The 69,933-nt window shown below is 54.6% G+C and overlaps 1 protein-coding gene across 6 annotated transcripts; it reads left to right on the forward strand.

Annotated features, from left to right (window-relative positions):
* The first annotated feature begins 14,167 nt into the window (after nt 1-14,167).
* On the forward strand, nt 14,168-41,606 carry EPHA2 (EPH receptor A2). 6 transcript variants are annotated; one of them, XM_019654917.1, is made up of 17 exons: nt 14,168-14,368; nt 18,969-19,036; nt 20,773-21,442; nt 29,601-29,756; nt 29,863-30,195; nt 30,692-30,807; nt 31,242-31,395; nt 31,891-31,990; nt 32,487-32,542; nt 32,800-32,925; nt 33,021-33,206; nt 33,388-33,449; nt 33,548-33,760; nt 33,972-34,121; nt 34,891-35,084; nt 35,672-35,827; nt 40,653-41,606. In XM_019654917.1, exons 1-17 carry the CDS (start codon nt 14,287-14,289, stop codon nt 40,756-40,758), a joined length of 2,928 nt encoding a protein of 975 aa, XP_019510462.1. In that variant the 5' UTR covers nt 14,168-14,286; the 3' UTR covers nt 40,759-41,606. The 6 variants fall into 6 exon arrangements, with proteins under 6 accessions (XP_019510462.1, XP_019510463.1, XP_019510464.1 ...); XM_019654918.1 differs by having other exon boundaries at nt 33,551-33,760; nt 40,653-40,758; XM_019654919.1 differs by lacking the exon at nt 14,168-14,368 and adding an exon at nt 15,489-15,508.
* The last annotated feature ends 28,327 nt before the right edge of the window (nt 41,607-69,933 follow it).

Here is a 69,933-nt window from a genome sequence, read left to right on the forward strand (position 1 = left end):
CCTCTGTGCTTAAGACACCCCTGTCCTATGGTCTCTTCCAGAGACAGAGAAAAGGACAAAGGCAGGCAGGGAGGGGAGGATGAGACACCAGCTGTCAGGGGCAGACACGGAGGAAGGAGAGGGTCTCCTACAGGAAGCTTCCCCCCCCAACCGCATGACGGGGGCACTGGGGGCCGAGGGCTGGAGTGGTGCAGGCCCCTAGGCAATGCCTGGTCTGGTTGCAGGACAGAGGAAGGGCAGTGGTTCTCACTGGGAATGCCAGGAAGAGGGGAGATGGCAGGCCAGCACACCCCACCCAGAGCCTCTCATAGCCAGGTCTACCCTGGCAGTGTTTAAAGTGGGGTCTGGGGGTCCTCACAACCCTAGGACTCAGACTGGCCCTGAAGAGAAGGGAGTATGTGGGTCTTGCTAGTGAGGGCTCTGGGTGGGCATAGAGGATTGGGGGAGGAGGGGGGCATAGCACAATGGGCAGTCAGGCCCTGGGGTGTGGCCTTGCTGTGTGGCCTCAGGGAGGTCCACATCCCTCTCTGGGCCTCAGAGCCAGAAGACCTCCCTCATTATGACACAGGGATGTGGGCTTGATAACCGAGGGTCCCCTTCCTCAGTGAAGGGGACCTTATGGTGAGGGGGGCTTGTGCTAAGCCCTGGACCTGTGTTCTTTCACCTAATCCTCCCTGCAGTTACACCAGGAGGCTGCTGATATTTCTTTCTCACTCCCACTTGACAGATGAGGAAACTGAGGCTCAGAGAGACTTTGTCCAAGGTCCTACAGCTTGTAAAGATTTCAGAGTCTCGTGGCCTCCCTCAGGAAGCCAGGCCCTGGCTGTAGGCCGGACCCCAGGAAGGTGCCTACCAGCCCCGCCCCCAATCGTGGTGCCACTGCACCCCCAGGAATCCCACAGCATTCCTGTGGTGGGGGTGTGGCTGCTCTGGGCTGTGTTTGCCCCGGCCTTTGCCTGTTGCTAAGCAAGCCCCAGCTCCAGGCCCTGAGTCAGCAGGCTGGGCAGCCCTGTCACTCCCAGCAAATCCATTACCAGGAAGGACGTAGCAGGAGGAGACGAGGAAGCTCTACTTCCCCTGAAGGAGAGGGGGATGCACCTTGGGGTTCACAACTGGGACACAGGCTGGGAGTCCTGGGGGCGTTGGGAGGAGGCCTGAATGATGAGACAGGGGATGGTAATGGATGGCGGGCGCTACATCTTCTATTTTGAGATTTGGATCTTTGGTATACTTCAAAATAGAAGATTTAGGGCCACCATTACCATCCCGTCTCATCAGGTAAGGCACCTCCTGAAAAGAAGTTGGGGGCCATGGAGCTCAGGCCCAGGGTGTGAGGACTTCAGACTGGAAGGGAGGCCTTCAATGGGCCAGGCTCCGTGCTGGCGGCTTTGCCCGGATCTCTTATCTCATATAATAAAACTTTATTATATTATTATATTAAAACATTATCATTATCTTCTACCGTTGATATGGGGAAGCAGAGGTGCAGCCAGATCCTTAGTGAATAAAGGGCACCGACATGCCTGTGACTCAGGTCCATGCCCACTATACGAGGGGCAGGTGGGGCCCCCTGTTCCGCCAGGCTGGGCGTGTGAGCCTGGACTAGCCCCTCCCCCTGGGCCTCCGTTTCCCAGCTCTGCTGCGCTCATCTGAGGGTCTCTCCAAGCCCTGAGATGGAAGGGAAAGTGAGGGGCCCCACAACTTCCTCCTCAGCCCTATTTGCTAATGATTAGGGACAAGTCATTTTGATTAGGGATAAGTCACTTCCCCTGATGAGTCTCAGCCTCCCGCCAGACTTTCATCTTCCCGCGGTGCCTGCCTTCCGCTTCATTCCTTTATCTTTATGGGCACTGCCCCTGAGCACCGCCCTCATGCCACCCCACCCTACTCTGGCATCTGGAGGGCAGACAGGGGAGCAACTAAAGAGAAACAAGAGAGGCATTGGGGACTTAGAGGGGTGCTGGACGTTCGCCTTGTGGTGCCAGTTCTGTGCCCCACTCTGGATTCTTCCTTAGAACAGAACTGATGGGTTGTGGGCACTGACTGGGTGCCAGGATAGAGCAGATGGGGTAGGCAGAGTGGGGTGTGGGGGTCAGGAGGCCAGGAGTTTCGATGGCTAGTTTGGGCAGCATTTTGATAAGAGAAGGAAGGGGTGGTCGGCGGCCACGAAAAAAGACAAGGCTGGGCTAGGATGGGTGGGCGAGGGGCAGTGGGAAACCCCCAGCCTGCTTAGCACTTTTGTGCCACTGCCCCGGCTCTCCTGTCTGGCTTAGGGAGAGGGGACTTGAACAGATGACAGTGATATGGGGGGTCAGGACTGAAAGAGGAATTGTTTGTGGTACTTACCCTGAGATGTACACCCTAGCGCTGATGGGCTGGGGGAGGTCCTGGCCTCTGCGCTGGGAATAATATTTCTACTCTGATGAGAGGGCACACATTTCATTCCTGGAAAAGCCCCCAGTCTGCTGGAGGAGTTACTACCTCCTTTCCTTGCAGGATTCACAGTCTGAGGATAGAGGCAGGCAGGCATGGACGCTAACTAGCAGGACTGCTCAGAGTCCAGGCCCTTTACCTGCTGGGCCTGGTCAGGACGACTTGGAGGTGAGGAAGTCAAGGTAGGGTCCAAAGACTACCCGCTCCCCCCTCCTCCCTCCTCCCACACACATCAGGGATCAGCCTGGGGTCAGGCCTGGCTGGGGAGCGGGGTCTTTGTCAGACTGGCCAAGAGGCACATTTCAGGCTGTGACATGAGGTGGATCCTCTGTGCAAAACAGTTATTACCGCCCGCTCCTCCGGGCCCGGCGAGACAGGGAGGGTCTATTACAGGGTTGGAGCTCCCTCCTCACCCCACCCCTCCCCATTCCACCCTGCCCACAGCACACACACACATACCCAGGCACAGACACACACACCTGCACACACACGCAGACAGACACCTTAGTTGTATGATTCTGAGCAAGTCCCTTCACCTCCCTAAGCCTCAGTTTCTGAGGATGAGGATCATAATAGCATGCACACCTGGATATCCAATATCAGCATGTGCCACTGCCTCCCTCCCCCGCCCGGTTCCCTTGCACTGGGCTACGCAGACATGGGTACATAGGCATTCCTACACACTCACCTGGGCATTCACATATGACCTCCCCTCACTCACATGCAACACGCCCGCACATTCTTGCTCATAAACCTTCACTCAAGTGCACGCACACGTGTATATGATGTTGGAGGGCTGTGACAGGGTTCTCAGGACCCCTAAAGGGAGCCCTCACCCACCCCCACCAGTAGCATCTTCTTTCTAGGGTGGATCTCCAAATCAGGGTTCTCAGGCTCAGTGCCCCTGACCCTCTCTCCCACGGAAATGCCAATTTGGCAGCGGAAAGGTTGTGTGTGAGAGGCATGTAGATCTGGCTTCAAATGCCAACTCCGGCTCTGAGCCTTGTTTTCCTTGTGTGTAAAATGGGGACATGAATAGTCACTGAAAGGTCACAGGACAGGGTGTGGATTCTATGAACTGATCTAGATCAAGTGTGCTGTGTACAAAGTGCCCAGGACATAGTACATGCTCAGTAAATGCTGGTTGGGTTTACTTGGGAGGCGGCACCTCCCTGGAGTGTGGACGATAACAGATATTATCAGGTGTCTTCAACAACCCTGTGATGTTCCAGGCCTTGGGGGGGGGCACTGGGACCTCAGATTTAAAGCAAAGCAAAGCAAAAGCAAACCCTGCGCCCTGCCTTCCCTCGAGGTGCTCAGCCAACACTGGAGATGATGAGTCAACAGCCAGCTTCAAGTCAGAATGGGGTGTGTGGGGAGACAAACAGAGAGGTCACAGGGTGCTGAGGGAAAGTACGGGGTGGCCACTTATTAGGGTGATCTTAGCCAAGTGACTTTTCCTCTTTGAGACTCAGTTTCCCCATCCATAAAATGGGCATGAAATAACCAGCTCACTGGGCTGTTGTCCACGTTTTTGAGGCGCTGGGCACAGAGCTCATTAAGCAGAAGGAGAGTGATTCTGTGTGGTTGCTGCCCAAGAGGTGGTCCCTAGGCCCCATTCTCCCCTTCTGGGCCTGTGTCGGGGCAGGGTCAGAGGGTCTGAGATGAGGCTGTCTGTTTCCATAGCAGAGCCTGCATTTCCTCACCAGGAACCCCAGATCTCAGGGGCAGGGCGAGCAGCTGGAGCAGACCCCCAGGATGTGCTTGTCCATGAGCAGACCTGGTCAAACACCCGAATCTGCGAATTTCTAGCGACTACAGACCTAGGGGTGTGACCGATATGCTTACTGGTAGGAGGGCCCAGTCTAATGGGAGAGGCACAATGTGTCCTCTCCAGGAGCATCTAGTCAGAGGGGGGAAGCAGTATAGCAAGTCACCCTCTTGATGACCTAAGACCCTTCAGATTGTGGGAGCTGGAAGGCCCCTTAGAGGTGGCTCTTGAGTCACCAAGGGCTTGGCCTGGAGAGACCCATTCTGGATCCCAAGAGTGGGACTCACTGTGGGGGGAGTGGGTGTGATACACAGTCACCGAGACACACTGGAGCCTGTGTGCCCCATCGAAAGATCTTCAAGGTTGGGAGTTTATACTCTGCCCACCAAACCCAGACAAGTATGTGGTCCAGCTCCTGCCCTTGGCTGGTCAGCTGGTCAGCTGGTCAGCTCCAGGTGCAACCTTCTCTTGCTACAGATGGGAAACTGAGCCCAGAATGAGGGGGTCGTTTTCTGGCTCTGAGGCCTGGAGCAGAGACCGTCTGCTTTCGCTTTCTCATTTGCCTTCGGTTCGGGGTTGGAATGAGGACAAAAGATGGTTGTGAAGCGCTAGCCCAGTGCCTGACACAGAGATAAAGCTCAGAATGCTAGCTGTGTTTATTATTAATTATTACTGTTATGAGGCACCACTGAGGCTTCCAGGAGAGGGGTTGGTAATGGCTGAAGGCTTTCTTCAGGAGGAGGTGTCTTTTAAAGTGTGTGTGTGTGGGGGGGGGCTTGAGGAGGGGGTGATGGAACTTGGGAAAGAGGCACGGCTGGGACCTGAGGTGAAGAACAAGACACTGTTTGCAAAGTGTCGCTGGCCCACCGCACCAGGATGCCCCGGTCCCCTGTCGCGGTCCCCAGGGTCTCCCCCGTTTCCATGGTGACAGGGGCCGCCCCTCTACCGGCCCCGACCCCTTTTACGAGGCGCAGAGGTGGTTCCTCGCAGCGGGGAAGGGACTCGGCCAGGCCATAAACTGCACGCGGCGACCCTCAAAGGCGGCACCTGCGGGGCCCGGAAGCCCCGGCAGCCGGGGTGCGAGACGGCAGGGGTGGGGGGCGGTGCTGGGGCAGGGGCTGGGCCTCCCCCGCTCCCGCTCTCGCCCCCGTTTCCACAAAGCCCTGCCCACCGGGGGTCCCTTAATTCACCCCGACTTGCGCCCAGGCTGGGGGTTGCCGGGCCACAGGACTCCGGGGTTCCACAACTGGGCTCGCTCTGTAGTCTCGCTCCGCCTCCCCCTCCCTTCTCTCCTCTCCACGTGGCCTGGCTCCTTCAGGGCTTTTCTGGGCTCCTGTGTACTTCCCCCCCCCCCATCTCGGCGCATCTCTGTTGCTCCGTGTTTGTGTCTCAGCAGCAGGGCCAGGAGGGGGAAGGGACTGGATGGCCTCAGGCAGGGACTTCCAGGGCTGGGGGCTGCTTGAGTCCCCAACCATGAAGGCACCGGTCAGGTCCCTCTTAAGGAATCAGGAGATAAGAATAGAGGCTGGATTTTTTTAAATTATGTATTTAATTTTGAATAGGTCATTGAAGCATATGGTGAAAAATGCAAACAGTGCACAGGAAGAATACACAGAAAAATAGCCAACCTCTTCTTCCCCAGGTCCCCACCAAGGGGTTCCCAGTTTATACACACACACACCATACACTGCACACAAGCTCCTCAAGGCAGGGCTATGTCCAAGTCCCTAATCCCCTTGTGCTCAGCACAGGTTTCAATACAATGCGTGTCAGAGGTCACAGAGATATCTACAGATGTGCACATGTGTGTCTGTACACACACACACACACACACACACACACACACACACCTCTACCCAGGGCTGACTGAGGGACACCTTAGGGGCCTCAGCCAGGGATTATGTGAATGGTGGCAAGTATGGACAGTGACTGTAGCATGATGGATGGGATGGCAGACAGATGGATGGATGGGCTGGTGGACAGACTGACAGACAGACAGATGGGAGCTGCCAAGAGGTGACTACCTGGCTGGGCAGGGCTGTCTTGAAAGTGATGGATGGGACACAGAGAGGGCTGAGTGGAGCCAGACTGATGGGAAAGGAAGGAAGTAAGGATGGATAGATGGACAGACAGACTGACAGATGAGGGAGATAGATGAGGGGGTGGAGGGTGGATGGGTAGGAGGGCAGAGGAGTGATGAGAGACCCTGCTGAGAGAGGGGACAGGGTCTTGCTGGAGAAGTTGTGGCAGAAATGATGCACAGGACTGGGTGAGGATGGATTGCTCACTGCTGGACTGGTTATCGACAGACAGACTGATGGACTCATGGAAGGATGCATGGACAGATGGGGAGGGGGATCTGGGAAGGAGTGACCAGGGCCCTGCTGGAACAGGCTGATTGGTTGATTGCGATGGACAGACATGGAGGGAGACAAGACACAAAGGAGGGGAAGGAGTGAGGTGGGGTAGGAGCCCCCATCCTGTCCTGAGGTGGTCCCTACAGATCCCCCAAGACCTGAGTGCCTGGGCAGTTGTGTGTGTTCACAGACCGGGTGCGGTGCTGGGGCCGTCGCTGTGTTCTCAGCACTTCCCAGTCTGTGTGTAAACTTGTGAGGGCGCAGGCCTGGTGATGGATGAGGGAATAGGGGCCTAGAGCGTAGGGTCCCTGCCCTTCCCTCAGGGACTGGATGGGGTCCTGGAGGGTTGATCCAGGAAGCATGGCCTGAAGGGGGCCTGGGGCCAGTTCCATGAATGGGGCCTTGTGTGCCTGCCCTGCTGTCAGGGAGGGGAAGGGGCTGGGGTCAGACTTGGAGGGTCTCCGAAAACAAACAGAGCAGCTTCCCTACCTCTCTTTCCTTCCTCTTCCTCAGCCTCCATCAGGCTGGCAGCCAAACTGTCAGGACTCAGGAAGGGGGAGGTGGCACCTGGCAGGTACTGTGTCAGCCCTGGCCCCCAAATATGGTGTCAGTGACGAAAATAATCACAGCTGACATTTACGGAGGACTTAACCATGTGCCAGGCATTGTGCCAAGTTTTTCCCACTTTTGTGGGCCCCCCTACAGGGTGAGTATTGCATTATTTTTATCCTCACTTGACTGAGGAGCAAACAGAAGCTCCAAGTGAGGGGTGAAGTTTCTTACCCGGGTCTCACAGTAAGTGGTGGCAGTACATGGTGGCCAAGGCAAACCAGAAGTATGCCCCTGGCCACTCACAGTCCCATCCTCCTCACCACATCTGCCCAGGGGACCCTGGTTGTCAGGCTGGACCATCAGAACACAGAGTGGACCAGGGTGGAGAAAAGGCAGGAAGGGTGGAGGGAGGTCGCGGGGTCACCTGAGCAGTGCTGGGGGCCATAGAGCCTGACGGGCTTGGATTCAAATCCTGACTTTGCATTTACTTGTGTGACTTTGAGCAGTCCCTTCATCTGTCTAAGCCTCAGTTTCCTTGTCTGTGAGATGCGGGACATGCCACTCATAGGGGCTGCTGTGAAGATGAAAGATAATGTAGGAAAAGCACCTGGCAGTTCAGAGTGCCCCAAGGCCACATTGGAGGATCCTGGAATTCAGGTTAGGTCACTGGGGCCCCTGGGCATTGGTCGCCCCACCTTCTGCAGCAGCGGGGAATCCTCCATTAGTCCCATTAGCTGTTGTCCTGGAATTCATTGAAATTCATTGTAGGCCTCCAGGTGTGACTGAGCTCCGTGCTTGGCATATGGTAACCTGTGCCATCTTCACACCTCTCTAAGAGGAGAAGCCGCTGTTACCCTCCCCCCCACACACACACACAATGTACCACGAGGAAAAGGAGGGAGAGAGGAGAAATAACTAGCCCAGATCATACTGGGTGAGTCCTTGGTAGCACTGCTGGGAAGCCACCACACTGTTTGCTTGTCCGTTTCTCAAAGCTCAGCGCCAGACTGTTGGGCAAGGTACACCATGAACAAAGCCTGGAGCTTACACACTAATGGGGGGAGGGGGTGACAGACAACAGACAATAAGCAATAATATGTAGAATGTGGTAGCTAGTGGTAAGTGCAATGGAGAAAGACAGCAAGGAAGAGAGACAGGGAGTCCAGCGGTGGTGGGGTGTAGCTATTTTAAATAGAGTGGTCAGGTCAAGTGTCACCAATGAACTGAATTTCAAGCAGGGATCCGAAGGAGGTGAGGGAGCCAGCCCTGAAAATTGAGTGGGGAGGGAGTTGTCCAGACAGAGGGAACAGGACGTGCAGAAGCCCTGACTGCAGGGCTGCCCTGTTTCTGTATTTCAAATTCATTTATTCCAAAAGTAGTGACGAGGCACCTTCCGTGCAGCGGAAAGCCTTTGGGTGCCAAGGACAACACAAGTGATCAGCTGAGAAAGAGGGAGAACTAAGCTAGGGTCCTAGTCTTCACGCTCTGTCTGTGACCTCCAGCAAGTCCTTTCCCCCTGTGGGCCTCAGTTGCCGCCTTGGTAAAACACAGAGGTTGGACTTGATCTCCCAAGATTCCATTTCCCAGGACATGCTGTGACCAGTTCTCAGTGCATAGTCAAGGGGGCCTGGTGGGTTCAGGGTTAGAGCAAGGGCTTTGGAGATAGTTCTGCCCTTTTAGGCTCTTACCTTGAGCAAGTGATTCTGACTTCTCTGAACCTCAAACTTCTCATCTGTAACATGAGGGTAGAGTCCCTTCTTCTCAGGGTGCTTGTGTGCATGAGATGAGGTGATGCTGCAAAGCTCTTAGCTTAGGGCCTGGCGCATAATCGGGGCTCAACAAGAAGGCACTGCCTACACTTTGATTTTTAAAACACCTGGTTAAAGGCTGACACTCAGAGAAGGAAGAAAAGCCGGTGGTCCGAGGTGGTCAGGGAAGGCTGCTGGGTCTGGGGGCGTCTAAACTGAGTTTGGAAGCGTAGGAGGATGTGGCCAGATGGGGAAGGGAAGGCCAAGAGGAATGAGGCGTGACAGCCGGGAGGCAGGGGCAGGAGGAAGGGGCCTCTGAATTCAGGCGGAAGGCGGGAGCCCAAGCGACACTGGCGGTGGAGCCCCCAGCTGCGGTTTCAGACTGAGGCCCCGCCCCACCCAGAGGCTCCACCCCTTATCCAGGCCCCGCGGGCAGGATTTGCCCGGAACCCACTTCAAAGGGTCCCAGGAAGCTTGAGCAAGCCCCAAAGGAAGCGGCACAGCCTCTAACCCAGCTCTGGGGGTGGGGGAAGCCCCACAATTATGGGGGGGGCTTCCTCCCACGCTGCCCCCTCCAAATGCGGGAGCCCACATTTAAGTGCCTCCTCCCCAGACCTCAAACCGCCTTATTTGGGAAGGAGAGCTCAGCAAAACTTCTGTTCGGGCAAGTTCACCCCAAAACCCTCACCTGAAAAACTGAACGTCGAATTTCACTTTGGGGCTACAATTGGGGAATGTGTTCTTTTGAAAACGATGGAGCTCTAGTACCCCCATGTGTGTACAACCCACAAACATTTACTGAGTACCTACTGTATGCCAGGCTCCACCAGGCATGGCAAGATGGAGCTCTGAGGCTCTGTAAAACTGGGGTCTGTCCCTCAAGGAGCTCCCCGCCTAAAGGGGAAGGGTGGTGAGGAAATCATTATAACAGTGTGAGAGCTGAGCTTTGTTCCAGGGTGAAACCATTTGTTTAGCCAGAAAAGCCCAGCTGGCTTTTCAGAAGTGACTTTTGATGGTGAAGGTAACAATAGGTGAGATTTAACGCACACTCACTGTGTGCCAGACACTAAGGGCTTTACATATATAATCTCATTTAATCCCAGCTGCAGTCCTGGAGGGTGGAAACCATTGTTATCATGTCCATTTTACAGACCAGGCAGTTGAGGTTACAAGGCTCGTCCAAGGCCATACAGCTGGTTAAGTGGCAGAATCTAGGTCTGCTGGACCCACCATCCATTCATTCATTCATTCACCCACCAAATCTGTTTTGGCACACACTAGAGACCAGGCACTTGCCTACATTTGAGGGCTCGTGTTCCTTCTCCTGTGTTGCTCCAAGGTAGGGCTTAAAAGATGGGTAAGAGTCGCCAAGGTGGACAGGATATCCAGGGAGAGGGTACAGCTTGGACAAAGGCATGCAGGCATGGAAACACATGGTATGTTCCCAAAAGAGTAGGTGGACTGGGCTCTGGGATGAGACACCTTTTAGTTCTACCTCTGCCGTGAACTAGCTGTGTAACTTTAGGCAAGTTGGTTCTTCTCTCTGAGCCTCACTTTCTCCACCTGCAAAACTGGGGACAGAATTAGCTTTACCTCCCAGGGCTGCTGGGAGGATTAAATGAGTTCACATCAGTTAAAGCCACTTGGCACAATGCAAGCCTTTAAGACATGTGAATTGATACATATAACCTCGGGACACGGAGTAGAGTGCGGGAACGGATTCAATGGAATTGTAATAGATAAGCATGATATCGGGGGTGGGAGGGCAGTGGATGGGGGGAAGGGGGTTGTTACTTTGTGAGGGTGAAAAGGGTAACTATTGCATTGTTCTGTACACCTGAAACTAACAATAAAACAAACAAAAAAAAAAGACATGTGAATTGAAATGAATGGAGGGAGCTGGGTTAGAGTGTCACCATCCAATGTGAGCATCTATTGAGTGACTCCTGTGTGCAAGGCACTGTTCTAGCTAGTGCCAGGAATGCAAAGGGGTGTCAGAGTCATCCCTTGCCTTGGGGAGCTCACAGTCTAGTTGGGGAGATAGTTCAGTGCCTCTGGAAGATAAAAGAGTTCAGCTGGCTGAGGCCAGGGTCTAGGAGGGTATGTAATATGGGGGTTCCAGGGTCTCAAAGGGAGGGCCTGATCCCTGGGGCATCACTGAAGAGGTTGTCATTAAACTGGCAGCAGAGAGCGGGCACATCATTCCAGGCTGGGAAACAGTTCTCTGGGTTCTGGCCAGAGGCAGGCACAGACCAAAGGTGGGATGGATGAAACTACTGTTTCAGTGTTTATCTTTGTCATCTGCTTACCCCAGCCCCCAGCGAAGTCCTAGAAAAGGCTGGTGGGCTGTAGGTGGGGATGAACAGGTGAAGCCGGGCAGCCACATGCAAACACACTCGGGCTCCACCTGCCTGTACCAGAAGCTTTGCCGGCTGTAGTGGCACTCAGGCCCCGAAGGCTCTTTGGGGCCTTTATGGGATAATTCCATCTCCATTAGGGCTTATTATGTCACTATAAATACCACCATTTGGTGCCACTTTATAAGACTCACCAAAGAACTTTCTTTCTCAGCATCCAGTCACCCAGAGTGGGAAGGACTCCCGGTTGGAACAGGAAGACAGGGAAGAGGGTGTCACCAGGTGAGTGACTAAAGACCAACGAGCTGCCCCCACCCCACACCCTCCTGCCACCTCACACACCACTCCTTCCCACAGGTCTCTGTTCACATTGCATGTCATAGATGAGCGACACCCAGCTCTGCGCTCTCAGTCCCTAGCTGGGCACGTACCTCCAGGCACACAGCCACAGCCAGCAGAGCCTGCCCGAACCCTGGGCATGTAGGTTCAACCATGTGGGGCCATGCATGGAAACCCACAAAGAACCAACCAACACAACACACAGAGACTTTCACGCAACATAGAACTTGGCCAACACCTTCATTCTCTCATTAGTTCATTCACTCAGTAAAGGTTTGCTGAGTACCTACTATGTGTCAGACACTGTTTTATTTTATTTTAAAACTTTATTACGGAATAGTGTGTTTTTCCAGGACCCATCAGCTCCAAGTCAAGTCATTGTAGCTCACTGGCCCATGTGGGAATCGAACCGGCAACCTTAGTGTTATGAGCCCGTGCTCTAACCACCTGAGCCAACCGGCTGCCCCAGACACTGTCTGTTTTATATAAACATCCCTGCCCTCTTGGAGCATATGTTGTAGTGATACATCTAACACACAGAGCCTGCAAATGGCATGTAACACACAGGTACAGAGCCTTACATATAACACACATGAAGTCTTATACTCACCACAGTGTCCATAGCCCAGAGGTTCAACACAACATGCCAAACACTTATACCATGTACCACACACACGTGCACGCGCGAGTGCACTTCATGTGCCGTCTGTGGTGCCCTGTGCGTACCACATGCCCCACCTCCCACAGATGCCATTTCCTCTGGCTGCACCGCGTGGAACCGCAATAATAGCTGAGATTTAACAAGTGTGTTTCATAGTCATGGCCAATGCGGTCTACATGTGTGACCTTATTTGATCTACACAATAACCCTCTGAAGTAGGTTTATACACCTTACAGATGAACAAACTGAGGCACTAAGAAGTGAAATGTCCAAAAACTATAGGCTGACTCTTCAGTCTATGTTCTTGATCACTGCCAAGTATGGCACACTCACACTCACACACAAATCCTCTCCAGTCCACTCGTGCTCACACACGCACATACACCAACACATTCACACACTCATACACGCACACCAACACATACTCACACATACATCAACACGTCCACACACTCACATATGCATTCACACACCCCAACACATCCACACACACACACACATGCACACCAACACATGCACACACTCACATACGCACTCACACACTCGCACACATACACCAACACATCCACACACTCACATACGCACTCACGCACCCTAACACATCCACACACTCGCACATACACATGCACTCACTCTCATGGACACTTGCACACTCACACACTCTCAGAAGACCAAGACTCTCCTCCCACTATCTTGGTCAAAGGCTTTAATTACCCTGCCCCAACACCTGTAATTAACCCTCCCCCCTTCAGGGGAAATGTCTGGACCCGCTTCCCAAGGGTACGCGCCAAGGCCAAGAGGCCAAGATGTTCACATCTGGCAAGGAGGACCTGGGTACAAGAGTAGCCCAGCACAGCTTGGGGCCAGCAGGTTCAGGGGAGTCAAGGAGAGAATGGGGTGGGAAAGAAGGAGATGGACAGAGAGGGCTGGATCTCCCCAGGAAACCAGGCCTGCTACAGCTGCTCCTCCTGGACTGGCTGAAACACGATTGGGCAACAGCAGCAGTGGGTGGTGAGGCAGGCGGGCGAGAGGACACTTCCCATTTGTTTCACTGATGCCAGTGCTTCCTTCAGGAGAAGAGATGAGCTCACGGCTGAGGAACCTTTGGGGAGAGGCCCCTTGAAGGGGCAGGTGGGAGGCAGGTGTCCTCCAAAATGTCAAACACGTCACTGATTCTGCCGTGCCACCGTCAGGGGATAGGCAGGTTTCTGCGCAGCAGTCCCTTGCCCACCCTTCCCCACTGTGGGGCAGTGGTTAAAGCAGAGACTACCCTGATTCAAATCCTGGGTCTGCTATCTTTGGGCTGTGCAACCTACGGGCATGTTGTTTAAGCCCTTGGAACCTGTTTCCTCTTCTGTAAAATGAAGATAATGATACCTGCTCCCTCGATGAGAATTAAATGAGATAATGCATGTCAACTCGTTTCTGGAGATGGCTGCTCTAAGTTACTGTATTCTTAGGCCCCTGAGCAGAAATGCTCTCCCCTTCTCTGAGGTCCAGGAAGAGGGGCATTCGGGTTTATCGCAGCTCCTCTCCTAGGCATGCTGCTAGAGGCAACTGCTTCTTGGCGCCCACCATCCCATCCCATTTCAGCCCAGACATTCAGGCCAACCTTGAACCCGGTCCCAGAGGGCAAAAGGGTGAGAGTGGGGATGGCTCAGCGCAAAACTATCCCTGCGCCTGGTCTGTGTCAGATCCCGGCTCTGAGATCCGGGAGGACTAACCCTGGGGGCACTGGCTCTTTGAGATGCTCAAACTTGGAAGGGCCTGGGGGGCGCCAGTGAGTCCCGAGGGCCCCACGGCCCTCCCCAAACCTCTCGGGACTTCCCCTCCCTTCACTCCCGGTGCCAGCCCGGCCCCTTTAAAGACATTCCTGGGGGCGTGGCTTCGGTGACGTAAGCGCGGGGCATGAATGAACACGAGCCGGTTCTCACCCAACTTCCATTAAGGACTCGGGGCTGGAGGTGCAGAAGTTGCGCGCGGGCAGCCGGCGGGAGCGGGACACCGAGGCCGGCGTGCGGGCGTGCGGGAGCCGGGCACGAATCGGGCCGAGAGCTAGGAACGCGGCATGGAGCGTTGGGCACCGGGTGCCAGCCTTGCCCTGCTGTGGGGCTGCATGCTGGGCGCTGCTGCGGCGGAGGGCAAGGAAGGTGAGTGTGTGCGCGGTGGCCGCCTCGGCCCACCCAACCCAGGTGGCCGGACCACCGGACTCACGCGCCTCCCGGATCCTGGGGCGCCTTAACGCGCGCAACTTTGGAAACCCACCTGGCGCCGCCCAGTCCGGGCGTGCTGGGATCGGGAGGACGCGCAGGCTGCGATTCGGACAAATCTGGGACCCCCACCTGGGGCTCTAGGGGCTTCAGGAACTAAGGGTGGCGGCCTGGGCACGCGGGGCTCGGAGGCCGCCGAAAAGGGGACGCAGTGCCGGCCACGCGGTTGCAGCCCCGGCAGCGGCTTCAGGAACGCGTTCCGGTGGAGGCACGGGGGGTCCGTTGGAGAAAGAGGTGTCTGGTGGGCTTTCCGCGCGCGCGCCGACTCAGCCTCTTGGTGACCTGAATTCACCAACCTGCCTGTCCCGATTTTGCGAAGAAGGCTTTTCTGGGGAGGCTCCTCATTTTGGGGACGGGGCGCTTCGGCCCGCGGGAAGCTCGCTGCGGAAGGCCCCGGTCGCTGAGGTTTTCTACACGCCCCCTTTTGCCTCCAGTCCCGGAGGAGAGCACGCGGGGAGTTTCGGGCCCGTCTGCCCACGCGCAGCTTTCCCTTCTTCCCACCCCTCACTCCCAGGCTCTGGGGACAGGTTCGTGGCCACGAGAGCGGACAGGAAGTCCCAAAGTCAAGCGTTCTGAGCAAGGGGTGACTCAGAACGAGGAAATGCGGCAGGTGGGGGTGCGGCCTCTCGAGGTGTGGAGCCATCACCCCAGGGCCACCAGGGAGTCCGGGCACCCGGGGGTGGGGATTGAATCACCCACACCCACCCCTGCGCTCCCTGAGCCGCCCTGGGTGAGGGGCCCGCAGGCTCTTCCCTGGGCTGGCCGGTGTGTGGATGAGGGCGTTCGCTCCCCCTCAGCTAGGGTCGCAGAGAGGATGGGGCCTCCTGATGGTGGCAGAGGACATTCCTGTCCACCCATTGGAGGCCAGCTTCAGTTGCCAATGGTGAGAACAAGTTTTCCCCGCCGGCCTGGGCAGAGCGAGGCTTCCGCAGGCTCCACCAGGGGGAAGTGCGGAGGAAGCCCTGGTCCGCTGAGAAGTTTCCTTAAGCCTTGCCTTCCTTTTCCGCCTCCCAAACTGAGGTTGGAGGTTTTGCTTTTTTCAAGTTGGGAAGAAAAGAAGCCAGAGCTGGAGCCCTTGTGGGTGGAGGTGTGTGTGTGTGTGAGGGGGGGTGGCATACTGTTCAGTCCTTGGGTCAGTCAGGCAGGGCTCCTGGTCCCTACTTGCAGAAGGAGTGGGTGGCAGGGATTTCTTCCACCCTCAATAACCCCCACCCCCTCAGCTTTTAGTCCTTCCCCTTCCTGGGGGACTGTGGTTGAGGAGAAGGGGAGAGACAGCTGGAATCACTACAGGCCTTTTTCGAAGGCTGCCCGTGGCGGGGAGGTTGAAGGGGGGATGGTGGGATTAGGCAGGACTTACTCTGCTGGGCAATTGTTATGCTGCAGCCCCAACCCCTGGCCTGGAAGCCTGGAGCTGCCTTGTTCCTGTGCCTCCTTGTCGAGCCCTCCCCAGCCTAAATGACTAGCCCCCCACTTCCATGGGATAGGAGAGGAAAACCGTGTGTATTGCAGAGTCCTGAGACTGGTGGAACATTTTCGCTTAGGCTTCAGAAGCCCCTGTGAAGAACTCCCTAGGGAGGTGTGTCTTTGGTGGTGGTGGGGAAATGATGGCCCAGCTGGCAGCTGCTGGTTTGTTCTTTGGGATTCAGGATGTGGTGAATCTGCCTAGGGGTGGGCTGGGGGGGGAGGGGCAGAGAAAAGGACCCACGCGCCCCTGCTACCCTTAACCCAGGCTGCTGCTCACTTCTCCTTTCTCTTTCCCTCCCTGTGGGTGGAGGAGCCGGGCTGTATTTGGAGACTCAGATGGAGCCTGTTAGATTCTCAATGGACACTGAGTCTGTCCTCCTTTTACAAAAGGGGAAACTGAGGAAGGCCCAAGTCCTCGCCAGCCAGGGCCCTCTGCACAGCGAGGGTTAGAGCTGAGCGTCTGGCTTCTTGGGCTGCCAGAGCCCAGGGCCCCTTGCCTTGTGGTTTCATGGTGGATTTTCTTGAGAAGCTGGAATCGCTGGGCAGGGGTGCAGGGGTGGCTGGCTTGAAGTGGCTGATGGGAAAAGACCTGGAGAGTGCTCAGGAGGCCTGGAAAATCCTTGGCTTCTTGATTCTGTAAGAGGTCAGTTTGCTCTCTGTCCCTTCCCTTTTTTCTTTTTCCCCCCCAGAATCTCTTGCCTCCCCTTTGATCCAGTCTTGGCTAAAGAGGGATGGGGGAGCAGGAAGTGACACTAGGGGACTGGGTGATCATATCGCGTTTGAGTAAAACAATATGCAAGGATGACATTGATGATAGAACTTTAGGGAGAGAAGGAGGCTTTCCTGAGGGTGGGATGAGCGGCAGAGGGCTCCTGGATGAGCCCTGCCTGGCCGGGGCCTCTCAGCGAAGGCTTCCTGGCAGCTGGGGAGCTCCCAGGCCCCCACCCTTTCCAGGGAATCAGGTGCCTCAGCCCCTGGAAGAGCTGGGGAGAGAGCCGCACCCCCATCTGGGTGGGGGACTAGGCTGGGCTCCTGTTCCTGGTGATTGGCTCTAGGGAATTTCCCGGGAGGGGGGCTCCTTCCTGTGTGAAGGCTTCTTTTCTTCTCAGATTGAGCCCGGTGATACTTCTAGAGCCAGCCCTGGGGCTGGAAGGGGAGCCGTGCTCTGGCAGGGGCGGTGGGGGTCCGTCCTGTCCGTGTCAGGTTTACTCTTCAGAGCCTGTGAGCCACGAGCCCCCTCCCTCAGGCATGGATTGTGCTTGCTACCTGTCTGGGGAGGGGGGTATCCAGGACTGTGAGGAGCATTCACCGTTGTCTTCCTATCCACCCAGCCGGAGCCAGGAACCCCCAGATTCCTTCCTGTGTAGCCGGAACATTCCATTTGCTAGAGGAGTTAGTGAGTTTTCCAAGCCTGGGCCCTGGGCATGTCCGAACAAATCCATGTCCCTCCCCACCCCCCTGCCACCCTCCCCTACCCCTGCAGCCTTGGGGCCGGTGCCACATCGGATTTCCTCTCCCCTGTCTGGGCTGCTGGACCCTTCCTAGAGAGATTTGGCCCGGTCAGTGGGTCGGATGGCAGTGCCTCACACTCAGGCCTTCAGCTCAGGGGAGCCGGGCAGCCTAACCTTAGGAAAGGATTTCTGAGACGCCTCTCAGGCTCCTGGACCCACCCCCCAGCCCCACCTCTAAATCAGGACCCTCTGCTCCCTGCCTGCCTGGAGGTCTGTCTACCCTTAGAGTCATTCTTCCAGGCCCTGGCCCTGAGGAAAGCACTTCTTCAGGCTGTATTCCTCGTGCTCCAGGGTCCAAAGGAAGTGAGTGCTTGCTCCCTCACCCACCTCCACCTTGGAGCTTTACCCTCCAAAGCTAGGGGCCTCGCTTAGTTTCCGTGCTCCCGTTCCCCAATCTCCTTACCCTCCAGGAAGGGTGGCACCTGTTGGCAGCTACCTGGACTTTATTTGGAAATGGAGGTGGGGCAGTACCTGGGGTCTTGGGTCTTGGCTGCTGCCCTTGAGCCTGGCAGAGAGTCCGGGTGGACTGCTGGGAGCTGCTGAAGGGCGGGGCTCGCGTGAGGGAAGCCCCTGGCACTGTGTCCCTCCCCCAGGCGCCAGAGGCCTCTCTGGGGACAGCGTGGTACTGGCACCTAGTCGCTCTAGGCCTGGAAGTCCCCTCTTAGGGTTTCCAACCCTTGTCCCACAGGCACCCCTGACAGGGCAGTAGCCAGGGTGTGAGGGACAGGGGCAGCGGGAGCGACTTCCCCAGGGAGGGGACCTAGCCAGCTGTGGGAATCTCTGGGCCCCTCCTAGAGGCCCCTGTGGGTTCAGGGCTTCATCCCGCCTGCTCTGTGGCTTTTGTGGTGGGAAGATCAGTTTCCAGACACCCCCCACTGGTTCCTCCTCCCCTCGCTGGAGCTGTTCCCACCTGTTAAGAGCCCTCTCTCCTTGGAGTGCCGTGAGACGTGTGTACGTACATATGTGTGAGCATATGTGTGTGCTACGTGGCTGGGTGGGATTGGGGGTATTTCATGCTGGGGGAGACGGGGCAGGAGTAGACATGAGGGCCCCCAAGGCCCATGTGCAAGTGAAGTCCTGCCAAAGGACCTTGTTCCAGGAAGCAGACAGGGTGGCATGGTTAACAACCCTGCCAGCCCCAGTTCTCTGTCCAGCTGCTGTTCCCCCACTGGGTTGAGCTCTGTCCTGCTCTGCCCAGCTGGGATCTGACCGAGGGGGCAGCATGGCTGGAGTCGTGGCTTGGAAGACAAGAGGCCTAGACCTCACCCAACCTGCTCTGTGGCTTTGACTAGATCCCACCCCTTCTCTAGGCCTCTGTTTCCCTATCTGTTGAGGGACAGGTCTCTTGGATATGGTGACCCGGTATAGTGGGGTCACTCTCTGAGGGCTGAGGAAGCCGTCAAGGCCTCTTGGGGTTCCTGGGGGGGGTCTCTCACCTTTTCCACTGTGGCCTGACCCCTGGAGATACCCCCAAGTTCACCGGCCTCCTCTCTTGTCTCTTCCAGTTGCACTGTTGGATTTTGCTGCAGCTAAAGGGGAACTCGGCTGGCTCACACACCCATATGGCAAAGGGGTAAGCCTTCAGGTTGGGCGGAGACGTGGCGATGGGGAGACTGAGACCCAGGGAGGATGGGGCCGGCCTAGATCAAACAGCTCAGCCAGGGTTCAAGCTCAGGGTCCTGCTCCTCACACTGGGCTCACGGCCATCCCACGTGGAGTGGGCTGGGGATTAGAAGGTGATCCAGGGAGCTGATGGTCAGGGGGCCCCCCTCTGGGTCCCTCCATCTCCCTCTTGGGAGGGATGGGATTAAACGCTCACCCTGTCTTCCAGGTCCCAGCCCAGGTGAGTGGTGAGGGAGAGACAGGGAACAGTGCTTTCAGGTGCTCACAGCCCCAGGAAAACCTCGATCAGTTTTCCTTCCTGCTGGGCCCTTCTCTCTGCCCCCGCAGCTGTTGCTTCCCCTTCCTGCTCAGGACTGAGTTTGTTTCACCTCATCCCCACGCAAGTTTCCTCCCCTCTGCTCTGACCTGCTCTGACCAGGACTGGTGGGCGACACGGGGGTCCTTTCCCTGACTTTGAGCATGATTACCGTTTGGTCTTAGGGAAGAAACTGCTGCTCTCTGGGCCTCAGTTTCCTCCTCTGCACAATAGGTCCTTGCTGAGTTTGCTCTGGGGCCCCTGACCTGGGAGAAGTGTGTCTCCAGGGGGCTACTTTGGACAGTTCCCGTTGCTGGCCGGATCTGCATAAGTTAGGTGCTTGTCCCTGGTTCCTTTAGCTTTGAGGAGGTTTGGGTGTAGCTCTAGTGGATTTCCACAATCCTGGAACGTCCAGCTGGGAGGGAACACAGATCATCTAATCCAACCTGGTCATTATACAGAGTGGGAAACTGAAGCCCAAGGGCATTTGAGGCCTTGGCCAGTGTCACACCGTGCAGCTCAGGCCTCAGCTCCTCCGCTTTCATTCTTTCATTCACTCATTCATTCAACAAATACTTTCCTGAGCACCTACACAGTTCTAGGCAGTTCCTGGGGGATACAGAAGGGAATTAGACATACTCCCTTCCCCAAGGAGCTCAGAATCTAGTGTGGGAGCAGATGTAGGGGTCACCACATAGGTGCCAAGTGCAGTGACAAAGGGGACATGGAGACTGTGGAAGCAGAGGGGGGGCACTTGGCCCAATCTTGGCCCAACCTGGGAAGTCTTCCTGGAGGAGGCTGAGCTATGTTCTGAGCAGGGAAGAATATGCACTGATCCGTCCCCAAACCAAAATCTACACGATGAGGGACCATCCATTGTTTCTGACTTTACCTCTTCACCTGCCACCACACACACACATGCAGGCCCGGTGAGCAGTGATGATGGTGATGGTATGATGGTACCAGCTGCCTTGTACAACAGCTGTCTCATTTATCCCTGCCGGGCAGAGTACTCAGAATTTTGTAGACTTTCTGTAGTTTATCCTCATAGCAATTCTTTGAGGTAGATCAGTGAGTTTCAGCGATCCACCTGAGGCCACACGAAGCTCCCAGTCTCTGCCCCCCGGCTCACAGCCTAACACAGGAGTTCTGCACCCTGACAATTGGGGGGTCAGAAATGCCAGGGGGACAGCTTCCAGCTCAGCACTTGTAGCGTGTGGGGGTGACATGAATCCCCGCTCTGGGCCTCAGTTCCCTTCCCTGTAGAAAGAGGATAGCAGGAATTGAAAAGCGTCTTCCTGATGCCCAGCTCTGCCCCCTGGGCATTGCTGCTGGGCCTCAGTTTCCCCCTGGGACCTGCCCACACTAACTGTCCTGTCGGCCCCGTGCAGTGGGACCTGATGCAGAATATCATGGACGACAAGCCCATCTACATGTATTCGGTGTGCAACGTGGTGGCTGGCGACCAGGACAACTGGCTCCGCACCAATTGGGTGTACCGAGAGGAGGCCGAGCGCATCTTCATCGAGCTCAAGTTCACCGTGCGTGACTGCAACAGCTTCCCCGGGGGCGCCAGCTCCTGCAAGGAGACCTTCAACCTCTACTACGCCGAGTCGGACGTGGACTATGGCACCAACTTCCAGAAGCGCCAGTTCACCAAGATCGACACCATCGCCCCTGACGAGATCACGGTCAGCAGTGACTTTGAGGCCCGCCACGTGAAGCTGAATGTGGAGGAGCGCTCTGTGGGACCCCTCAGCCGCAAGGGCTTCTACCTGGCCTTCCAGGACATTGGTGCCTGTGTGGCACTGCTCTCTGTCCGCGTCTACTACAAGAAATGCCCCGAGCTCCTGCAGGGTCTGGCCCGCTTCCCTGAGACCATCGCAGGCTCTGACGCACCGTCCTTGGCCACCGTGGCTGGCACCTGCGTGGACCACGCTCAAGTGCCACCTGGGGGTGAAGAGCCCCGCATGCATTGCGCGGTCGACGGCGAGTGGTTAGTGCCCATCGGTCAGTGCCTGTGCCAGGAGGGATATGAGAAGGTGGAGAACGCCTGCCAGGGTGAGTGATGACCGTACAGGGGTGGCAGGGAAAGGGGGTACTGGGGTGAAGGCTGTGTTCCCAGGCCCTAGTCTCAGTTCTGGGACTGTGGGGTAAGGTCCCTGCTCTGATGTGCAGTGGTTCTGTCCGTGGAAATCACAGGACTTCAGTTTCTTTATGACTGGATTCACTAGTTCGTTGAGAACGAATGCATTGAGAAACAGTATGGTATGGAGGTTATGAGCAAGGACTCGAGGACAAGAATGCCTGGCTTCAAAACCTGGCTCTATATTTAGCTGTGTGACTTTAAGCCAGTTCCTTAAACTCTCAGTGCCTGGGTTTCCTCATTTGTAAAACGGACATGAACATAGTGTCCATCTCATAGAGTCTTATGATAATCAAATGACTTAATGCTTGTAAAGTGCTTAGATCAGTGTCTGACACATAAGTGCTTTTAAGTGTGGTTGTTATTTTTGATTCATCCCACAAGAATGTCTTGAGTATCTACTGTATACCAGCTCTGGACACCTGGTACAGTCCCAGGAGTGAGTTTCATCTCTGTTACCTCACGGTGTTAATGCACCTGAGGCAAGTCACTCAACCTCTCTGCGTCTCAGGCTCCTCTTTTGTGGAGTGAATGGAAGGGAGTGAATTGGACCCAGGGTTCACATCCCCTGGCTGCACATGAGAATCACCTGGGGAGCTTTTGAAAAATCTTGCGTGAGACACAGGGCCTGCCCCCACCCCGCCACCCCCCACCGTGTGACCCTCCCCAGGACTGTAGACCCAGTTCCTTCCATAGGGGCTTCTACTGAGGATGACTTGGGCCCAGAGAAGGGGGGCCAATTAAATTAGACTCTCTCTGGGAATGGGCCTGGGCATTAGTAAGCTCACGTTGGGAGGCTGTGGCTTGGTACCGCCAAGGTCTGTGACAGTGGAAATCTCTACAGCAACATGGAGTTTTTCAATGGATGATTTTTTTTTTTCTGGAAACGCCTGTGGGACAGGGCATTTGTGGAATGCAGGCCGACCTTTGGAAGGCCAGCTCATCCCCTTTCTCTGGGAGCTTCTTTGCTAAGTGGGGTATTGAGAAATTGGGGGTTTAGTCCCTGCAGTTGCACATACCTACTAGATAACCTTGGGTAAATCTCTCTTTCTCTCTGGCCTCAGGTTTCCTGTCAATAAAGTGTGAAGTTCAAGTATAACAGCTGACTTTATACTTTGATTTTAGCCAGGGATCCTACAACCTATGAAGTGGGTTGAAGGGTTGGAGGAACCTGAAGCCCTTTCTCATAGGCAGGCCCCACTTGCCTCCTAAAACAAATCCTCAGCACCTTGCTTAACACAGCCTGCAAACCACTGGATGAGAAAGTTCCCTAAGAGCCTTCCTGGCCATAAGCCTGTGGTGTAATCTCAGTACTGGCCCTTCCTACCACCCTGTTGTCCTCCCAGCTCTCCTTTGCTGAGTGAGTCCCCTTTCCCCAGACAGCCCCTGCTTTAGGTGACCTCGAGTGCACACTCCCAGTTTCAGACAATGACTGCGGGGTGGGGGGGATGGGGGGGCTGAGGCAGCCCAGTGGGTCGGGCAGACTCCTCCCACATGACAGCCTCACACAGGAATGCGGGGGTGGGGGTTGAGGGGCAGCTGAAAACTTTCCACAGGCTGGTGATTCAGGCCCTGCAGAGATAAGTGGATGGTTGGGGCTGGCGGGGAGGGGGTCCTCTCCAGGAGGGGGGGCAGCCTTCCCTTCCCCGGAGGTGGAGGGTCAGGGTTCTAGCAGGCTTTGTTTGTGCAGGGCAAGCAGGCCCCCGGTAGGGAGGACTGGTTTCCGAGAGTGAAATCTTTGACTTCACTGGTAGGACGCTCTCAACTGCCAGCCACCTGTCGCCCTGCTTTCCCCTCCTTGGGACCCCTCTACCGAAATTGCCTTCAGTGTGCTTTAGGGGCTGGGAACCTCTAGCTCGGCTTCTCTTTATCCCTCCAGACTTTTCCCAGCAGCCCCTGACCATGATGCCGACCGAGAGAATAATAGTAACTCCCGTAGACAAGTGCTCTGCTCTGAGAGCAGGCACGGACTAAGCAAATGCTTTGTCACTTGCTGAATTCATACCACCTTTCTATGAGGCAGACACTGTTATCTACCCCCATTTAACAGACAGGGAACTGAGGCTCAGGGAGGCTCAGAGACTTGCCTGGAGTCACACAGCTAAGATGCGGCTGCATTAGGATTTGAATCCAGGCCGCGCAGTGGTGTCCAGGCTGGAGGAGGGGTCAGGAAACGGGGTGGGAAATGACCAGTTCCTTTGGAATCCCTGACTCAGCTCCTGGCCTTGGGACGGGCTCTCAGGGCAGCCCCAGGATAGCAGGTCCTGGTACAGGAGGTGGGGCGATTGCAGGGCCGTTACTGAGCATGGTGAGGGAGAAATGGAGGAAGGTGCAGGGTCTGCCCCCAACTGCCTGACATTCCACGAGGCTGTAGACCCAGATTCTCCCACTGGGGCCTCTACTGATGACAAACTGAGCCCAGGGAGGGGGCGTAGGTACCCTGAGGTCACCCAGCACCTGGTCCAGGTTATTCTGAGTTCGTTTCTCTTCAGGGTTCTTTCCCCAGGAAGCTCAGAACTCAGGAAAGAGTTAAATGGACAATGGAAGGGAGGCACCTCGCAGGTGCTGTGTTGGACAGGTGGGCACACTGCCCAGGGAGAGCTCTCGTGAGCTATGTCAGGAATGAGCCAGCTTCACTGCGGCACCCCCACCCCCTCTCCACCCAGCCCTGCCTGGGGGACAGTGGAGTCACTCAGGCTGACCGGCATCTCCCCAGGGGCGGCTTTGTCTCCCTGTTCGTCTCTGCTTCCTGTGCTGGCATCGGCAGCTGAGCTGGTGGGGCCCTGGCTGGCGCCTCAGCCATGGGGACTGCCAGCCAGGTGAGCAGGTGGCCAGTGGCTTTGGCCAGAGGCTCAGCCCAGCAGCTGCGAGGCCAGAGCTGGAGGTGGGGGCCTTGGGGGTTTGGGAATTCCCTCCTTGGAGGTTCCTGCTCCCTTAAGTGGCCCAGCCACTTAGGAATGTCCCCTCTCTACTCTAGTTTTTCTATCCCCAGTTCATAGGGACCCCCCATTCCAGGCACCGTGCTGAGCATTCCACAAGTTTTCTTTCATCTTCACAAACAACCCAGAGAGGCTGAGGACATTATCCCCACTTTACAAGTGAGGAAACTGAGGCACAGAGAGAGGAAACAGTGACTAGTGACCAAAGGAGCTGGGGTCTGGCATGAGAAAGGCAGTATACTGTCTCTACTTGCCCCTGATGTGTGTCCTACCCACAAGCTGTGTGACCTTGGTGAGTCCCTTCTTGGTCTCAGTGATCGGGGTCTACCTCCTGTCACTTTCTGCTGTGGTTCAGTCTGAGAACCTGGATTGCTCTGGCAGACGGTTGACCACGTGACCTCAATACATGTGGCAAGGAGTAGGGTCCTAGCGCTGGCATCCTGAGTGGCCGAAGCCTAACCCTGGGTCCATAGCTGAAGGGGAGGCGTCTCCTGGGCAGGAGATGGCTCCGGTAAAGGTGGGTCTTAGGCAGGGTGGCCCTGGGCTGCGACGGGCTATTGGTAGAGGCCCTGCTTTGTCAGGACATGACGCTGGGGGCTCTGTGTGCTCTTGACCCTTGGACTTATCCCCTCCCTGGGGAGTGCCACCTGGCCTCAATTTTGTAGAGTTCCCTCTGGCCTGCAGGCGTGGGGGGCATGGGGACCTCCCTCTCCATGCCAGGTCTGCCCCACCCTCAGCTCATACTGGGGGCAAATTCAGGTGCTGGCAGCTCCTTGGGGAGGCCCCTCTGTCCCTCCCTCCCCGGAGGTGGAGGTGAGTGGGTCCCCAGAACGGAAGGAGGCTAGGGAAAGCAAACAAAAGATAAAAGGCTGGTGGTAGGGAGAGAGCAGGCGGTGGGGAGGCTAGGGTTTGTGGGAGCCGCGCTTATCATGGCTTGGTGGAGGAATGTGCCCCAAGATAATTCCCCAGGGCGTGTGTGGAAAGGGCAAGGTGCCGGCAGCAATCGGGCCTTGGAGACGCCAGCCTCTGTGGGGATGATGGCCTGTTGGGGAGCAAGACGCCACCAGGGCCTGGAGTTATCAGTTGCCCTCGTTTGCTGGGTCGGTAACTTATGGGTTGCCGTTTTCTGCCTGTCACGGCATGAGACAAAGTCCATGCTCCACATCCTTAGGCTGAGGCGGTGTGCGTGGTCACCAGCTGGGCACTGCTTGGGGAGGTGACTGGCCCCAGGCCCATTGCCACCGCGACCTCTTGATCCTCTGACCTCGCCACCTCTGGCCTGGGAGGTGGTTGGGCCTGGGGAGAGGGGCTCTGCCAGGGGCTGAATTTGCGTCATGCCAGAGGGCGTCTGTTTCTGAGTCACCCCACGCTTCTACCTGAGGGGCGGGCACCAGGAACTGGAAAAACCGGGGTGCAGCCCTGGGTGCAGCCACTGTGCCCTAGTTCCCCTGCTTGGAGTGGTCCGGGCCTGCCAGGGACCAGGGCCAGAGAAGCTCTCCACAGGTGTGCCAAAGCCAGGCTCTTGTGCCAGGCAGGTGGGTATCCTGGTGTGTCATCCCCATAGGAAACACTGCTCACGTCTGTGGCCCGAGAGTGTGTGTTTAATATGTTTTGTTTAATATGCTTAGTATGTTGTAGGTTTTGGCACTTTCTCACACATCCATCCATCCATCCAGTCCACAAACATTAACTGAGCACCTATTGCATGCCAGACCCTATGCTGGGCCATGGGACACAGATAAACCGGACTCCATTCCTGCTCTCCAGGAGCTGCCAGTCTCATAGAGGCTCCTAATATGTGTAGAAACAACTTTAAATGGAGCACAAAAGCCAGTCTGTAAATTCCCCCGGAGCAGAACCGGTGTTTATCTCTCCATCAGATCCCAGCACTCAGCATTGTGTCAGAATGTAGGAAGTGCTCAATTTTTATTTGGTAAACATAGGATTGAGTAATAGATGCCCTAATGGGGCAGAAGGGGGCCAGAAATTAGACAGTCTGGGAGGGTTGTGTAAAGGAGCTCTACAATATACAAATTGGGTATTGAAGGATGTATAGGAGTTTGCTGGTTGGCTAAGGGACAGTGAGTCTTTTGTGTATGTGGCTGTGTTAAGTATATGTGAACACCTAGTGTGTGACCCCTGTCCCCACTTGCCTGCCCAGAATGCCAGGAAATCCAATCAGGCAAAGTCAGGAAGACATAGGAGCTTGCTGGTGTCCTACAAATGAACTCTGGGGCCCCTGAGCATTGGCACACTCTGGCGGGGCCCCGGGGGCAGCCCCTTGGAGTTCTGTGGTTGGAGAAGGGGGCAACACATTCTCGTCAGGCAAGCACAGGCCCTGTTGACGCTGCCTCTTCACTGTATTATCTGGCACATCCGCAGCGGAAATCTCTCCAAATTCCCTTTCCTGCCGGCAGCAGGCGGGCCACCCCGGGGCTCTGGGGCCAAAGAATAGAACCCGACTCTTTGCCCACTTCCTCCTCTTGGCATAGGGCTCCGGGGCTGGGGGGCTGGGAAGCAGCAGCCACGTGGTGTGGAGTGGGGACCATATGGGGGTTTGCAGGTGGCTAAAGCCTTCAGCAGAAGCAAACCTGAGCTGTGGGGGCTTGTGGTCCCCTCCCCAGACTGAGAGCCTGGGCTGGGAATGTGCAGTTGTGATTCTAGGGGTCCTTGAGTACCCCAACTTTGCTGGGCCTGAACCTCCTAGAGCCAGCACTTACCGGGGACAAGTAGGCCCCTCGGCGGACAAGTCAGGGCATCCGGGGGAATTGAAATCCCAGGATAAACAAGGCCCAGCTTTCTCATTTTTACTTGACGATTTGGGGGAGGAGAGAGCTATTTTTGGATTGTAAGAGATAGGAGGAGGAATGCAAAATACACGTGGATTTCTTAAATACAGTAGGAGATTTGGAGGACCTTTGGGGTTTAAAGGAGGCCACTTTGGCCACCCCAACCAACCCCGCTCCCGGGGTTGATTCCACTTTTTTCTTCCCCTAGGACATAAGTGTGCTCAGTGTGAGAAGACCTGTGTTAGGAGCCTCCCCCACCCCAGACACACCCAGCTGCTCTGAAATCAGTCTTGGGATTTTCTGCCTGTTGAAGTGGACCAGAACCCACTTCCTCTCTCTTAGGGCTTGTTCCAGAACGTTGGTTCCTCTTTGCTCCAAATTGAGATGCTCTTGGGAAAGGGCTCAAAGTCAGGCATCCTGGGTTCAGGTTTTGGTTTTGTGTCTTAAGGAACTTGCTGACCTTGGACAAGTTAGTTGTTTTACAGCCTCTCTGCGCATGAGTTCCCCCACCTCCCAAGAGAAATGGATGATAACTGTGCCCGCGTATACCCAACAGGCTCATTGTGAGGGCTAAATGAATGTCAAGTGCTTCGCCCAGGAGCTACACACAGTAGCGGCTTAATCAGCAGTCACTGTTTCTGATTGGGGCTCCAGACTGCACAGAGCAGGAGTCAGGTCCCAGGCTCCCTCTGTCCTGGGCAAGGGCCCTTCCCTACAGCGTGTGCCTGAGTTCTTTCAGAGCTTGTGCTGAGAGGTTCTGATGTGCAGGAAACCGCAGGACAGGCGGAGGGGGTGAAAGAGGCTGCTGGGGTGGCCTGGGAGCCCTCTCTGCAAGCAGAGTCATTAATAGGAAGTCGCTGTCCAAGACCTGAAGGAACTGGTGTCCTTTGAGTCCTCCTCCACCTCTGCTCCCATAAGGGACTGGACAGGAGGGAGAGTTGGTCCAAGATTTTTCTCTGCATCAGACCTTCAATGACTTTCATTGCCCTCAGGATAGAGTCCCCCGCTCCTTGGCCTGGCATTAAAGGCCTTTCTCAATCTGGTTCCTGGAAACCTCTCAGCCTCATTGCCTGCTGTTCCCCATCATTTGTGCCCACTCATCAACAAAAGCCACTCATACTTTCTGTGTTAGTTTTGCTCTTTCTCACCCCTGACTCCTCCCAATATATCCGCCCTGCTGAACTCCCACTCAGCCTCTAAGCCCTAGCCGAAATATCCCCTCTGTGACTCTTCAGACCTCTGGCCAAGGCTGCCTCCGCCCATTCAGCCCTTTGCTCACCCCTTTATGGTAGATGCTGTCACTTGCTCCTGTTCCCTGTGTTCAGGGGCTTTGGTGCATCTTAGGGCCCGCGCCTAGCACAGGGCCGGGCACAGAGTAGAAGATTGGAAAGCGTTTGATGAATGTGGCACTGAGGTTGGAGGTGTCTCACGACCTTCTCTACAGATGAAGCTGAAGGAGGGGGGCAGTGATTGCGGGGTTGTGCAAGATGTGTCTAGGGTGAGCCTACCCCATTCTGGCTAATTCAGCAGCTGCCCAAGCCGTGGACAGCCCTGCGCAGTGATCCCTGTGTCTGGGCCGCTTCCTGCCTGTGGGGCCAGGAAGGGACTTGGGTCAGGGGCAGGATAAGGCGGTGGGAGGAAGAAGGCTCTGGAGTCAGGTGCCTGAGCCGCTAGCCGGCCTGGCCAGGATGGGACCTGCCACCAGGGGAGGAAAAGCTGCTTCCTGGCTGCCCTTGTGAGTGGTGGAAATGACTCATTCCTGGAAGCAGATCTGGAGAACATGCTAGAGGCCTGGCCTTTCCTGCTTCCTGGTCGGCCAGCCCCGGAACGGGAAGGCGGTCGGGTCTTGGGGTGCGGGGGGAGCACCTGCAGGGGTAGCATCCTGAGCCGGTGCGCCTGATTGATGAGATGCTGATGATAATTATCACCAAACACAAACGGTGAAGGAGACGCAGTTACCTCCCTTGGCATCTCAAAGTCCAGGTGGGGACCCTTCAGGCTGGTCTGCACAGATTAAAGGAGACACAGCTCCGTCCAGTACTCAGCCAGGTGTGAGACAGGATTGCTTAGGAAGCTGAAGAGTGAGACGTGGGCCTCGACGGCCAGGCTCGGGGGTCTGGCGCTTATTGCCAAGAGCCGGTGGGGGTTGACGCAAAGGTTTGGAGCACGTGGATGAGGCATTTCCTGGGTGCCTGGTGTGAGCTATGTGCTTGCCATGTTACCAGTGAGAAAACAGACCCATAGAGGCTAGCGACTTGCCTGGGATCCCATGGCCAGGGAGTGGAAAAGTTGCTTGGGGGTAGGAACTGGTTGAACTGATTGATGTCTGTCTCTGTGCCCACCAGCCTGCTCACCTGGATTCTTCAAGTCCGACGTGTCTGAGAGCCCCTGTTTGGAGTGCCCTGCACATACCCTGCCTTCACCAGAGGGGGCCACCGACTGTGAGTGTGAGGAAGGCTACTTCCGGGCACCGGAGGACCTGCTGTCAATGCCCTGCACACGTGAGTTTGCAGTGGGTCGAGGAGGGTGACTGAGGTGGGCGTGGTGTGGTGGCTGACATGTCCAGGGCTACCTGGATCTGAGCTCTGTCCTCTGCCCTCTGTGCAGGCCCACCCTCCGCCCCGAGCTACCTCACAGCTGTGGGCATGGGTGCCAAAGTGGAGCTGCGCTGGAAGCCCCCCCAGGACAACGGGGGCCGTGAGGACATCGTCTACAGGGTCACCTGCGAACAATGCCTGCCTGAGTCAGGCGAGTGCAGGCCCTGCGAGGACAGCGTGCACTACTCCGAGCCACCGGGTGTGCTCACCCGCACCAGTGTGACAGTGAGTGACCTGGAGCCCCACATGAACTACACCTTTGCCGTCGAGGCCCGAAACGGCGTCTCAGACCTGGTGACCAGCCGCAGTTTCCGCACCGCCAGCGTCAGCATCAACCAGACAGGTGAGGGGCCCGGTGGGGGCGGCTGTCGCCCAGGTGGGACTTCAAGAAGATGGCCACCCAGGGCTTGGCTGTGTTCAGAGAGAGGCAGCCGCTAGTGGTTAAAAGCACAGCCTCTGGTGTCACTTGCCAGCTCTGTGACTGGGGGCAAGTTATCTAACCTTTCTAAGCCTCATTTTCCTCACCTGTAAAATGGAGTAACAGGGCTATTGAGAAGACTTAATAAATTCTTATATATAAGGGCCTTAGAACAGTGCCTGCCTGGTCCATAGAAAGTATATGGCAAGAGTCAGCTATTATGTTTATCATTCATGCACTCAAATGCTCTGATGCGCCTGCTGTGTGTGGGGGGGGTCCTGGGGCTCTGTTTTCTGGAACTGGAAGTTGAGGATCCCAGGTGGGGGTCTAAAGAGCCTGAGCTCTGGATGGGACCGGGTCTGAGGGTCCTGGCTCCGGCCACTGGACAGCTCCTCACACGCCCACCCACTGTCGTGTCCAGAACCCCCCAAGGTGACGCTGGAGGACCGCGGCACCACCTCGCTGAGCGTGTCCTGGAGCATACCCCCGCCTCAGCAGAGCCGTGTGTGGAAGTACGAAGTCACCTACCGCAAGAAGGTAACTCAGCGGGGCAGGGCGGCCCCAGCTGGGCAGTGAGCAGAGGGCCAGCTGGTCACCTAGGTGCTGCACACGGCAGAGCCGTCTGTAGAAGCTCCGTGCTGCAGATGGGGAGACAGCTCTGGGCTCTCCCTGAGAGCCGCCTCTGCCAGGCCAACGCCGCAGAGATTTGTGGGAGAGAAGACACAGCGTTCTGGAATTCCTAGACAAGATAGCCGGGGTGCGGGGGGAGCCAGTTCTTGGGGATCAGGCAGACCTGGGTTTAAGTCCCGAGTCATGGGCTGTGATCTTGAGTGAGTCGTTTCGCTTCTCTGAGCCTTAGTTTCCTTCTCTGTAAACAGAGCATCGAGTTTGCTAACGTAGAGTGGTCTCTGGTGGGCTGAACTGATGCCCTGCCCTCATTGTCTGCCCCTCCACCCGCTGGCCATCCACAGGGGGACTCCAATAGCTACAACGTTCGCCGCACTGAGGGCTTCTCTGTGACCCTGGATGACCTGGCTCCAGACACCACCTACCTGGTCCAGGTGCAGGCGCTGACGCAGGAGGGCCAGGGTGCTGGCAGCAAGGTGCACGAGTTCCAGACACTGTGTGAGTTGGGGACCAGTGTGTGGGCCGGGCCAGGGCCCTGAAACAGAGACATCCTGGGAGGAGGAAATGGATCAAAGAACTTAGAAATGCCCCCCCCTGGTCTGCCAGAGCCTAGGGCAGCCCTGTGTGGGCCGGCTCCAAACCTGGGGATGGGGCCGAGTTGAGGGCTGAGGGGAGGAGGACCAGGGACGTGCCTTCAGGGCAGTGTTGTGAGAAGGAAGGACATGGGCTCTGGCAGTGGCAGACCCAGTTCACATCCTGTATGGTGGAAAGAGTCACATGGCGTCATATACCTGGGAGAGCCTACTGTATTCTCAGGGGAAGGCCTGTCATTGACTATCGGTGAAATGAGAATAAAGATCCTCATGAACCATCACAAGTAAAAGCACCCAGCATGTCTCTTGCGTCCCTAAAGTGGGCCTTGGGTGCAGGATGAGGTGTTACCATGATGTAGAGGGGGTGGCTTCCTTGTCATCGGTTGCTCTCCCCTGACAGCCACGGAAGGATCTGGCAACATGGCGGTGATTGGTGGGGTGGCCGTTGGCGTTGTCATGCTTCTGGTGCTGGTAGGAATCGGCCTCTTCATCCATCGCAGGTTTGTTGGAACCCACGCCCGGGCTCTGCAAGGGCTCAGGTGGGATGCAGAGGGGTGGGAACCTCAGTTTCCTGTCTGGAAAATGGGCTGATAGTGATCTAATCCCTGCCTCCTGAGGGCATGAAGATGCAGTGAACTATAAAGTGCTCAGCATAGTGCCTGGCGTGCCGTGGGGGCTCGGGACGGAGCAGTTACTAACTTTGCTTCCGTTATTAACTGTGTGTCCACACTTCCTCTGGACACGCAGGCAGGAAGCTCTAGGAAGTCCTGCTGAGGAAAGCCCTCATTAGGGCCATGACAGGGTGCAGATCCCAAGGAGTGAGCCCGCTTGCTCACTTCCTCTCCACCCCACCCCAGCCTTCCCCACGCCCTCTGCCAACTGAGCAGAGTGCAGAGCACACCGAGCCCCTACTCAGGACCAGAGCAGGGTCAGGAGGCTCCTGGCCAGAGCCGGCCACTGACCTCCCTGTGTGTTTTGTTCCCGTGGGATTCTCAGGAGAAAGAGCCTGCGGACCCGCCAGTCCTCAGAGGACGTTTACTTCTCCAAGTCGGGTGAGTTGCAGCCCCTTCTGCCTGTCCCTGCTGTCCCCATGGGCCTCCTTAGCTCTGCAGTGGAATCCGGGGCAGCCAGGACACTCTCAGGGCTTCCCGGGGTGGCCCAAAGGGGCTGAGCCAAAGCTTTATGCCCTGCAGCCTGGTCTCGGTCTCCTGGTTCCCGGTCACGTCACGACCTCTTCCTCCTCTGGGGCAGCCCCTTACAGGGACCCTCCCTGAGCTGTTTGTAACTCAGCCCCTCCTCCCCCTTTCAGAACAACTGAAGCCCCTGAAGACCTATGTGGACCCCCACACATACGAGGACCCCAACCAGGCTGTGCTTAAGTTCACCACCGAGATCCATCCGTCCTGTGTCACACGGCAGAAGGTGATCGGAGCAGGTGAGTTTGGTGCGCCTGCCAAGTGGCCTGGTGCAGTTGGGAGCACCTGGTGCCCAGGCTGACTAGGGTGTTCCTCCCACCTTGCCTGCCTGCAGGAGAGTTTGGGGAGGTGTACAAGGGGACACTGAAGGCATCAGGGAAGAAGGAGGTACCTGTGGCCATCAAGACGCTGAAAGCTGGCTACACTGAGAAGCAGCGGGTGGACTTCCTCAGCGAGGCCAGCATCATGGGCCAGTTCAGCCATCACAACATCATCCGCCTGGAGGGCGTCGTCTCCAAATGTGAGGCTTGTCACCAGAGGTGGGGGTGGGGGACCCTCAGGGGCCTGACCCACAGTGGGGTGGAGAGGGATTGCCCACTAGGGCTACCGAACAGGAGCTCTGTCCACAGCTGTGCCCACCCCCACCTGCGCCATCCCCTACAACTACAGTCATCCCCTTACACCTGTGTCCACCCCTGCAGACAAGCCCATGATGATCATCACTGAATACATGGAGAACGGGGCCCTGGACAAGTTCCTTCGGGTAAGCATGTGGGCCGGGATGGGCCGGGACCTATGGCGGTGAGACCGGGGGTGCCCTGGTGGGCTTGGGCTGGCTGGTGGCTGAGGCCTGTGATCCAGCAGGAGAAGGACGGCGAGTTCAGCGTGCTGCAGCTGGTGGGCATGCTACGGGGCATCGCGGCCGGCATGAAGTACCTGGCCAACATGAATTATGTCCACCGCGACCTGGCCGCCCGCAACATCCTCGTCAACAGCAACCTGGTCTGCAAGGTGTCTGACTTCGGCCTGTCCCGTGTGCTAGAGGATGACCCTGAGGCCACCTACACCACCAGTGTGAGTGCCAGGGGGCTGTCACTGCAGGGGTGGGGGGCCTTCACCCTGCTCTGGGGTCCTCGCACCTGCACGCCTGGGGCGTGGACCTCAGGGCGCAAGAACACCTGTAGGGAGCACGGAAGAGAGGCTCCAATCGTGATACCTGACCTAGCTACAGTAGTCCTCGGGCTGAGCAGAGGGGACAGCGGTGACTCTCCTGGGTCCCCTGCAGGGTGGCAAGATCCCCATCCGATGGACCGCCCCGGAGGCCATTTCCTACCGCAAGTTCACCTCATCCAGTGATGTGTGGAGTTACGGCATCGTCATGTGGGAGGTGATGACGTATGGTGAGCGGCCTTACTGGGAGCTGTCGAACCACGAGGTAAGCCCCGCTGCCCTGCCAGGCCTGCCCTGGACCTGAACCCTTTACTCATTCCTGATTCCCAGGGGCTAGCAGAGAAGTTTGGGGTTAATCTGTATCTGGTACGGACCATTCATGGGTTCATTCAGTAAAAGATTACTGAGGGCCAGACCTTGTGCTGGATTCTAGACCCAGTCCCTGCCTACAGTCAGTAGAAGGACCAAGAAATGTGTGTGTGTGTGTGTGTGTGTGTGTGTGTGTGTGTGTGTGTGTGTAGAAAGAAACCTGCGTGTGCATGTATGTATCTGTGTGTGCGTGCATGCGTGTACATTCATATGTGCATGCGCCTGTGAATGAATGCATGTGTGTGTGCACATGCATGGTGCCTCACACGGTCCGGAGGTCTGGAAGGCTTCCCGGGGGAGGTCACATCTCTGCTGAGACAAAGCACAGTAAGGTAGCCAGGTAAAGACAAGGAGGGGAAGAGCACTCAAGCTGAAGGGGGCAGCTTGTATAGACATCCAGAGACGGGGGGAGGGGGAGCAGCGTGGCTGCTGCCTGGGGTGTCCTGTGAGGGAGCAGGCTCAGGAACTCTGGAGACAGCCCCTTAGCACTTGCCCTTTGTGCAGCTCTGAACGTTGTGTGTAGGGCTCAAGAAAAGAGGCTTATCTTGTCTGTTTTTGGGGCTCCCCTTCCCTCCTCTGCCCACTTCCGTGAACTCGGGCTGCCAGGGGCCCTGCGTGGGTTTGGGGGTTGTGAAAGCACCCTGACCATCCTGCTCCCCCACCAGGTGATGAAAGCCATCAACGAGGGCTTCCGGCTGCCCACGCCCATGGACTGCCCTTCCGCCATCTACCAGCTCATGATGCAGTGCTGGCAGCAGGAGCGCGCCCGCCGCCCCAAGTTCGCGGACATCGTCAGCATCCTCGACAAGCTCATCCGAGCTCCTGAATCTCTCAAGACCCTGGCTGACTTTGACCCCCGGTGAGTCCCATGCCCTCCACCCATGGCGGCCCCCAGTTATACTCCTGAGCCACTTCTGAGTAGTGACCAGTCAGGGCTAGTGGGCGAGGGGCTCAACTTATGCATGGGCTTTACTTAGACTGGCCAGGGGCTGGCTCAGGTAACATTAACGGAAGCAGTCAACGTGTGTGATAAGTGTGCCGGGCACTGCGCTCAGCACTTAACATGTTTCAACTCATTTAAACAACTTGCCGATGGGTCCTGTAATTATCCCCCTTTTGTAGATGACGAATAGTTAAGTATCTTATGTGCTGTCCGGTGGCCAGGCTGGGACTATGACTCTAGGAACCTGAATCTCCCAATGTTTTGCTTCTCCTGGTTATTGGTGGGGGTGTGGTCATTCGGGGTAGAGGAGGCAGCAGTAGCTATAAACATTGAGTGCTCCCGATGTGCCAGGCTGTCTCCCTGAACCTACCCGACTTGGCTTTCCCATTGCTCAGATGGGGACACTGAGGCACAGGGCAGCTGGGTGAGTTGCCCAGGCTCAGGGCCCAGGGAGGGCTGGGTGCTGCAGCCCCTGACCCGAGGACGGGTGATTCCTGTTGTAGGGTGTCCATCCGGTTGCCCAGCACCAGCGGCTCAGAGGGGGTGCCCTTCCGCACAGTGCCCGAGTGGCTGGAGTCCATCAAGATGCAGCAGTACACAGAACACTTCCTGGCGGCCGGCTACACCGCCATCGAGAAGGTGGTGCAGATGACCAACGAGTGAGTAGGGTTCTGCCCGTGCTGTTGCCCACTTCCAGGTTCTGCCACCCATCCACTCCTCCTCCACCCTCCTGACACGCCCCTCCTTTCTGTTTCTCGTTCCTTCTCTTTCTGGAAGACAGGCTTTGCAGGAAAGGCAGAACCAGGCTGGCAGCCAGCAATTCTGCTTGGCTCCCTCCTCTTCCAGCATCTGCTCTCCCGAGTGGGAAAGTAATAGTAATTGTCATAATAACAGTAGCATTAATCGAGGGCTGACTATGCGCCGGCTCTCTGCGTGAGTCCTTTGAATCAGTCCTCATGATAACAGGGCAGGTGGATCCTGTCAGCATTCTCACTGGACAGGTGAGAAGCGGGTGCAGAAAGGTGCAGTGACCCGCCCAGTGTCCTGCTGCCACTAAGGGCAGAATTGGATTCCAGCCCTGATCAGTCAGGGTCCAGAGCTCGGGGACCATGGAGGCCGTTCGTGGAGAAACTAAGGCTCAGAGAGGTTACATGGCCTACTTCAGGTCACACAGTTTATAGCCGGGAACCTGGGAAAAGAAAAGCTTTCCTTCACAGCCATTGCTGATTGAGTTCCCTGTTTGCCTTTTAAATAGATGCTACTAAAACTCCCCTGTTTCACAAGTGGGGAAACTGAGGCTGCGAGGTTACACAGCTTGCCTAAGGTTACACAGCCAGGTAGGGGCAGCGTTCCTCTCCAGGACGCTGAGAAGAAATGAGCAGAACCTGTGGACATCCCGGCTGAGGCCCAGGAGAGAGGGCCCCGGCCGAAGCCTTCCCAGGCACCCCTTCCCACACGGTTGACTGGCAGCCCTGAGGGCCAGCCTGGCAAGAAGCGCCAGTGACCCCTTGCCCAGCCCTGGGTTCTGCCCTTTGTCAGGCTGTCCTATGGGAGCACTTCTCCCCTCTCAGCTGCAGCCTCGGGGACCTTTCCCGGCATGGCCTTGGCACAGACCCCTCTTCCCACCCCAGGAGGGAGAAGACATTATATCCTCTTAGCCTTTTGTGCCTCTAAAAATAGTGTTATGTCCCAATAGCTTCACTTGTACAGGGTCCAAGTTCATGGCAGGAATGGGCCTGGGGTTGAGAGGTTTTGGGAACCACATGGAGGGAATGACCCCTGCCTCCCACAGTTCTAGGTCACAGAAGCTCTGGGATTGGGGCCTGTACATGAACATTCTCTGGGGCCTCTGGAAACCGCTCAGCTGGGCTTCCATCTACTAATCAAGGCCTCTCAGACAAGAGCATGGCCCGTCCCAGGGGACGGATGGGGATGGGAGTCAGGCAGGGACAGAGCTGACCGGAGGGAGGCTTGGAGATGTGGATTGAGTAAACAGGTCCCGGGATCTCTTCTGTTGCCAGCCAGCTGCAGGGTCCCAAGCTTGGGCTCTGCAGTCACACCTGGGTTCGAGTCCCACCTTTGCCACTTTCTAGCAGGTGACCTTGGTCAAATTAGGTTCCATCTTTGAGCTTTGGTTTCCATTTCCCGTTGCCGGGATTGCTTGGGTACAGTACAGGTGACACGGCTGGTACATAGGGCTTAATCGTCGATTCCCTTGCTTTCCGCCCACAGCCCACAGCAAACACCAGGGTTCATGGGCCCCCTCCTTTTCCCTGGGAGCCTGGAACAGCCCCCTTTGCTCCTCCAGGGGCTCCCCCTGAGGACAGTGCAGCTTCTCTTCTGGGTGAGCAAAGCTGAGGGCAGGGAGAAGAGCTTACAGGAAACACATGTTCTCAAAGGCTTCCCAAAATAGCCCGGGGTGCTTCTCGGACAATTCCTTTCCCACGAGCAGGGACAGGGCTGTCCTGGATTGATGGAGGCTGTGTGTGTGTGCGTGTGTGTGTTGTGTTTTGAAAAGGCCTGGAGAAAGGCAGGAAGTCATTCCCCGCTCCCGCCTCCTACCCGCCGGCTGGTACTCCGAGCCGGGGCCTGCGTGACTCACACCATCTCTGCCTCCTTCTTTATTTCAAATAAACGAGATAAATGGGGATCTCCAAGTACTTTTTCAGCCTGAAGGCTGTGTCTACACATGCCGTGGATCCCTGGGAGGCTCTGAGCTGGTCTCAGGAGAATTTAGCGCTTTCTCGTTGGGATGGGAATTTAAACTTCAAGTTCCTCCTTCCCCCACCTGACCTTGGCCTCCCTGCCTCCTTGAAGCCTCCCAAAGGGGCTGGCTGCATGTGCCCCTGTGGTCCCACAGCGCCCACCTTTTCTCGGCTTGAGCCTTCATCTCTTTGTCATTTTGGAGTCACGGGGTTTCTAGCTAGACTAGAGGTTCTAAATGGCTTTGAGGAGCTAAGGAAAGTGCTAGATGTTGTACCCCAGAAAAATGTCCAGCCTATCCAAAGACCCTGTCTGGTGTCCGAGGCTGCTGTATACAGCGTCCTAGGAGGGGTGTGGGGGACACAGGCTGATGGGCCTTATGGTCTCCTCATGCCTTCAGCATAGGCTTTGCACTGATGGCCTGTTTGCTGAGTGAATGAATGAATGAACAGAAATGTGAGGCCATTTCCTTCTGCCCAGGGCAGCGCATAGTAGGTACTCCCTGGGGAAATGGTGGCCTTTGAGTTCCCCAGAGCCAGGACTGGCATTGTGAGTGCTTAGGGAAAAGGTGGCCTCTTCCACGTATGTGTCTCCTCACCCCCATGATGGGAGTGACTGCCCTGTATCCCCAAGGGGGAAACAGGCTGGTGTGTCTCTGTGGTTAAGAAATGAGACAAGGAAGGTTTGGGGGGCTTTGTGTTGAAAGAGAATACGGCTGGGGCAGGTGGCTCAGGGGCATCGAATCAAAGCTTCCCGTTTTACATAGAAACTGAGGCCTGAAGACAGGACAGGACCCACCCAAGGCTTTGATGGAGTCCAGGACTAGAATTCAGCCTCCTGCCTCCGAGACCAGGGCTTTTGCCTCCTAGACAGGCCTCAGAAGCAACCTTAGCTCCTACACTGGTCTGGGAGACAGCCCCAAGGTGGCCTGGGCAATGGCTCAGTCTCCACTAAAGCATTCATTCATTCATTCATTCATTCATTCATCATTCAGCACACACTCCTTGAGGACCTACTGTGTACCAGGCCTGCCCTAGACTCCCAGTGGGGATAGGGGTGAGGGGATGGGCCAGGGGACCAGGTCTCAGCCATGGCCCTCCTATAGCTCACATAACCCACTGGTTCTTAAACCTAATAAAATGCAAACTCCCCCCACATTCAGAACTTCAAGGTCAGAGAGTCTGGAGGTGGGCCCGGGATCCTGCCTTTTCACTAGGTGCCTCCTTCCCGGGTGGTGCAAATGCATCTCTGGGAGCCACACTGTGAGACCTACAGGGGTGGGGAAAACCATGCTTTTTTTCCAACACCCCCAACCATACAGATTAGAAATGGTGCTGGAGGGGGCGACCAGTAAGCTCAGTTGGGTAGAGCGTGGTGCTGATAACACCAAGGTTGCCGGTTTGATCCCTGCATGGGCCACTGTGAGCTGCACCCTCCTTAAAAGAGTCAACTTTGCCATTGTAGCATAAAAACAATGTGTAACCAATGACCATGGCTGTTCCCCAATAAAAAATTTTTTTAAATTAAAAAAAAAAAAGAAAGAAAGAAATGGCGTTGGAGCGGGTGGTTAGGAAGTTCTACCAGATGTTTGTCCAACTCCTGACCTTCCTGCTATAGTGGGAGCCGCCAGCCCCTCCTGGAGGTCCCTGAGCCACCCTCCCCACCCACCTGGGTCTGCCTCCCTGCTCAGCACTTCTCCAAGGGTTCCCAGAGCCTGTGAGAAAGTCATGTCTTCGGAATTACAAATAGGAGCTTGCACTGTATAATTAGCTCCATTTGCAGCCAGGAGCCGGCCCATAAAAACCTGGGTGTTTTCATGGGTTGGGGCTGGTGGGTGAGGATGGCGGAGGAGAAAATTCCCAGAGTGAGCAATAACCATCCTGCTCCAGGGCTTTGGGAGCATAAGTGGTTATTGGTTCTACCAAGGGATGAAGGGGCGTGGAAAGAGGGGCAGCAGGACTGGGCTCCTGGGCGCATCTTTTTATCTGGTACTGATGTACTGAGGCCTCTTTCCCGCTCTGCCCCAGTTTCTGAGGTCTCCCACCCTCTCCAGTTGGGCACTATTGTCCCATTTTACAGGTGAAGAAATTGAGGTTCCTAAAGGGAATACACCTGCCTCAGGTGACCTGCAAGCCCCTCCCATGAGAGCAGAGCTTTAACCCTTGATGGTCCCTCAACAAGTATTTCCTGAGCCCTTCCTCAGTTAGCAGCCGTGGAAACTTGGAGGGAGTGGGGGCTGACGTAAGGTGATGGGTAGAAAGCCACCTTGGATGGAGGGCTGTGAGCAACACCCTTAGAGGGTCCCTGTCCCTGGTGATGGCATCAGTGCTGCCTACAGAGGAGGTCTTAGATGGGGACATTAGGGACAGACCTGAGGTGGGAGAGGGAATGCAACGTTCACAACTAGTTTGATTCCCAGCTCTCCCACCTCCTAGCTGTGTGACTGTGGGCAAGTCACTTCACCTCTCTGAGCCTCAGTTTTCCAATCTGCAAAGTGAGGGTGAAAAGGGCACCTGCCTCACAGGTAATCCTGTAAATGTGATTTGGAGGGGGAATAAAAAAAAAAAGTTACAGAGTCAACACTTCTATCATTTTCTTAACTTTGTCAAAGTTAGCAAGCTTTCAGGATGTGGATCTTCATGTCAGGCCTCTACCTAAGTGGAGCTGTCTTGCCCCATTAGGTCCCCAAGGTCCCCCCTCCCAGTTCTCTCTCCTCCCCACTTCCTCCTCCATCCTCTCTCATGCCAGCTTCTAACTCCCCCTGTCTCTTCCCACCCACAGTGACATCAAGAGGATCGGGGTACGGCTGCCTGGCCACCAGAAGCGCATCGCCTATAGCCTGTTAGGACTCAAGGACCAGGTGAACACAGTGGGGATCCCCATCTGAGTCCCAACATGGCCTTGTGCCCCCTTTGGCCAAGAATACTTGAAGAAACAGAGTGGCCTACTTGCCAGCTCCGCGCCTGGCCACCAAAGACCTTATTTATTTCTAATTGTCCCTCATTGATGCCACCTTGAGGCCTCTGCTTGGGGGGGTCTTGGACGACACCTTGACCTAAACTGAGATGCTCAGGGACCCCAGGCTGGGGGGCCTCTTTACCTACGAAGGACAGCCAGCCAAGCACTTAGCAGGCACCACCATGTTCTCAGCATCCCATGGGGCAGGAGCCCCGCCAAAGCCTTTGGACAAACCAGTGGGACATTTCCAAACTGACCTCCCTTTCGCTGTCTTAGGAGGTGGGGGGGTTACCCGGTGGCCAAGGGAACAGGGTACTTCAAGCCCCATCCACTCTCGAGAAGAGGACAGATGGTGAACTCAGCTGTAGAGACCCAAAGTGGTTCCCCCAAACCTTTTGTGCCTTCCTCAGACCCCCGGGCCCTGTCCTCAGCCCCAGTGGGCCAAACTCTTGCTTCCCTGGGGCCCTCGCAAGCTGCTTGGTTGTGTTGAGGTTTTTAAAATATATATTTTGTACTTTGTGGAGAGAATGTGTGTGTGGCAGGGGGCCTGGCCAGGGCTTGGGGCAGAGGACGGCCTGTGTCAGACATTCCCAGGCTGGAAGCAAGTCCACCCATATCTTGCCCCTTTAGACAACATTCATTATTCCATCAGTGTTAACGATTTTGTTTTGTTGGGTATTGTTTTTTTCAACCTTAATTTATTATTTTTTTTATATTTATTGTTAGGAAATGACTTATTTCTGCTCTGGAATAAAGTTGCAGATGGTTCAGACTGAACTTGGTTTTGAATCTTTGGAGGGACAGTGGGGTAGAAAGGTCTTCTGTGTTGGAAGTGAGGGGGTGTAGGGCTCACCCCCAACCCCGAGTGTTTAAACAGAGCTTCTTTCGCAAGGCACGCATGCGTGTAACCCTGGGAGTGGGTGTGGGTGGCAGGAGGCCAGGAGGCCAGGGAGCAGGCCTAGCCCAGCCGGGCCTCCATGCCAACAGGCCTCCGTCACCTTTGATCTCAAGACTTCTGGAGGGCGGGGAGGCAGGAAAACGGTGAGAGAGCCATCCGCCTCCCTCCTACACGTCTCCACGGAACTGTTGAAATACAGTCTTCGACCGTCCATGTTGAGCTCTGAGGTTTACAAAAGCGTTTTACAAGTTTTGGCTTGTTGGAGCCTCAGCCCTTTGAGTTTTATGGGTCTTCCACCCATTTTACGGAAAAGGAAAACGGAGGCTGGGTCCAGCGACAGGGCTTGCCCAAGGCCCCACAACAAGTTGGAGGCAGAGGCCAGAATTGAAAGCAGGGCTAGGAATCCCAATTAGATGCTTTTCTCATAGATGAGGAAATTAAGGCTCAGAGATGTGCAATGACTTGCTCTAAGTCACACAGCAGGAAGGAACAGAGGCCCTGAGGGAAGCCAGAGTCCTGATTTCAAACCCAGAGCCTTCTCCACTATACCAGGTTTCTGCCCTGCATGCCAGAGGTAGTTCACACCTTAGGAAGGTGTGGCACACAGGTAACAAAGGACTCGACCAGGTGAGCAGACATAATCTGGAGCACGGGAGGAAGGCTTCCTGGAGGAGGTGCCCCCAGAACGGAGACCTCAGGGACAACTAGGAATTAACCAGTGAAGCAGTGGGAGAGGGTGATGCAGGCAGAGTCAATTATGGAGATGTAAAACCGTGTGGTTGTGCAAGGGGGAACCACAAGCAAATTGGTATTATTAGGGCGGGATGTGGGGTGCTGAAGAGTTCTCCAGGCCTTATAAGGCAAATCCAGGAGCGGGGCTTTTAAGCTGAGGGCAGTGGGGAGCCACTGAAGATTTTAAGCAGAATGAGGCACGATTGATGTCCCCCAGATGGAAGTGAAGTCACTGGTAGAGGCAGGTCCGAGTTCCAGGCCTCCTGACTTCCATCCTGGAGCTGTGGGGAGACAGGAGACATTCTGGCAAAGTTGGAAACGCCCTTTGCTTGCCTTGGGATCTCAAGCCTGGTCTGGGACTCTACCCCGACTCCCTGCCGCTGCAGCAGAGCTGCCTCCATGGGGAGCCAGCTCTTGGTCCTGGTCCACTGAGCATCAGTGAGTCCTGCAGCATAGGGTGGGGCTGGGGTTGGGAAAGGTAAAGAAACGCAGGGACCGCCTTGCCAGGCCTTCCTTCCGTTAGCACTGGGCCACCTGGGCGTGCTGGGCATGTGGCTGAGTCAGGCCTTCCGGGACCTGACCCTTGTCCTGCCTACCCTGGGTGGGACCATGACTCTGTTACTGGGCTATGGCTACTGCCACCACCAGTGACAGAGCTGTCCGTCCAGTAGGGAGCAAGCCTGCAATCCCACAGCAGCCTGGGCTGCAGGGGCACCTGAGGCCAGGCCTGAGTCCCATTCCCAAAGCAACTCAGCTACTGAAGGCCCCCACTGCTGATCAGGCGTGCACACAGGAAGTGGCTCCGTGTAGAGGGAGGTGACCCAGTACAGGGAGAGGCGACCTCATGTGCTCTCTCCCCTGGAGCCCCAGGAGGCATAAAGGCCCTCTGAGGGCATATGAGATTGCTCAGGCTGTGGGCTGCAGACTGGGGCCTGCGTTCAAAGGCTGGTGGCCAGCTGTCTGGAGCCCCCCCACAATTGGCATGAGGGGAAACGTAAATTTTTTTTTTTTCAATTAAAGCAAACCCAGCTCTGCCCCCTAGAGGGCCTAGAAGCAGAGACACCCCGGTAGCAATGAGCACACCCAGCACCCAGCTTTTGGTTCCTAAACACCACTCTCTCATTAAAAGGAACCAGGGCTCCTTAGGGAAATGACTGGTTCCCGGCCTGAGGGAGGGAAAATACAAGATGAGCCTGGAGCATCTTGGAGTGCTAGAGAGGAAGGAAATGCTCCAAAAATAAACAGATGAGGGGATGTCAGACGCAGGAGCCAACTTGAACCAGACCCCACATGGCCAAACCTAGACCAGGTTGAACAACAAGTAACCTAGAATTAGATTATAACCCAAAGTAGAACATGAATACCCATGAGTCTATACTGATAGAAATACTGATGGAAGAAATAAGTAAATGGGGAGACTAGACAAATCTTCCTTACAAAAGAATTCCGAGTAATCCATGTAGGTGAAGCTTATGTCCCTACTGGTCCAGTGTGAACTGGACCTAGTGATATACCCTTCCAAAGAAAGGACGTGGAGAAAGGGTTAAAAAAAAAATATATATATATATATATATATATATATATATATATATATTTTTTACATTGAGAAACCTGGCAAACATCACAGTAACCAAGTTAACATCATGGTTACATCAGTGAAAAAAACAAACAAACCCAGAGCAGCAGGAATATGCTGCTTGAATTAAGATCAGGTATCAGCAAACACTTAATGCAGGGTTTGCTGGGTGCCACCCACTGCTCTAAGTGCTTTGCCCATGTTTACTTTCATAGTCCTGCCAACACCGCTTCGAGGTAGGCACCATTATTACCATTTTACAGATGTGAACACTGAGGCACCCAGAGGTTAAGTAACTTGCCAGAACCACCTGGCTCACGCACATCAGGGGCAGGAGTCAAGCCCAGACAGTCTCAGAGCCACTGATACAATGGTTTTCCACTTGCCTCCCTCAACTGCCCAGACAGGACATTCTCCTCTCTCTGCTGTGATGGACACCTCCCTAGATATGGTCTAAGCAGCACTGGTTCTGGGGAAACTGAGGCCGTGTAACCTGCTCAAGGTCCCCCAATGCCACAGTGCCCCACGCCCCAGGCACCCAAGTTGAGGAGGAGAGGATGAAGACAGGTGTGCTGCTCCCCTCAGTGGAGTTTCCTGCTCTGTAGCAGGTGAGGCGCTGGGGCCACGGAGATGAGGAAGGCCCCTCTCTGCTCTCATGGAGCTCTCAGGCAGGTGAGGAAAAGTTAAAAAAACAAAAACAAAAAACCAAGAGATTGAAGGCAAACACGGGGGTTGACATGCATTACCTTATTTAAAGCAATTCTGTGAAGTGAGTACAGTTACTGTCACTTCACAGATGAGGAAACTGAGGCACCGAAAGGATTAATCCTTTGTCCAAGATGACACGGCTTGTAAGGGGCAGAATGGAATCCTCTATTCCATTACCTCCCTCAGAAAAATCTACATTGTTTATTGTGTGAGTTAAAATGCTTTTGGCTTTAAACAACAAAAACCTTGATTCAGACTATGATTCAGACTAAATTATAATCTCATATAACAAGCATTCCAGTGGTAGGGTGAATTCCAGGCAAGGTGGTTATCGGTGTTATCAGGGATGGTATCAAGAGCCCAGGTCTCTTCTATGTCCACACTCTGCCATCCTCAGTGTTGGCCTCCGTCTCAGGCTGGTCCCCAGATGACTGTCCCAGATCCAGCCTTCACCTCCAGATAGGGGAATGTCCAGGGACAGAAAGGACCATCTCTTCCTGGGTCTTTTTTTTATGGGGAAGGAAACTTTTCTGATACCAACCCCTCCAGGAGAAAGCGCCCATCAGCCCATTGGGCAGCCATGGGTCCCACGCTCACTCCTGAACGGATCTGTAGGTCTCGGGAATATTGTAACATGGTGGGGGAATATTAGAGAAGGGAGATTTTGCTGCCTACTGGTCAGTTGTGTAAAGATAGCTAATTCTCCACAAGATGGCTAAACCAAGGACCAGAGAGCTTCAGAAATTTGCTCAAACTTCACTGCAAGGTAGTGGTGGAATTAGTTTTCAGCTCTAGGTCTGTTGGGCCTTAAGCCACTCGTATGTTTTCACTGAAACACATCAAACGTGCTTGCCTTATAACTGGAAGTGTGTACCTTTTGACTTCCAGTTATGAGTACTGGGAATGTAATGTACAACGCGATAGTTATTAACTGTAGCTGGCACATTTGAAAGTTGCTCATATCCACTCATATGTGGGATATAAAACTGAAAGCAACAAATGAACAAGACAAACAAAAACTCACAGACACAGACATGTTAGTGGTTACCAGAGGGTAAGGGGATAACGGGTGGTAGAAGAGGGTAAAGGGGGTCAAATATATGGTGATGGAAGGAGAACTGACTCTGGGTGGTGAACACACAATGCAATACCTATATAGATGATGTAGCATAGAATTGTACACTTGAAACCAATATAATTTTACTAACTAATGTCACCCCAATATATTTAATAAAAATAAAATAGAATGAGAAAAAAAGTTACTAAGAGTAGTAAATCCTAAAAAATTCTCATCACAAGGAAAAAAACTGTAACTATATAAGATGATGGATGTTAACTAAACTTACTGTAGTAATCATTTTCAATATATGTCAAGTTATTATCTTGTACACCTTAAACTTATCCAGTGTTTATGTCAATTATATCTTAATATAACTGGAAGAAAGAAAAAAAATGACGGTAAACACGGGGTGGCCAGTGGCAATACAGTGGGACCCAGGCTAAGAGAGGAAGGACCTGGGTGTTACAGGAGCCAGAGGGGGACACCTGACCCAACCTGGACAAGGCTCAGGCAGGTTTCCTGGCGGAGGAAGAGCCATTCAAGCCGAGGCCAATGTCCGGTGGGAGTCCACTACGTGAGGGGGACAAAAGTGTCCCCAGAAGAACCTGTCCCTGCTCTCCACACTCCAGAGCTCTGTGGATGGTGCCCGAGTCCCTCCATTTGACAGGACAAGCCCTACTCTGGCCCCAACGCCACCCTAGCCACCGGCTGTCAGGCCATGAACGGCTCTGTGACGCCAGCCCTGCTTTCATTCCCACCCCAACCAGAAACTTCATCTTCGACCTCAGTCATCTCAGCTGGCAAATGGGCCTGCAGCCGGCTGCCTTTCCTGGGCTCTGAGCTGCAGGGGCCTTGGCAGCCTTTTGATGCACCAGCCAAGCCCTGAAGGAGGCCAAGGCAGCAATTACTAGGTTGCCTGGTCAGGCGTCGCCCTCTTTCTCTGCTGCTCCCAGCCTGGGTGGCAAGCTAAAACAGTACCAAGGGCACCAGCCCTGGATTTCCTAATGAGTTAGAGGAATGGAAGCTCTCTGGCCTTCCTCCTCATGACCCCTCCCCCATCGGGTAGAGGCTAGGACCTGGCGCACCGCAGATGCTGCTAAGGCAGAGGTTGAATGAATGCATGTGTGCAGTGCTGTGCCTTCACCCATGCTGTGTGCTTCCTGTCTCCATCGTGCCCTCCCCAGAACAGTGTCTGGCACTCAGTAGGCCCTCAACAAATATTTGCTCAATAAACAAATGAATGAGGGGGAGAGGAGCCAGGCTTTTGGGACCCGAGGGCCCAGTAGGGCTATGTGAGCCAACTTGTTCAGTATCCCAAGATGCAGGCGGTGTGAGGGTACGTGCTGCACAGACACCCAGCCCCTGCTGGCTGGCTGGGACCAGGCAGGCAGTGAGGGAGAGGCATCTTTCTGAACACCGACTATATGCCAGTCAGTATGCCGAGCCCGACACCCACATTGTCTTATTGAAGGATCACAGTGACCCTGCCGGGCATAGATTTATCCCCACACTGAGGCTCAGTGTGGTTATAGTATCAGACCAAGATCCCACAGCTAGGAGGTGACGGAGCAGAATACGAGACAAAGGCTCTCGTCCCGCTGCCTGCTCCTGTGACATTTGGGGTGTCCCGGGGGTTCTTAGGAAGCAGGACTTCAGGAAGACCCTTGGGCTGGAAGAGGAGGACAGGGTTTTTTTGGGTATCTCCTATTGACTTTGCTCTGGGACCCTGGGCATGTCCCTCGGTATCTCTGAGTCTCAGTTTATCCCTTTGTAACATGGAGGGCTCGAGAAAGTCCATCCTGGCCGGAATGAGGGGCTCCTGACCCCCACCACAGATCTGTCTGCTCCCCACCCCTGACGCCCTCTCCCCAGGCATCCCCAGGCAGCAGGCCCCACTCCAGCCCCTCGGGGCCTGCTTTTCCAATCCAAACCTGTCAGCCAGTCTCTGTCGGCAGAACCAGGCTGGGTTTCTGGGAAGCTGTGGCCGCATCCCGCCCTGTCAGGCGGGGGCCCCCTTATTCCCCCTGGGCCTGGACCCCATTTCAGCAGCCTCATCACATTCCCCAGTGGCCTAGGCAGCCTGGGCAGACGGATGCAGTTTCCACATTGGTCTGGCAGAGCCAGGCAGCTCGTGACTAGGTCTTCAGTTGGGCGGAGGGGGTCCTTTCCCCACAAGCCAGGCCTTGGGGGCCAGGCAAAGCAATCCCAGCCTCTGAGCACAGACAGTTACACCCCCAAAGCCCCAGGACACAGCCACCATGCCCACTTGCCCCGAATCCTGCACCCCTCCCATTGCACTCTTATTCCATCCAGGCCCCCCCCCCCGGAAACCTGCCCTCACTTCTCCATCTGAGCCCTCCCTACCCTCATACACACCCCTCTTGCACTTCTGCCTGGGGAAATCTACTCACCTTTCCAGACCCAACTTCTCCATCCTCCAAGAGACCTCCAGAGCCACCCTTGCTACCGACTGGTCTGGGAAAAACCAGCCCCACTTCTCCCATGACCCCATTTCAGCACATGGATGGAGCAGGGTGGGAACGGTGCTCAGAGTGTGTCAGTCTGCCCCTGACTCACTCCTCTGAGCAGCTCCAGTTCCCTTCTCCCTACTACTTTCTTCTAGAACTAGATGAACTGGAACTATTGTTATGCACCCATTTTTGTTATGCATACCCCATTTGCCTAGGACCCAGTCTAGGTCTATTGTCCTGTGTAATTAGTACTAGTGCCCCCTTTCACTCTCTGTCCCTATATGGACGGCATTTTATTTGGTCACCCTACCAGGGAGCATGGAGAAGTGAAGGGCTTACCCAAAGCCCCGAAGCTGGCAAGTAGCAGAGGCAGAATTTGAACCCGGTACCTTGGTCCAGAGCTCTACACTGATGGGTTTTGCAATGAATGAGCCTTGGCACTCTCTAAGGCCTACTATGTGCCACCCACTGCCTGGAGCTCTTTCTCACACACTTGGCACAGCCCACCAGCTTCCTCTTACCTCTCTTACCTCTTACCTTTCAGCTCATGTGTCACAGCCTCTGGGACAGAGCCCCCCCCCCCACCCCATCTTAAAGGTACCTCTGACCCCTGCCATGGTTTCTTTGTGTACTTTTGACTCTTTGTAGCTATGGGCTCACACGATGCGATAATTATCCATCATTGACCCCCACCTCCTGCCCAGGGGGCCAGTTCCATGAGGACAAGGACAATCCTGTTTTGCGGCTCCTGGATTCCCAGACCTGACAGCCGGGGTGTCCCCACATATTTGAGGATGGAATCAACGGAAGGTGCTTGGTACCAAAGAGAGGGTGGGGAGTGGGGGAACCCAGGGGCGCAGTGCTTTCACTGATCCCCAGCCTGCCCAAAACAGAGACCCATGGACACTTCGAGAATACGCAAACAAATAAAAGTCTGTGGTTTGACAAGCATGGGGACTGTGGGACCCAGAGAAAGGGCAACTTGCTCGGTCTGGAACAGGTCAGGGAAGTCTTCCTGGAAGAGGTGTGTCGGAGCTGACATGAAGGTTGAGGCAGTAGGAGGAGAATGAAGGGTGTTCAGCTCAGAAGCTGAAGGAAGGCCAGTGTGGCTGCAGCTTTGAAGGCAGGGCCCTGGCTGCAGGGAAGGTCAAGGATGCCAGGGTGGGCAGAGGTCTGAACCCAGGCGGCCTTATTGCCCTGCTAAAGATTTTATTTTTACCCTAAGGGTGGGCACCAAGGAGCAGGAGGCGGGGGAAGGGGGGGGGATGGGCAAGAAAGTTTCAACTTGCATTTTTTTCACAATTGTGCTGTTACCTTGTAAAACAAATTATCTAAGTGTTGACTTATAAAACAGAAAAGTTGATTTATTTGCCAGCCATCTGTGGGAGCAGAGCCATTGCCTGCCTGGCCCGCCACCAAGGATGCAGGTGTTCCTGCCCTGCCCCCCACCCTTCCGATCCCCAACCATCTGTCTGGGACGGTCCATTGTGGGGGCCTCTGACATCACTGCAGGGGGCAGTGTGATGTCACAGGGCCCCTTTGTGGCCTGGTAGTGGGAGGTGCCCCTACCAGAGGCCCACTCCCCACCTCCGCCCAATCCTATTAAGCACGGGCTGGGGACAAAGGAAGCCGCTTTGTGTTTTAACCCTGTCTGAAGTGAGTCGCGGGCTGCAGAGGGAGGGGACAGCAAGAGGTTGTGAATTCCAGAGCCTGCCACCTCCCCCAGCTGGGCCTCCAGGGCAGGCTGGAAACCCTGTGGCCACCACCAGTCGCTGTCCCCCTGTCCCTAGCCCTCCTCACTGGGCTCCAGGCCCCACGCTTCCTGGCCCATGTCACCCTCCGAGGGACATCACAGAGCCTGTGATGAGGAGCTGCAGGCTGAACTCCTTCGGGATCCCCGACATGACAGTCAGCCTGCGAGATGAGAAAGGGAGGCCCCAGGGGACACAGAGGGTCCTGGGCTGCAGAGAAGGGGGCAGAGCCAGCTGGAGCCAGAGAAGGCAAAATCCCCAGAAAGACAGACCTGGGGGAACAGGCCTCTGCACACAGATGGAAGACTGAGGCCTAGAGAGGGACAGGACTTGTCACCCGGCTGTGTCGATGGGCATTTATTAAACACCCACTGAGAGCCACACTGGTCTGTGTTGTGGGTCACCTGATCCTTGAAACCCTGGACGGTGACGGCCTGTACCAACCCCAGACCTGGCCGCTCTGAACAGTCCCTTGGGGAGAGAAGCCCAGCCTGGGGACAGCTGGGTGGCCCCCTCCTCCCAGGTGTCCCTGCGGGAGGGAGGAGGGGGCTCAAGCTCTGGGGTCAGAGGGTCTGGGTTGTATTTTCTCCTCTGCCACCAACTTGCATGCCCTCCCCTCAATGAGCCTGTTTAATGGTCCATAAAACAGTACCCCCTCACAGGTTGGCATGAGGGCTAGAGATAGTGTGAGTGCCCAATGCTGCCCTAAGTCATTAGCCTACACCTCACCCCACCCCAGCTGGGGGTGGGGCAGGGCATCTCCTAGTCCTGGCACCACCGCCCCAACCTCCATCTGTTCTTGAGCTTCAGCCCTTAGCCAAGATCCCTCCCAGGCTGGCATCTGCACCCTTTGAAGGACCTGTTGAGGCTCTAGGCTGGAACGAGGGCACACCTGACAGGGGACACCGAGGTGGAGGGAGGCAGTGGCTTTAGGAATAGGACTTGGCACACCCCACTGTCACCCAAGTGGGTTTCTCCATCTTTGGCAGAGTGCCCGGGCATGCTAGGAGGCCGGGGGTGGCTCAGTTTCAGGCAACAAAGCCCCCTTTCTCCCCGGCTTGAGGAATGCCTGGCACCCCCTCCCGCCCCCACCCCCGATCCATATCTGTTACCCAGACCCAGGCCCCAGTGTTCACTGCAGGGGCCCAGGCTGGGCACTGGCTCTGCCCACGAGAGGCAGCCCTGCCCCTTTATGGGGTGGGAGTGCACCCCGCCCCTCAGCAACTCCCACTCCCACCACATGCACAAGCGCGCATGCGTGTACACACACACACACACACACACACACACACACACGCACGCATCCCCCAAACAGCCCAGCCTCAGGTCACAGCCCTGGGCCCAGTTCAGCATCCCAGGCAGTCTGGCTGGAAAAGGCGAAAGGCCGCAGAGTGTGAGTGCCCTGCCTCACCTTGGCTGTTCCCGTGTCTTTGCACTCGGTGATGTTTTTAAAAATATCTTCATTTGGCAGAGCCAAGAGTCACAGCCCCACCCACACCTGCCCCAAATTTTGAACTGATACTGCCTGTGAAATCGCAGTCTCCGCCCCTGTTCTGTACTAGCCCCTCATGTTTACAGAGGTTTGCCCAAGGCCACAGAGCCTGGTGGGCTGGGACTGGAGGGAGGGTGGGGGCTGGAGCAGGGCACTCACAGGCTCTGGCGGGATCTCATTTGGAGCCTAGCCAGGGGTCGGGAGGAGAAGTGGCCTCCCTGGTGATGGCTGCACCCTTTGTACAGATGAGAACACTGAGGCTCGGGGAGGAGATGCCTGAGGTCAGCCAGTGAGGAGCAGCGAGGATTTGAACTCCAGCCCTGGGGCCCCATGGATGGGAGGGATGGTCAGAGATGCTGAGCTCTCAGGTCCTCTCTCCAGCCACCTCCAGGCTGGTGTTCAGGCCTAGGCCGCTGCCCTGGTCTTGACCTCGGGGCAGGACCTGCCCCCTCCTGCCATAGCCCTGGCCAGACTCCGCCCAGACACCTCAGGAATGTGGGGGGAGGGGACTGAAGGAAGATGGAGCTCAGGGTCCAGGGTGGATTGAACAAAGGAGCCACGTGTCTGGAATCTCCCTGCACCCTAAGCTGTTCCACCGCTGGCAGAGGGGGGCCCCCAAGGGTGATTCAGGGGTATGTCCCTCCATGCTGTGTGACCCTTGGTGTGCAGCTGCCCGTCTCTGGTTTCCTGGGCTGCAAAGTGGACTGCAGGAGCAGGGAATCTAAGGCAGAGGAGCCTGCTGAAGGTCTGAGGTTGGGACTTCTGGCAGAGGGGTAGAGAAAAGTGGGGGGCCAGCCCTGCGGTGGGCTCCGCTCCTTGCCTCCTCCCACAGCCTCAGGAATCGCCTTAATTACAGCGTCAGCTAGCTTCCTGCCATAAACCCAGGAATCTAAATTAGAAGGCAGGAGGCCGGCTCCCCCTTCCCTCCGACCCCCCAAGTCTGCCGGGAAGTTCTCCTGGAGACAGGCCGCCAGTGGGGGGCTAACTACAGAGGTGCCCAGGGCCCAGGCTGGGGGGAAGCCTGAGAGGCTGAGCAGGCCGGTGGCTATCCATAAAATCCTCATGCCTGTCACTGCCAAGTGCCCACAACATGCCAGGCATGGGACTAAATTAGCCCATTTGACCCTCCCCTCAGAGTGGCTAGACTGATGTCAAGGTTCCGTTTTACAGAGGAGGAAACTGAGGCATGAGCCCAAGGTGGCTGAGCTAGCTGGACTCAGGTCTCCAGCTTCCAGGCCAGGGCTGGCAGCCTGTGCCTTCTGCACAGGGGAAGGTGGGGGACAGTGGTGATGGCTAGAGGGGGAAGGAGGACCCTGACCCACAAGTCAGGAGGAGATGGGAGGGCCGTTGATGGGAAGGAGTTTGAGGGGCTGCTGTGCAGAGACCAGGCAGGGCGTGGGTCAGGTGATTCTAAGCAGTCTGCCTTCTGCAAACCTGGCCTGGGCCTTCCCCTCTCTGGGACCTGGCCAGGTAGAGCAGGGCTGGGTCTGGGGCCCTTCAGATTCAGAGTGAAATCCAGCCAGAGACGAGCGTGTGTGTGTGTGTGTGTGTGTGTGTGCTCGTGTGTGACAGTGAGTGCGTGCGTGCATGTGTGTGGTGGGGAAGTGAGGTCATCTGGACAGAAGGGAGCTGAGCTTGTCCAAACCACTGGAGCCGCTGGGGGAGAGAGAGACAGACTTGGGGGGGCGGCGGGGGCGGACAGTGAGGGGGGAGTTGAGGGAGGGAAAGAGACCAAGGCAGAGAGGAGAGAGACAGCAAAGGACAGAGACAAAGAGACAGAGAGACAGGGGTGGGGGAGGAGGCAGACAGACAGACAGACAGACAGGATGATGGAGGATGTGGGGTCAGGGGTGAGAGACAAGGGGAGCCCCAGAAAGAGGGTGAGTTTGAGGAAGAGGGAGCCAGAGGGCGGTGATGAGCACCCCTGGAGGAAAGGGGGCTCCAGGCTAAGGGTTTCTCACTCATGCATTCCCTGACAGGGGACTGAGGGAAGACCCCCTCACGTCTGTGTTTTGTCCTGGTCGGTGGGTCTGAGATCACCCATCCCTAAGGCAATTTTTTGAGGACTGTGTGCATCCTATGGGTGGCATCTACTGAAAGAGCCACAGCTCAGAGCTTGAAGAGCCCAGCGGGTGGCCCTGGGGTATGCCCTGAGAGGATGGCGGCAAGGAGGGTGACTTCAGATGGAGCAGTGCCACGGAGGTTGCAGTTATCCAGCAAGCTGGTGCAGAGCTGGGTCGGGTCCACACCCTGGCAGGGCTAGGGCGGGGACCAGGTCCACTTCCCAGCCCTTCTGTGACACTCCCATCACCCAATTCCCCTAAGTGGCTTACAAGGCCCCATGGGCCCTGAAACCTGCCCGCCTCACCTCCCACGTTGCTTCTCCTTAACCCAGTGGCTCCCAACTGTGGGGATTTGGCAATGTCTGGAGACATTTTGGTTGGTCACAGTTGGAGGGATGTGCTACGGGTATCTAGTGGGTAGAGGCCAGAGATGCTGCTACACATCCTATAATGTATAGGACAGTCCCTACACCAGGATTCAGCATGCTCACCTCCCTTCTGTTCCCAGGGCGTGCCAAGTTAACTCCTGCCTCAGGGCCTTTGCACTTACTGTTAGCCCTGCCTAGAATACGCTCTCTGCAGATCCTCACACAGCTTCCGCTTTCTCATTCTCTCAGAATCTGGTCAAATATCTCCTCTGTAGAGCAGTTTTCCCTGATACCCACCATCCCTCTTCACTCTCTGTCACAAACCTCTGATCATTTCCCTCCCAGCACTTATCCCCAAATCATTACAATCCGGTTTATTTATTCAAGTCCTTATTATAGTTCATCTACCCGCCACTTGGCTGTGAGCTCCATGAAGCCTGGGGACTTTGGGTCTCAGCAGTACCCAGACATCGGGTACTGGGTGTTAAGATCGAGAGCTTGCTTAGAACAACCAGGGACTGTTTTAAGCATTTTGCTCATTAGAACACTGTATATATTAACTCATCTCAGTCCTGAGGGAGTCACTGCTGTTATGCCCCGTTTCACAGGTGGAGAAACTGAGGTTCAAAGATGTCAAGGGACTTGCCCAAAGTGACACAGCTAGTCAATGCCTGAGCTGTGATTTGAACCCAAGCCAGCTGGCCTCAGAGTTCACGACCTTAACAGTGCCACACCACAGCCTCTCTGCAAATGGCAGTTGAACGGGTGGACGACCCGGTCACCGGGACACATATCTCAACAACCCAGGCCCTTGTCCCTCTCCCTGAGAAAGCCTCCCCACACTGTACCCTGGCCCCCTCGCCCCCCACCCCAGATCTGGGGTGCTGCTGTCCGTAGAGCTGAGGTCACTGATCCTCATGTCTGCTCCAAGCCATCAAGGACATAGGCTCTTGTTGGCAGGTCCCTACAGTGAGGAGACTTGGGGAACCAGAAATGAGCTCCTTACCATGGGGCTCCCCCATCATAGTCATAGGCGCTGAAGCCACAACTGCTGCCCTGAGTCACTGTTGACTTTCCCAAGCACTCCTGGGCGCAGGAGTGGAGGCCTCACCCCTTCCTCATGCCTCCCTGGCAGGGTGCGGTGTGCTGAGCCCCTGCACTGGGGCCCCTGCCTCCCCCCGCTGGCAGCCCCTAATGAAGAACTACAACCAAGAGGGGTGGTCCTGGTAGGGAAAGTAGGAAGTTCTCAGTGGGCAGCTGTGGGTGCCCTTGCCTGTTGGGGATGGCGAGGAGAGCTTGGAAGCCTTCCCAGAGCTGGGTGCTGCCCAGATTCCTGGCGAGGAGGCCCCTCCGAGTCCACAGCTCACTGACCACCCATCTTCCATAACCCTGGGCCCTTTCTGCCAGCCATCGGTACCTCCTGACTAACCAGCAGCTGCACGGTCCTATCGCAGCCTCCCCAGAACTTCCTTTTCTGGCCCTGTCCCCTCTCTCAGCACCCATGGAGCCAATCAAATGACACTGTAGACCTGGGATCTGCCAGAGAACTCCTTAATTCTCATTCGTTCATTCTTTCATTCTTTTATTCTTTCACAGTGTGGTGGTTAGAGCACGGATGCTAATCCGTATGGCTGAGTTAATATTTTGCTTCACCACTTGCTAGCTGTGTGATCTTGGGCAAGTCCCATCACCTTGCTGAGCCCCCAATTTTCCAACAGAAAAGATAGGGAAGGTAAATAGGGGTTTTAGAGGCTTCACCAGGATGAGACACAGAGTGTTAAGCATAGCGTCCGGCTTGTGGTAAGTGTTCAACTCGAGGGAGCCTTCTTTTTTTTATTGTCCACAAAAACATTCCTGGGGCCGGCCGAGAGGTGCATTGGTTAAGAGCTGGCTTGGGACGCCAGCTCTAAGCAGCAGGGCCCGGGTTCGGATCCCACATGAGGGCCAGTGACACTGCCCTCTACAGCTAAGATGGTGAACAACAGCTCGACCTGGAGCTGGGCTGCCGTAAGTCGCTGGCGACGGCATAGGCTGCAGCCCCTGCTGCAGTGGGCTGCCATAAGCTACTGTGAGTGGCTGGCAACCAGCGTGAGCGGCCAGCAGCTGGTGTAAGCTGCCAAGAGCCGCTGTGAGCGGCTGTCCAGAGGCCGGCGACCCATCTGCCTCATCCGGGAAGAGCGCAATGATAATACCAACATGGGCCAGTGAAGCGACATCCTCCACAACTAGACTGAAGAACAAAAGGACAGCAACTTGTCTGTTCCCCTTCCCCTGATTCCCTAGCGCTGTTCCTCTCCCTCAATTCCCCAATAAAATCTTAAAAAAAAACAAACCATTCCTGAAGCCTCTAGGTACACACAGACCCCTAATTGCAACCCCAGCCCAAATAAGACCTGATTTTGAGGACCTCCTGATGGCAACCAGGCAGGAGCCTGGGGTTCTCGTTCCGCTTTCCCACTGAGTTGCTGTGATCTGAGCAAGTTATTGCCCCTCCCTGTCTGAACAATGACCTGTTGGCTTGGATGACCTCAGGCAAGTGACCGCTCTGTGCCTCAAATCTCATCTGTAAAATGGACTAATAATAGTACCTACCTACAGGAATACTGAGAGAAATAAATGGATTAATACATGTAAAGCACTTAGAACAAGTCTGATACAAATTTATGCTCAACAGATGTTGGCCATTATTATTAGTTAACATCTCTGAGGATCTTTTTATCAATTGAAATATAATTTATATATTATAAAATTCACCCTTTAAAAATATACACTTCGGTCACTTTTAGATCACAAGATCATGTGACCATCCATACTAATTCCAGCCCATTTTCATCACCCCAAAATGAAACCCTGTACCTATTAGTCACTCCCACTCTCCACTCCCCCACCACTGGCAACCACTAATCTGCTTTCTATTTCTATGACTTTCCCTATTCTGGACATTTCATATAAATGGAATATGTATTATTGTGACTGGCTTCTTTCCCTTAGCATAATGTTTTCAAGGTTCATTCATAGTGTCTCAGTACTTCATTCCTTTTCAGGGCTGAATAATATTCCACTGTATGGATGTACCATATTTGTCGATGGGCATTTGAGTTGTTTCCAGTTTGGGGCTATTATGAATAATGCTTTTATGAACATTGAAGTATAAGTTTTTATATGAACATATGTTTTTCATTCTGTTGGGTATCTTCCTCAGGGTAGAATTACTAGATCATGTGTAGCTTTTTGAGGAACTGCCAAACTGTCTTTCACAGTGGCTATGCCATTTTCCATTCCTACCAGCAATGCATGAGGATTTCAATTTCTCCACACACTCACCAGCATTTGTTAATGTGTGTCTTTTTTATTGTATCCATCTTAGTGGGTGTGAAGTGATATCTCATTGTGGTTTTGATTTACATTTTCTTAATGACTAAGCTTGTCAAGCACCTTTGCATGTGCTTATTGGCCATTCATATACTATCTTCTTTGCAGAAATGTCTATTTAAATCCCTTGCCCACTTTTTAATTAAGTTATTTGTAATTTTATTATTGAGTGGTAAGAGCTCTTTATATATTCTGGGTACTAGGCCCTTATCAGATATTTGATTTGCAAATGTTTCCCCCAGTCTGTGGGTTGTCTTTTCACTTCTTGATAGTCCTTTGAAGCACAAAAGTTTTAGATTTTGATCAAACCCAATGTAGACATTTTTTCTTTGAGCTTCGATGTCATATCAAAGAAACCATTGCCTAATCCAAGGTCACAAAGATTTACACCTGTTTTTTTCTAAGTTTTGTAATTTTATTTTATTACTTTTTTTTAGAAGTAAATAAAGATTTATTCAAGGGTCTTAAGGGTTTGCAAACCAAAAGCACAACTAGGCACTACCCAGAGTGTTCTGAAAATAAAAGGAAAGCTAAGAGTTCATGAAGTAAAAAGTACAATCTTGAGAAGAATCAGTCCTGCATTCTGAGTCTCTGAATTGGTCCGAGGTGGTAATCCTCTAGATGATGGTGGTCTGGATAATGGATGTCAGGTGGTCTGGACACGTGAACATTCTTTCCTTAGTCCTTCAGAGGGGTAATCAGAGGGTTATCTGGAGTTTGATGTGTATCCAGGCACTGACACAGCACTGGAAAGTTCAAAAGTTTAAGTTCCCAGGCTGGTTAAAGCAAGAATCATTTCCTCATACCTCAAGCGGCTTGGTTTTAGAAATTTAGCAGCTTGGCAATAGTGACTCCATTTTATTTCTTCACTCTATTCCTCAATCACGATCACATTAATAACAATAATAATCTTCATTTTCTATTATTCTCAATCCTCAAAACAACGCTATGAGATTTACACTATTATCAACTCCATATTACAGAAGAGGAAACTGCAGCTAAAAGTGATCAAGTAACTTGCAAAACAAGGTCACACAACGAGAAGAAAGAAAGTTTCTTTAAAAGAAATATTAGAACACTTCCCTCCCTGGTTCTCTTGGAATGTATTATACAGTAGTAAAATATTAATTATATGGAAATCAATAGCAAACAAATATGTGCGTGATCTAGAAATGGCCAGATGCTCTTTGGTCTTATATACAGGACTGTCATGAAATAGAAATCACGCTGCCATATGCCTAATGCCGAAACTTAGAAGTGACAAAACTATTGTGGTGATGTAGCCCACTTAACATTGAAATTTGGTTTATTTTGCATCAGTCACAGGCTGATGAGAAACATGAGTTAGAAAGGACTACTATATAAAACCAAAGCTTACCGGCTTATCATACAACCCTTTGCTTTTTTGTTAGCTCTGTATCTTTTTTTTTTTTTTAAGATTTTATTGGGGAATTGGGGAAGGGAACAGTGTTGGGGAATTAGAGAAGGGGAACATTGTGTTTTTCCAGGATCCATCAGCTCCAAGTCAAGTTGTTGTATGTTAGCTCCGTATCTTTAACAAGGCAAGTTTTTGAACAATTATTGGAAGTTCCTTTTTTTATTATTTTCTCTGTCTTACATCCTTCTTCATTCTGTATAAATTATTTTTTTTTATGGTTTAAAAAACAATTTTATTGGGGGGCCAGCCGAGTGGCTCAGTTGGTTAAGAGCTTACTCAAGAGTTTGAGCTCTGAGCAACAGCAGTTCAATGCCCAGCCCGAGCTGAGCTGCCACTGAGCTGCCAACAGGTGGCAGGATGGCTCAGCTAAAAAAAAAAAAAATTTATTGGGGAGCAGCCATGGTCATTGGTTGGTTACACATTGCTTTCATGCTACAATGGCATAGTTGACTCTTTTAAGGAGGGCACAGCTCATAATGCCCATGCAGGGATTGAACTGGCAACCTTGGTGTTATCAGCACCACGCTCTAATCAACTGAGCTAACCGGTCACCCTGCTGTATAAATTATTGACAAAAGCTCAGCTAGTTTGAGAAACTTTAGTAGTTTTTTCATTGAACAGATATTTACTGAACAATTTTATCATTTGAGCCCTTAGATTTAAGACTTTGATCCATTTTGAGTTAATGGTGTAGGTGGTGTATAATGGTATAAAACAGAGGTCCAATTTCATTCTTTTGCATGTGAAAATCCAGATGTCCCAGTATTATTTGTTGAAAAGTCTATTTCCCAATCGAATTTTCTTGACACCCTTGTCAAAAATCAATTGACCATAATGTATGTATTTATTTCTGGACTCTCAATTCTATTCCATTGATCGATATGTCTATCCTTATGCCAGGACCACACAGTCTCCATTACTGTAGCTTTGTAGTAAGTTTTGAAATCAGGAGGTGGGAGTCCTCCAAATTTGTTCTTCTATTTCAAGATTGTCTTGGCTATTCTGGGTCCCTTACATTTTCATATTCCTTTTAGGATGAGCTTGTCCATGAGAATCTTTGAAGCTGATTCTAAGGTCATATATTTTTATAATTTCCATATGTGAAGTCATTGTGATCTATTTCTGTTGTCTTTTTAAAATTGAAATATAATTTATCTATAACATTGTATAAGTTTAAGGTGTATGTGTTGATCTGATACATTTATAGATTGCAACAGGATTACCATCCTAGCCATTTGCATCTCTAACATGTTACATAATTGTTATTTTGGTTGTCTTTTGTTTTGTGCTGATTCTTGCTCATGGTGTCTGTTTTCTTGTGTGCCTGTTTATCTTTGACTGTGTTCTGTTCACTCTATTGGAAAATTATTTGTGAAAAGAATATGAGGCCTAAGATAATGACACTTCCCTCAAGACATGTTTTTGTTTTAACAAAAAACAACAAACACTACTAATCCAAGGCCACTTTAATTCAAGTTCAAGGCTTGAATTTCTTGAGTCACCCAGGTCCCTGTGCTGAAGACCTGGTTTTCTGCTTGGTTCACCTTTATTCTGAGGATGTCTCAGCTTAAAAAAGATTGGAGGGTATCAGGCTCCCCCTCTTAGACAAAAGTCTGGGTTTACCTTTTCTATTTCCTCCCTCCCTGCTCCCCATGAGGCATCAAAACCACAGCTCCATTTCAAAGCTGTTTCTTCCAGATTGGCAAATGCTCTTGAACAAATGCAGTCTTCCACACTGGGCTTTCCTCCCTGGATTCTTGCCTTCCCCTATTATAGAGTCTTGCTAAGGAATGCTTCACCATCTTGTTAATTGTTTGATGGTCTTAAGAAGATGATCTTTTTGAATTGGATCTGGGACTTTAATTATCTTTAGCAGGAGGGTTGGTCCAAATTACCTACCCCACTGTTACTGGAGGCAGAAGCCCCTACAAAGCCATAATTGCTCACTGGCATTTCCTTACCTTTGCCCAGACTGTGCCCAGGCCGGTATACACCCACTCTCTACTCATCTCAGGCACTCCTAATCTCAAAGCCCTACACAGAGCTCTGCCACCAGAAACTCTACTAACCCCAGGTCCCTAACTCTCAGTCCTGGTCCCTAGAGACCACATCTCTACCGCTGCGCTTACTCTCCATCAAACATTTATGTGGCACACACAGTATGCCAGGTTTATCCCGGGCCCTGGGGATCAGCTCTGGACAACACAGAGGCTGCCCCTTACCCTTGAGGTGGGTAATAGACAGCTAGTTACAATCCAGTGGGATCAAGGTTGGAAGAGGGGTCCATGGGACACATTGCAAAGAGATCCAACCGAAGGAGGCTTCCAAGAGGAAGTAATATTTAAGCTGAGGCTTGAAGGATGTGTAGCAATTGCCCAGCAAATAGGGCTGGAGATGAGAAGGGTGTTCCAGGCAGAGCGAAGATCGCCTGCGAAGGCTCGGAGCAAAGCTGGTGAATCAGAATGGAGTGGGAGCGGGGAGGGGACCCAGGGTGAAGCTGGGAGGTGCGCCCAGCACCCCCTGTCTGACTTTACAGGTTCTCCTCTTCCCTCCTCCCCTTCTAAAGGTGAGGCTACAAGGAGAGGAGGACTCCGCACTTGAGGAAAAGCAAACTCCCTTGACCTTCTGCTCTGAACAATTCCTTTCAGGAAAGGTCACCGTCCTTGTCTGCCTCAATCCCTCGGCTTCGCCTCCTTCCTCTCCTCTGGCCTGGGGCAGAATGGAGACTAGCCACGTCCCCTTGTGACATGAGAAGCAGGATGCAGAGCTGAATACAGCTACAGAGACTGTCTTCCTTAGCTGCCCCTGCCAGAGTGTCCCCCACACAGGCCCTGAGGCCCTTCCTGCAGCTCCATCCTCACCGTGCTGTTTGGCTTGGATGTGGTCCCTGATCCAGGGGACAGGGAGGGGTGGGGTGCAGAGGCGCAGAGCCCTCAGGAACAGAGAGCAGTGCCAAGTGATACTGCTCTCTACCCAGCCAGGATTCTAGCGAGTGGGGACATATAGGACTCTCCGGCCCCTCACTTGCTCCCTGGGTCACCCCAACATCAAGCCTGAAAGGGGAAGGTTGGTTAACCCTCAGGAAACCAGGAGTTGAGAGGGAACACTAGAAGATTTCTGTTTTGACCACTGCAAGGTTTATAGCAGCAAGTTGGGTAAGTTCTTCTAACTGGGGAGGGGTTCCTTCGATTATTTATTCCACTCAGTCCCACTCACCCTATTGCCCAGATGGATAAACTGAGGCTCAGGTCACTGGCAAATGAGAGGCAGACGTAAGACCTGAACCCAGGCCTCCTGGCTCCTGGCCCAGCGCTCACTGCCTTCTCCAGTCCTCTCTACGCATTTGCCTAATGCCCAGCCACGGTATTGGGGGTTTAAGGCTCACATTCGGGCTGTGGTAGAGGGAGCCGGCAGGTGCTATAAGAGTTAACCAAGGAGTTAACCGTTCTCCAGCCCGAGATCCTGAAATGCTGCCCTCTGGGAACAGAGCGAGATCACATCTCCTCTCCCACCCTGTCATGCTTCACCAGAGGCTGACACTTTCCTGGCCTGAGGCTCCAGGGCCATCAACAACAGAAGGCATGCTTTGTTCAGTTGTCCTAAGCCTTTGTCAATGCCTTCCAGCCAAAGACCACCAGACACACACTTAAACAAAGTGGGGTTCATGGGTGCAAGGAGGGGAACACACACCTTGTACAAGCATGGTCCAAGCCACAGAAATGGCCATGCTTCCTATCTAAGTGAGCGAGTTGGGAAGGGATTCTGGCTGCTACCAGGTGATTTGGGAGGTGGGGGGGGGGGCGCTCAGGGAACGGAGCTTTGCCCTGGGTTGGATGGCATCACGAAGCAGGCTAATTCTTTAATTGCTTATCTTAATTTTAATCTAAAAGGGAGGAAGAATGAATTGAAACCCAAGCTGCGATTAGCCAAGAAGCAGCCATGTGGTCATTTTTGTGGATTGGACCCTGCTCATTTTTTTCTCTGCTTTCAGACTTGATTGCAGAGTGGTCTTGATCCATCACGGCATCGAGCGGCCTTGTCTGATGTTGGTGATCTGTAAAATTGCTTATGTTTAACAGGAGCACACCCCGACCTCCCCTGGGAGGGCTGGTTTTCTCTTTCTCAATTTGAAAGGAAGCAGCCCTGGAAAGCTGGCCACGTCACACAGGGTGCCCGTGACGGTACACGTCAGCCATGCCTTGTCGGTTGGTCCCAAGGCTGCAGAGGAAGCTCACCTGATGTAGGGAAGCCAAGAGGCTTCGGAGTCAGACCTGGGTTCAGATCCTGGCTCTGCTCATGCTCTTGGACAAGTCACTTTCCCCTTGCAACTTCATTCACGCAACAATTACCTAGGGAACATCTGTTATACGCCAGGGATTGGGGACCTGGGGCAAGTGCCATAACTGTCTGGGGCTCAGTTTACCCCAGAATAATATTGGCACCTAAGGTAAATCAGGGTCTATCTCCCAAGGTTGCTGATCTGTACTTTCCAGGGGTCCCCGCCTCTTTGACCACCCCTGCTTTGTGGTTCTTTATTAGCAGGGAAGCAGGAGGGTGCAGTCTGCCTTGGAGACTGAGTCCCCTGCCCCTGCCCCCCTGCCTAGGTGCCTAAGACCCCGGCTGGTCCCCAAGCAGCTCTGGAGCTGCATAAGCAGAGGCGGTTCTGGCCCCTCCAGCCTACATTTTCAGCTGTTCCTGGGGCTGAACTGTGTGACACAGCAAAGGAGGTGGCCCCAAATCTTGCAATTGCCCTGCAGGCAGCCAAGCCCCCGACTCTGCCCAGATACCAGCTCCACGATTATGGCCTGGGTGCTGCCCTTTCCTTGACCCAAACCTGACCACCTGTGGGGGTGGTCACTGGGGGGGTGCCCTTTCAGTGCTGATGTCCTGTGGTTCCCTGGCCTTTTCCAGGGCAGTGGTGCCAATGTGGTTAATAGGCCAAGGGAGGGTGCCAGGGCTGTGGGGGTGGAAGAGGGCATGCACCATCCTGCCTTCTTCAGGTGTGGAGGAGGGGGTGGTGACAGAGGAGGGTGTGAGATTAGCATAGGAAGAAGCTGGTGTCCCACAAAGGTGGTTACATAGCCTCGAGTTGTGTGGCAGGTGGGGACTCTCGCTGAGGGCTGTGGGTGTTAGTGTGTATAAGTGCGTGGGCAGGACTCTGACAGTGGGGTGGCTGCACATTCATGTGTGCATGTGTGATGCCCCCACCTTCATGGGTGGGCCTCAGAAACAGCCTGGGTTTAGGATTTGAACTGGCCTGGGTCTTTTCCCGGTTGAGTGACAATCTAGCTGTGTGACCTTGGCCAGGTCACTTGACCTCTCTCAACCTCATTCATCCACTCCACAAGTACAATTTGAGCAGTGTGATAGAGATAGGCATTGAGGAGACAGCGGCAAACAAGACAGAGTCCAATCCCTTATTGAACCGCTGGTCTAGCCTTAGTTTCCCCATCTTTAAAGTGGGGTGGCAATACCCATCTCCCAGATGACATCTGTAAATTGCAGGGCATCAGGTTAAGTGCTTGATGGAAATTTGTTTTCTTCCTCCTAGAAATCTTGGCGCTGCATGTCTCTTTTCAAGGGACACAGCTCTCAGTTGGTGGAAACAGGAGACAAAGGGGCCCCCTTCAGGGCATGATCCAACTCCCAGACTGCTATCACTCTGCTCTGCTGGCATGGGCCCGGGGAGATGCAAAGGCATCTGGGGTGGGATGGGGTGGATGAGATGGGGGCCTTGTGTTCTAAGAACCCTGGCACCTTCCCAGCACCAGCTGAGAGAAGCAGGGGGCAGGTCTGGAGGACAAAGATTCCCTGCGGGCCCCCTTCAGTCACCCCACACACACACTCACCCACCCAGTGGGCACAGGTGTGGGATGGAAACTCCTCCAACAAGTTGGGACACCCTCTTTCCCTGGGGCGGGGTTCAGGGGAAGGGGGCAGGGGAAAGGGCAGAGGAGGTGGCTGCCAACTTCCTACTGGGCTGTTGTTTATACCCAAGCCATGAGCTGGCTCTTGGCGTCACTGCCTGCTCCCCTGGCCAGGTATGCCAGCAGGTATGCCAGGAGGAGCCGGCTGCCTCCTGCTTAGCTCCCGTCGGCATTCAGTGCCCTGGCTTTGCTGAATTTGGGCACCAAAAGGGATAGCTGGGGAAGGATGATTTTGTATCCTCGCTTAGAGCCAGATGCCTGATTTCCCCCTCTGCCTGGTTTCTCTCTTGGGTCCACAGCAACCTCTCTGAGTCTGAGGAACTGCTGTTCTTCTTACGGGGGAGGCTGGTGGAATCAGGGTACCTTTGGGCCAGAAAGGCCAGTGCCCTGGAAAAGGGGTTGGTGACTTCTCTTTTCCACATCGGTGGACTGAGGGTGCATCTCAGTGAGGGTGGCTGCCACTGGTCAGCCCAGAAGGCAAGTGCAGAGGGAACGGGCTATAGCTAAAGTGGGGAAGATTCCTGTGAGACCCAAGAGAGTCGCCAAAAGAAGGATGCTGGGGTCAGAGAGGGATGCTTATGGGCTGCTGACCTGACCCCTCCCAGGGCTAGGGAGACAGGCCAGGAGAGATGGAGGAGGGGACTAGGGAGCAGGGTCCCCTCTCCATACCAAGTGAAGGGCATGTGGATTCCAGCCTCCCCACCCACCCAGTCCCTTCCACATTGCGAGCCATCACTGTGGAGAGAACCCAGGCTTCGGAGTCATAGAGTTAGAATTGCAGGGTATGGGCAAATCCCTTTAACCTCTCTGAGCCTCTGTTTTCCTCTTCTGTATGATGGACTGAGTGTATCTACTTCTCAGGACCCATGTGAGAGCACGCCAAGTCACACCAGCAGCCTGATGTGCAGGCGCTTTGTATATGTCCTTGCACATGGTTTAATTTATCCCTCCCATCGGCCCTCTGAGGCAAGCGCCATTATAGCCCCATTTTACAGACGAGAAAACTGGGGCCTAGAGAGTCCAGAGGAAGACACGTGGTAAGCTGGGAGATATCTGTCCTGTGGGAGCCCCTGTCCTCTCAGAGCAGAGGAGTGAGGCAAAGTCCGCCTGGGGGCCTGGGCGTGGGGCAGCTCCCAGAAGAAGAGGCCGATCGCTAAGCTCAGGGTTGCGGCTGGCCCCATCAAAGGGGACTTTTCGCCATCCAGCCACCTTCCTGAGTTTCATTTCCTTAAGCAACAGGTCACAGCTGCACAGCTGGCTCCTCTAAATGACGCTGAATGGCATCCAGGCCCTCGGCTGAGGTTCTGCCCAATGCCCGCCACCCCCAGCTCACGGGCCACCCTTGGACCTGCCCCAAGGGACAATGGCTTCTGCTGTCCTTCTGCTGTCCAGGTCAGAGCTCTGCCTCCCTGCCGTGCACATGTGCTCTGCTTCCTTGTGCCCCATTGTCTGGCTCTGGGCATCCTCTCTCGGGGCGTTTGGCGTTGGGGTGTCCAGAGAGAGACACAGAGAGACTCTCTGTTCTGACCCAGCTCCAGCCTCATGTTTGTTTTCTGTTCAAAGAAAAAGATGCAGGGGGTTTAACACACCTTGTGTCACAAAGCTGGGAGGAGGTGGAGCCAGGAGCAGAACCCAGGCAGCTGCTCCAGCATCGGCACTTCCAACTCAACCTCCATTAAGCCTTGCTCTCTCCCTCCTTTTCTAGTCCCCGCTGCTGCTGTCCAACCTGCGACCTCCCCTCCAGCCCAGCGTCTCCCTGCAGTCTCACCTGACACCACTCTGTGCCAAATCCTTCAGTGGCCCTTCTGTGCCTCCTGTCAAGTCCTGACTGCTGGGTCTGGCATTCAGTGCCCTGCCTGCCGCGACTGGCCATGCCATGAGCCACCTGGGCCTGCTGGGTCTCCTCACAGCGGGCCTCTGGGCTCTGCGTCTAGAGGTGAGGGGAAAAAAGGGTCCCTCATGAGTCCCCTAGGAGAACTCAGGCACAGAGAGAGACTTTACCTTGCTCTAAGTCCCTTGGCCAGGCAGCCCAGCAGAGACCCAGCCCAGGGCTGAGCCCTCACCCCCATGCTCCCTCTCATTGCTCACCCAAATCCCTGTAAACCAGAGCTGATGAGCAGGCAGGCAGCCTGCGCACATCACCCCGAGGTGCCGCGGGTGCCATTTGGCCCTGCTCCCCACCCACGTGCCTACCCTCCCACAGAGGCTCTGTGTTGGGGCACAGGGCCCTGAGGCCGCCTCCCAGCACCATCCCTGGGTAAGGCGACTCCCTCTCCAGGCAGGAGGTCTCCACCCTGGTGCGCCCACCCCACTGGCCCTGCCCCGGCAGCCCCCAGTAGGTTGTCTTCCTCAGCGCTGGGCCTGGCTCAGCCCCAAGGGCCTGCCAGTCACGTAGCCAAACTTGTTCCTCCTCTCCTGCAGTCCAGGCTGCTGAGCGCAGCGATTTCCTGCTGGGGAGAGCACAATGAAGTCTGCCCCAAGGGACCCACCCTCGGGAGGCGCCAGCTGTCTCTGAGCGCTGTGTGACCCGGGACCGGGCCCACGCCCTCTCTGAGCCTTGGTTTTCCCAGTGAGAAGTGAGGGGGTGAGACAGGGTCAGGTGAGGTCACTCTCCAATAATGATAACAGCAAACTTTCCTTGAGCTCTAAGTACATGCAAGTGCAGCACCCCAAATCCTCACAGCCACCCTGGAAGCTCAGGACAGAGCCAGCCTAACTCACTTGACCACAGTCCCATCTCCCTGTGGATGAAAAAGGGGCCACATACTAAACCTGACAAGCTCAGGGGAGGCCTTACAAACTCAGAGGCTGAAAGGAACCACACAGGATGGTCTGAACATAAAAATCCCTAACTAAAAGCGGGTCATGGCGGGTAGTCACGTCCTAGGCCTGTAGCTTCCTTGACAAAGGTCAATCTTTACCTGAAGCAAGCCTGTCTATTGTCTTTTTCCATCTAATATAACATACCTTTGAAATGTCAGAGTAATCTCTTTTTCCAGACCCCTCAGGGCACACCCTCCACACCAGAGCACGAGACCTCAGAACCCCTCATTTGTTATCTTATTCCCCCGCATACCATCTCTATGCGCTGTACATGTTAGTTACTAACTGTCCTGTACCCACCAATGTAACAGCAGTAAGTGTCTCTCCGTTTTACTTTCTATCCAATCCCAGAGACTTCTCGCTTTGCTTCTCCCGCCCCCTTAATCTACCACCAATGGATTTCCTGTGACCCTCCTTACGTCTCCTCCTCTGATTCTAATGTGTAAAATATGCTGCAAAACTGCCATTCTCTGGAACATTTTCTCAGTCTGTTGAGATTTTGCTTCTCAGCAATTGTCCTCAGTTTGGCTCAAATAAACTCATAAAAATGCTCTGTAGGTTTGGACGTGTCTTCCGGCAACATCCCTTTTCTGTCAGGCATCCTAGGGCTTCTTCCTTCCTGTCTCCTGTGTAGAGACCCCCCCATCCCCACCCTGACCCCACAGCCCCCTGTGGTCCTCCTCCTCCCAGAAGGCACCCGGCCCAGAGCTGGGATGGAGAAATGACAGTAAGTGTTGGAAGGTCCAAATTAGATCAGAGGCACATGGGCCGAGGCGGAGAGGGACTGATAATGGTGGAAAGTAGAAGCATTGGAGAGAGAAACTGAGAGCTGAAGTGGAAACTGAGAGCTTCAGGCTGGCCTGGGAGAGAGCCAGCCAGTTTGGGACACTTGACAAGCCCCTCGCCGGGGGTTTCTGAGGCTGGGAACCTGAGGTCCTACAGAGTTTGGCTCCTGCCTCCCCCACTGTCTACCCCTGTCCCCCACCAGCACCCTCAGCCCGGACAACCTTATATTCATCTCCAGCGAGGACCAGGCTCTCCAGCCCAAAGCCTGCGGCTCAGGGCCTGACCTTGAACTAGGTCCTCCACAGTGACACTTCCCCAGGACACACCCCAGAGCCCTCCTTCCTAATTCTGCCATGAGTCAGGGTCTGCACAAGTGTGTCCTGGAAAAACAAGGCTCCAAGGGGGGGCCTTCCTCAGCGCAGTGCAGAGGTTCCTGGATGAGAACGAGGGGGACAGTGAGGCCTGGGTTGCTTCCAGAGAGAGGACACTGTGGCTCCCCTAATGGGGGGTGGGGGGGCGGGGAGGAGAAGTGGTTACTATTCTCACAGCCGTGTCTCTCCCTCCTCGGGTTCCATGCTCAAGGCCTACCAACACCCCTGATGCCCGCCTCCTCCCCAGCCTTCCAGGATCGGAAGGCTAGACCTTGCCCCTGCTCAGCCACGACCTCCTTCTTGCCTCCTGCCAGGCCTGGAACTGTCACAGTGGCTCTGCTCTGAAGCTCGGGGTCCCCAAAGGGACCAGCCCTAGCCAAAGCCCCAGTGACGCATCCTCGCCTCCTGCCTCCCGTGTGTCTACCTCCTGACACGGAGCGCGCGGCCCACGCCCTCACCCCCACCCACGCTCTCTTAGGCGGATGGGTAGGGAATCCAGGCACTTGCCTCTGAGCCTCGGTTTCCTCACCTGCACAGTGGTCCTCAAAACCATCCCTACTTCCTAGGCTGGTGTCTAGGACAATGTGCCTAAAAACCTTCACCCAGTGAGGTGCCACGTGGAATCCTAAGAACGTTTATCCCTCTGCGTAGTCTCCCCCCCCCCATGTCTGGTTTCCTTATTTTCATGGCTGCCATCTCCTCTGCTGGAAGTGTCCCCCAACCTCAACCCTGCCCCAGTGGCACCTCCTCCCACCTCACCCAGACCCCTCCCCAAAGTGGCTTCTGCCCTTCCCAGCAGGTCTCAAAGCCCAATTGCTGGGCCTCCTTCATCAGACCCCCAAGGTGGGGGTCTTCACCAGACTAGAAAATCAGGCCCTGGGTGGGGTGGGGGGGGCAGCAGGGCCCTGGAACCTGCATGTTGAACCTGCTCCCCGGGGCATCTGATGCCCACTGTCCTACCTGTCGAAACAGGAATATGTCACCCTCAGGGGAGTCCTGGGGGTCCTCTGTCAGCTCCACCCTGACCTCGTTGCTGACCCCCCACCCCACCCCACACCTCTGCAGGGGAAAACACTTTCCCAGAGTGCTGGTCTCTTCCCCCCCCCCCACCTGCTTCCTTCTCAGGCTGGGAAGGCGGGCTGGGCAGGGCAGGGCAGGGCAGGGCTGGGCAGGGCTGGGGAGACCAGCTGGGCTGTGTTTGTTTTGGGGGTTTTCCTCTTGGGCTGATTTTCTAAATAAAAGGCCTGGGTGATGGTGGGGACAGAGCC

The sequence above is a fragment of the Hipposideros armiger genome, unplaced genomic scaffold, assembly GCF_001890085.2.
Source record: "Hipposideros armiger isolate ML-2016 unplaced genomic scaffold, ASM189008v1 scaffold_232, whole genome shotgun sequence".
Classification (NCBI taxonomy): domain Eukaryota; kingdom Metazoa; phylum Chordata; class Mammalia; order Chiroptera; family Hipposideridae; genus Hipposideros; species Hipposideros armiger.

Coding starts and splice junctions, on each gene's coding strand:
- EPHA2 (XM_019654917.1), top strand. CDS start 14,287: ATGGAGCGTTGGGCACCGGGTGCCAGCCTTGCCCTGCTGTGGGGCTGC. Junction 30,196..30,691: donor CGTCAGCATCAACCAGACAG/GTGAGGGGCCCG, acceptor TGTCGTGTCCAG/AACCCCCCAAGGTGACGCTG. Junction 33,207..33,387: donor GGAGGGCGTCGTCTCCAAAT/GTGAGGCTTGTC, acceptor CCACCCCTGCAG/ACAAGCCCATGATGATCATC.